The sequence below is a fragment of the Ursus americanus genome, chromosome 9 (assembly GCF_024610735.1).
Source record: "Ursus americanus isolate L20-20 chromosome 9, mUrsAme1.1.p, whole genome shotgun sequence".
Lineage (NCBI taxonomy): Eukaryota > Metazoa > Chordata > Mammalia > Carnivora > Ursidae > Ursus > Ursus americanus.
Window position 1 is genome coordinate 47,863,752 of NC_142135.1, and position 72,089 is coordinate 47,935,840.

Consider the following 72,089-nt stretch of genomic DNA (forward strand, 5'->3'; position numbering starts at 1 on the left):
CTTTTAAATCAAGATTTTGGATCCAGGGGTGGGGGGAATTGAATGAAGGTGGTCAAAAAGTATAAACGTACAGTTATATTTAAGTTCTGGGGATATAGTATACATGATGACTATAGTTAACAATTGTGTATTGTATATTTGAAAGTTGCTCAGAGTAGATATTAAAAGTTCTCATCACAAAAAAATGTACTGTGTAGTGGATACTATTAAACGTATTGTAATCATTTCACAATATATACATACATCATATCATTACATTGTATACCTTAAACTTATACAATGTTACATGTCAATTACATCTTACTACAACTAGGGAAAAAGATTTTTGGATCCAGATACAGGTTACAGTGTAAGCAGCCTTTCTTGTGCCCCACAACTCAGAAAGCTGAATGATTTTTTAAACCTCTCCAGTCTTTGAATCTTACTTATGCAGTGCCCCTTCCCCCTGCCCCAGACACAGCATGGGTCAATAGAGAGCCCATTCCTCTATCGCACCTTTTCTCTGTCATTTATTTGACTCATAGGTTATTTAGAAGTTGTGGTTTAATTTGCAAATATTTGGGGACTTCTCACATTTCTTCCAATTTCAGTTATTTTTTACTATGTGGGTGTGGCTCTCTATGAATTGGTCCTACTTGAGGTTAGCTTCTTGGGAGTGTAAATTCATGATTTTCATCAAATTTGGCAAGCTTATACTATTTCTAATATAAAGGTTATATAGTTATATTCTACATAACTTTATTTAGAATTCATATATATCACTCCTTTCTCTCCTCTCCATTTGTACTTCACTGTATGTTGGTACACGAAATACGATCCACATTTCTGAGGTTCTGTTAATTTTTCTTCAGCGTTTTTTCTCTCTTCTTCGGATTGCATAATCTCCAAGTTCACAGATTGTTCTGCTGGTTCAAATGCCCTGTAGAACCCCTAAAGTAAAATTTCATTAAAAAATATTTCTCTTTATTCTCTATTTGGTAAGCACTATTAACATAGCTTCCTTTACTTTTAAAGCATGCTTCCCTTCAGTCTTTTGAATATACAGTGGTTGAAGTCTTTTTTTAATCTAATATCGGGCCCTCTTATAAGTATTTTTCCCTGCCTGCTTTTTCACCTCTGTATGGGTCCCCTTTTCTATTTCTTTGCATGTCTACTTTTTTAGGTGAAAACGGGGCATTTTAAGGAATCTATTGTAGGCTTTTGCTGTGCTTATAGAGACTTGATAAATTTTCTTGAAGAAATGTTTCATTTGCTGTATGCTATTAGGACAATTTTCAGACTTTAAATGGGTGCTTTAAAATACTTTTTATAGGGCTCCTGAGCTGGTTAAGTGTCTGCCTTCAGGGGTGCCTGGGTGGCTCAGTCGTTAAGTGTCTGCCTTTGGCTCAGGGCGTGATCCCAGAGTCCTGGGATGGAGACCCACATCAGGCTCCTCCGCTGGGAGCCTGCTTCTTCCTCTCCCACTCCCCCTGCCTATATTCCCTCTCTCACTGGCTGGCTCGCTCTCTGTCAAATAAATAAATAAATAAATAAATAAATAAATAAATAAATAAATAAATAAAATCTTAAAAAAAAAAAACTGCCTTCAGCTCAGATCATGATCCTGGGGTCTTGGTATAGAGCTTCATGTTGCCCCCCCCCCCCAGCAGGGAGTCTGTTTCTCCCTCTCCCCTCCCCCTGCTCTCTCAAATAAATAAAACCTTAATAAATAAATAAATAAAATACTTTTTACCAGTTGTGGTTGTTTTGCTAGAAAACACGTCGTGTTGCTTATGCTGCCATTCTAGAAGTGGAACTCACTCTGTTGATTTTTCAAGTATAACTGGGTTATTTTCTTAGTGGCTGTTGTAGGAATTACAATATGCATTTTATCAGTCATCTTTAGATTACTATTAATCTAGCAAAATAAACAATATAGCTCTTCCTTCCCCCAACTTTATGCTGTTTTTGTTACACAAATTTCACCTACATATGCTGTAAATTCAATATAGTGTTGCAATTATTGCTGTATAGAATGTCTTCAGAAGAAAAACATATTTATAGTCTTAGGAGAACTTACCTACGTGTTTAGTGTTCCCAGTATTCTTCATTTCTTCCAGTGGATTTGAGCTACTCTCTGGAATCATTTTCTTTCAGCCTTTAGAACTTCTATATTTAAGGTAGGTTGGCTGGCAATAAATTTTGTCAGTTTCTGGGCATGCCATTATTTTGCATTTATCTTGACAGTTTTGCTGGATATATTTTTTTTTGGGTGTATAATTCTTGGTTGATAATCCATTTTCCCCCATACCTCAAGTATGTTTCTCACTGCCTTCTGGCCTTTACTGTTTCTGATGAGAAGTCAACAAGTTAATTACATTATTCCTTTACGTGAATCGTATTTTCTTGCCGCTTTCAGAATTTCCCACGAGTTTGACTATAAAGTACCTAGGTATGGTTCTCTTTGTGTTTATCCTGGGTTTTACTGAAGTTCTTAGATCTGTGGGTTAATCTTTTCATCACATTTAGGAAATTTTAGGCCACTTTTTTCCAATTATTTTTTATGCCCTGCTTTCCCACCCCCACTGTGCATGTTGGTATGCTTGACGTTGTCCCATAGATTTCAATAAGAAGCTTGCCTCTCACGAAATGGAGCCCTCTCTTTTAGAACCATTTACTTTTTCTGATTGCATTTAATTTTTAAAACTTAGTTTAGGACCCACGATAAAAAGAAAGAAAAAGAAAGAAAGGAAAGAAAGAAAGAAAGAAAGAAAGAAAGAAAGAAAGAAAGAAAGGCCCCAAACAACTTAGTTCAGTGGCTATTAGTTAAAAATGTGGTATTATATTCTTTCTTTTAGAAATAGTAATAGTACTTAGGTTTTTGTTCTGCATACATATCAACATAAGAGATGACAAAAATGAAAGTAAGAATTCTTTCAAATACAGTGATTAGAAGGGATAATGAAGGTGGAACAGTAGTGTTCCTCTTGAGGAACAGACAATGTTTATAAAACCTTATATGTAATCTTTAATGAAGAAGTCATATGCATTATAAAAAGGGGTCATTACGAGTGATGTGGAGATGGCTACATATGCTTTAAGAATGCCATATCTAATATCAAACAGACTTCAAATACTTTTCAGCTACACTTATGAGCATTTAAAAAAATGGAGCTACATCAACTAAAGATGACCAATAAATATAATTAGTTCTGCATCAACACAATAAGGTAACAACAATGATTTAAACACTTTACCTCATATAGTCTACACACTAATGTTAATTTCCATTTACATATCTGAAGGCAAATGTGTAATTACCAAACAATGTATAGCACAGAAACAAGAAAGTGTTGTAAATCTAGTTATTCTGATAGGTTTTTCTAATACACATAATTATCAACAATTTATTATAAAAACCTACACATACAGTTAAAAAATACTTGATCAAAAGTCTTTTAAAATATAATCAAAATGAAATGTGTAGAAAGAGACATTTCAAAGTCGTAGCAGTTACTACTATTACAATATTTAATCATTTTTACAATAGGTCTGCTGTTCCATTTCAATTAAATTCATTCTCAGAACCATCACATTTCTTGCTGAATTGCAGTAAGAGCAAAAGCAAGTTGCCTAATCTTTTCTTCCATTGCTTTTTTGTTCTTGCATGTTTCTTGAAGAAGTTCACGCATTTCTTCTTCAACTCGATGAACCTAAATCAACATGTAAATTTTACATTTAAATTTTTTAAAGAAAATATATTTAAAAAATGCATTCTGAAAGAAAAAGTCAAACTTTACTCTCATGAATTTTCTAACTTGCGTTATTCATCTAACTTGTGTTATTCATTTAAAGCTAAGAGGTGTGTATAATGTAACTTGTCCAAATACTAATATTATATACAAAGTACTTACATTTATATTGTCTAGATCTCACAGGTTCTTGTGATGAGCACATGGTAATTTATCTTAGCTGTATGTTAGAGCTTAGAAAATTTGTTCAAGGTTGTGCAGTTTCTCAGTAGCACATATGAACAGAAACTCAGTCTTCTGACTTAATCTTTCCACTGTCCTGTGCTACGTATGAATGAGGAGTCATGAGTTCAACTAAAACATCAGTTCCTTAAAAACTGAAATAACCTCCTTTCCCAAAGAAATGCTTTCATCTGGTCTACTGCATTTCTAAAATTGCTGTTGGTTTTAAATTACCTTCTTTTTGAGAGATATTTTATCATTTCTTCCTAATCTATATTCTCCTAGGATTCTCTGTATTGTATACTATTAATTTCTGCTTCAACTCTCCTATGACACAACATTCCTGTTAGTGCTATCAATATGACCATTCCTTTCTGTTTACTTCCCTCTTCCAAATCTCTACTACAGAGTTCCTAAATCTTTTTCCCTTAGAATATTTCTCCTAATTTAAATTATCATCTTTATGTATAATTTGCAATGTTTTTTCACGATTATCACATTTAAGCCCTGGTGCCATTTCTGTAACTCTCTAACATCCCTTTGATGTTACACCACTTTGGCACCAGAGGTCCAAAATCAAACTCAGTATTTTCCTTTCAGCTAAGGGCCTAATCTTATGCTTTATTTGGTATTACCTGATGCACCCTTGTTAACACTTGGTAGATTTTAAAGAAAACTTCTGAAACATCTGTTGACCTGAAATAAAATAAAGAACTACATTTTGAACAAGTTATACTTCCTTATTTATTGTCATTATTTCCAAAGACCTTGTTTCTTGCTTCTTTTTCTTTCACATAGACTCCTGAGGGTAATGTCACCTAATCACACAACTGTCATTATAATTATACAGAGTTACACTTCCTGTTTATGAACTCTTTCCCAGTTAGCTGATTTTTCAATCTCTGTCTCACAGATATCTCAGTTTCTTACTGCTGCTTCAAAATCAAGGGAAAACGGAAATTTACAACTGTCCACTCACCTAGTGGATCTCAACAGAGGGGACATACCAAACCAAACAGGGGTTACCTGTTGCATTTTAAAAACACCTGGGTCTAACTAGAGACTTAGGAAATGAAAGTCTCTGAGGGGGAAGCTCATGCTGTGTATTATTAAAAAGCTCTACAGGTGACTCTGATGTCTACCTCTGATTTAACACCACCCTAAGTTCCTCTGTCAATGATATTAAATGATATCTTGCTATTAAACGATATCATTCAAGACCATCAATGATAGTCTTAAACCCTAATTAATAAAATACTCTCTGGAAACTTTTTCCAAAATAGTGATGGATTGTACTTTTTATTTATAGTACCTTTAAATTTGCAGAATCAATGTATTTCTGCTTTTCACTTGCCAGTTGTATTATTTCAGCGTGATGAGCTTCAACAATTGCATCAACTTGTTTTTTAAAGGCATCATCCATACTATGAAGCTTTTCCACCGCATCCCTTAAAAATAAAAACCATATTATCGTTGTGCATAAAAATTAGGATTGTTTTTCTTCTTAGATGGAAACTCTTTTATTCATATTTTAATGGAAGTATAACTCCGTTAAGTAGCAAAGGGCTATCTTGGGTGACTAAAGATATAAGCGGTTTGTCATCCAGTGGAATCTGTTAGTCACAACAGGGTAGGGTAACATCAATGAAAATGTGTTACACTTTCACCCTCTAAAAGTTAGAGTACTCTGGTTCTCATTTATTTTGAGTCTAAGGCTATGATTTATAAGCTCATTCACAGATGACTATTATCAATCTTTTTATTTCCCATGTGTTTGCAGTATGGTAATTTGAGAGGTATACACTATAGGAAGGTTTAAGTTTATGAATATGTATTGTATGTCTGAATTCTCTATGCTAATGCTTAACAGATAACACTCTATGTTAATAAACACATTAAATTGTATTCATGAAATTTTAGTGCTAAAAGTTAGAGACAAAAAACCAATTCCTTTCTATTAAATATGAATAAATTTATTAAAGAAGTTAAGTCCATAATGAACACATTTTCTCCTTTTGGTATAGCCCATAATAATAATGGATTGAACATCAGGTCCATGAATCAAGTCTTTTTTATTCCCAGTTGCAACACTTAGTAGCCATATGACTTAAGGGCAAGTCACAAACTCTGCATTTAAATTTTTCAACTAACTATAAAACAGGATAATCCTACCTGTTCTGCCAACCTCACAGAATTACTGCTGGGTTCAAATTAAGATACAAGAAAAAAATTTATATATTATAAAAGGCTATATAAATAAAATGTTTTTATTAAAATTCTATTAAGTCAAAAATCATATATACTAATCCTAGTCATAAACGCATTAATGTATAAAATCAGGTCTTTACTGTTTTGCAATTAAAACAATAATAAACAATGTAAGATATTTTGAAAACTATCAGGCTTTATGATTTATATTAAAGTTTAGGAAATGCTATTTATAGGAAATGATTATTTCTTTTAGGATATAAAAGACTTCAAATTGTGACAGACAGGAGAGAAAATTACAATAGGTTCCAAGCCAAGGACCCTGTATTAGTGCTGGTTGAAAGCAAAGTGGAACAGGGTCTGTTAGCAGACAAACAAGTAACTAACTGTATTATTAATTAGAACTTTCTATAGAGTATCATATTTTTCCACAACAATTACTATGTGTCAGGCATTAAGTACTAAATAACTCATACAAGCCATATATATACATAAATATACATACACACAAAATTTAAACCTCACATCAAAAGTTTGAGGTAGGAACTATTATCTACATTTTATAGACAGAATGGAAGGAAAGTACTTGGCAAATAACTAAGTCCAACATGTGTTTAGCCCTTTTCTCTGTCCTTCTTTTTACATTATCTCCCCCATCCCAATTCCGTGTTTATGTTTAAAGATCTTCCACATACTTTAGGACTTAGTGCTTACTTTTGTAGTTCAATACTTTTGTCTCTTTCTGCTTTCAGTTTCCTTTCCTTGTTTTCAAATTTTTCTTTCACTTCTTTTACTTGCATTTCAAGATGACTTAGAAGCTCTCCTTTATCATGCCATTTCTGATTAAGCGTACTAATACAAAAAGAAACAATTTAAAAAATAAAACTGATTATATGAAATTATTTAGCTACATTTTATTTCTCAATAGGAAATACTATATACCTGTAAGCTTTTCTAATTTCTTCAAGTTCTAATTCCTTTACTTTCAACTGTTGTTTTAGTTTTTCTTTTCTTTCATTGTGTCTTTCCAGTTTTTCAATTATGTCATCCAGTTGTGAAGATTTTTCATCAAGTTGTTCTTGAGTACATTTTTGTATTTCAGTGATCTTTTCTTGCAATATTTTGATTTGTTCTTCTCTTTCTTGTACACACTTCAAGAAAAAAAAAATCACTTTACTTTTATTAACCTTAAATGTCTCATTTCCTAATTAATTAGATATGGTTTAAAATTATTCTCAAAACTACACATTAAAAAAATAGAGGGGCACCTGGTGGCTCAATTGGTTAAGCATCTGCCTTCAGCTCAGGTCATGATCTCGGGAGTCAGGAATCCTGAGATCAAGCCCTGTGTTGGGTTCCCTGCTCAGTGGGGAGCCTGCTTCTCCCTCTCCCTCTGCCCCCCTGCTTGTGCTCTTTCTCTAATAAGTAAATAAAATCTTAAAAATAAATAAATAAATAAATTGAATGTTTACTGAGTGTTTTCAAAGAGATTTATAGGACATACGCTTAAGGCAAATACTTAACCGACTAAGCCACCCAGGTACCCCTACGGGACATTTTAAAATCACAATCCATAAGAAACATCACTACTACTTTAAGTGCTTTATTAAGAAAAATAAAATTTTTATTCTCTTAACATTTTTTATTTCAGTAAGTTAGGCAATTATCAGTCATAGAGGGAGAGAGAAAGAAAAGAAAGCAGCACAATCAAATTTTCAATTACCACAATTTTGCATTTGAAAAGATGATCTCATGAAAAAGAAACAGAAAGAAAACTTTAAGTGGATGACTGATAGAGCAAACACTGATATTCACAGTATATGTCATGGCATAAATTAAACTATTTCTACTGTGCTAAACAGAAGTGCTTTCTCCATCAGGATGAGCAAATACTTGACTTGAAAATAAAGTATGATTTTACCACTATTAAAATGTCACATAAAACAGGTTTTATATCTCCGAAGACACTTTTTATTCTATTTTCTATACCATGAGCCAGACTTTATCCTGTATTTACATACTACAAATCAGAGGATAATGAAAGATCAAAACTACCCCAGGCACTGTTAAAAGTTTGCAGGTACTATGCCTCATGTAGGTTATTTATTCCGGTGAACATTTGTTTGCTTTACGTGGGCATGCCTGGATGTCTGGAGTAGCCCTGCTATATACCACCTACTGATATCAGTCCCTGCGAGTAAGAAAAAGATGAACTTGGTAGTTCTGATTTTGACTGTTTCCTCTGCCCCACCTTGCCCTTTTTTCCTTCTGGGAAGAAGATGGAGGCAAACAAATACTGGAAAAGGCTAACTTAAGTACCTATTCGTAAGTATTATAAGGAGGAGGTTCAATTCTTCAGTGTGATATATATTAAAAATTCTAAGCGAAGATGTCAAGTAGTCTTGTAGTCCTGACCAACATCTGCATTAAAGTCAAGAATTGGGGGCGCCTGGGTGACTCAGTCGTTAAGCGTCTGCCTTTGGCTCAGGGCGTGATCCCAGCAGAGTCCTGGGATTGAGCCCCCGCATCGGGCTCCCTGATCGGCGGGAAGCCTGCTTCTCCCTCTCCCACTCCCCCTGCTTGTGTTCCCTCTCTCGCTGGCTGTCTCTCTGTCAAAAATAAATAAAATATTAAAAAATAAATAAATAAAGTCATGAATTGTTTATTTTCTCCCCACAACTCTCTGAAGCACTTAAGAGTGAGCAGTCTTGCCACATATTATGGGAATCCACAAAAGCTATAAAAGAGTCTTATGAAATAATCCTATTAATAAAAAAGAATAACAAACATTGCATCATCAGAGAGTACTGTGAGCCATATATACTGAAAAGTACCAAAATAATATATGGGGAGGAAACAGAATTTAAAAAAATTTCTGCTTCTGATTTCCATAGTCAGAAACTAACTATAGAATCTATTTAACTGAAATTATCAAACTCCAAACTGAAAATCTCAAACATCATTATCATGTTCATTTGCCTTTTGCAGACTTGCTCCTTCAACATAAACTTTCAATCTGAACCCCTAGTTTCCCATGATTTTGGGCTAGAGACAAACCTGAGAAACAACATTATCAATAACAAACTTAAAAGACCTGGAGGATTTCTATTTTATGAATATCTAATTTAACGAGTAAGGGTCATTATCTATTTTAGGTATTAGCGATGAGGAATTTGCTGCTGAAAGAAATTATGCCAAACTACCTCTCTATGCTATATGATTAATTGAAAAGCAGCATTAATACTAATATCTTTGAGGCTAATGGAATGTTCTTTATAATAAATGTAGTAAATTGTGGGGGAAAAAATGATGGGCTGAACTTTTTTTAAAAACCAAAAACCTAAAACTAAAACTCTTCTGTGTTTCAGATCAACTGTTATCATTCATTACTAGTCATTTCCTTCCTGCTCTAAGACTGACAAGGCAGCAATCTTCTATGGAAGTATCTTTGTCAAAAACAATGTATTATACCCACAGTATCACCTGCTCTGCCTTGTGAAATTTAAAAGCAAATTACAAGTCTTTGTGTTTCATATTTAGCTTAACTCAAAGGAAAATATGCTTGGCTAGATTTTTAAAACAAGAAAAAAGACTTATTGCTAAACAAAAATTTCAATGATTTTTCCCTGCTGCTTGGCATGTATGATATATATATTTGAAATTTTGGATATACTAAAATCAAATTTCAATTGAGGGAATACCAATGTAACTGTTTAGGGTGGTATAGTTCAGGCATTCATAGCTTAAACCTAGCTATGGATATAGCAACATGGTGATAAATGTGGATTTTCTGTACTTGATAAAGTTCTCAAGGAAGTTTTTAAAAAATGACTGAGAAAAAGAAAAATAAATCTTAGGCAGTTGTAGTTACTCTGAAGAATGAGTTCTTTAATGGGTGATAACCTCATCTAGAAGCTTCTGAACTTTTTCCTCCATTTTTATAACAGATGATCTCGTGAAGAAAATTTTGGAGATCAAATTTGATTCAGTGCTCAAGATAACTTTAAAAAAATTTCTCTGTAAATTTTTCATGTAACATACTTTGAAGCAAACAATTCTGTTAGTATCTCTATTAAGATAGGCCATATTGAAGAAGAGGGTAAAAAAATGGTTTCCCCTGGGAACAAGTATGAATCTTTTACAAACAGTCTATATTTTTAAATATAGAATAGTTGGTCTTGTCATAATTTTGAGATGTGATTTAGCAATATCAGAACATCTTAAACAATGCTCTAAAAGGATATTTTAAACATATAGAACATGAATTTTCTTAAGATTCCTAATACTTTATTGACACTATTTCCAGTTATTTCACAGGCAATAATATCATCCCATAAAATTATGAGGTAAAAGTAATTTAAAATTAATAAATAAAAGCCATACGGTCCTTTTAAAAGGCAAAAGGCATATATCATACAAGGAAACACATGACAATCTGTCCCAAATTCCACAACAGTTTGAATTCATTGAGATAGATATTTATTTGATAATTTGATCCAGTAATTTACAAATCTGCCACATGCTCTTTTCCCAAAATAAAGTATCAAACTTACAGCTTTTAATTTTCCAATGGTTTCAGTTTGGTCTTCTATGATTTTGCACTTAATTCTTAATGCATCATTATCACATTCATTTGTCTTTCTCAGAGACTCATTCTCTCTATATAAACTTTCAATTTGAGCCTCTAATTTCCCACGATCTAAGGCTAGAGATGATCCTGAGAAATAAACATCATCAGTTACAAACTTTAAAAGACCTTGGAAGATTTGTATTTTATGAACATGTAACTTAACAATGTGTAATACAGTAAATAAAAAGAAAAACTGAATAAAAAAACCAAAATATATAAAGCGTAATAGAAAGGAAAGGGGAAGAGAACCAAAAGGTCTTTTGCAAAACCTAAAACTACAAATCAAGAACAAGTAACTCAGACATGTAGTATTTAATTAGTCAAGTTATGGCATTCAAACAAAAAAATCATATTCAAGATTATTATATGGAATGGACAAATGGCAATTCTCCATTAAAACCAACATCTAGCTATTCATAATTTGTAAAGTACCTACAAATGCCAGAAAACAGGGTCTATCTTTTGCTTTATAGTGACTGGAAAAGAAAGGAGACTAAGAGTAAATTTACCTAAGCCTAAAGTGGTTTTCATTCATATGCTACCTCACATTTCTCCATCAGTAACAAGGTAAGTGTTACTAACGATTTCAGAAAAAAACTGAATACTGTCTACTATACAAATAATTTAAAAGCATTGTATAAGAAGGAATTACTTCAATGACTTTGTCAGCTGTAGCACTGTAAAGGTATACCTGTTCAGAAATGTAACCAAATTATATTGGGAAGAAAACCAACAACAACAAAATCAGAGCTGTAACTTCCTAACTACTGTAATAAATTCATAACTTAGGAGCCATTTCATTTGGCTGTTTGTCTGGCAAATGCCTGCTTATCCTTCCATATAAAATGTCACTTTCTTTTTTGGTATGTCTTAGGCAGAGTTAATAAGTCCCTCCTTTTCTCAATACCCAGATTTGTTGATTTAGAAGAATGGACTATTTCTGCTTTGAAAATTTGAAAATTTTACCATGTTGTGCCAGCTCATGTCCCCATACTTTTCTTTCTGTCCTTAGACCATAAATTAGTGATTCCTTGGCAGCTAGCTCAGAAATAAGCTGGACTTTTTCATGCTTGAGAAGTTCTATTTGAATACTCTTCTGCTTGTCATCTTCAATCAAGATTTCAAGGGTGCTGATTTGATTCTGTACATCCCCAGAAACATTGGGGGGGGGGGAAGCAAAGTAATTATCACATTTAAGGCTTCTTTATTTTTTACTTTTTGCACTTTAGGAGAAAAAATGTTATTTAAGCAAATACAAGGTAAATGCTCCTAAATTTTACATCAAAAAAAGTTTTAATTTTATTAAAGACAGATATAGGTCATAAAAAGTCAAATTTTAAGAGACTATCCCTTTAAAAACTGAATTTTATTCTAGTATCAGTATCTTAAAAGAGTAACTATACATGGAATACTCAAAATTTCTCACCAACCATTTATATTAATAATCTAAAGGACACTTTCAGGAATTAAGTTCTCTTGGGCAAAATACCACTAATGTTTGAAACTGAGACAACAGCACTAAAAAATTTAAAAATTATTACAGCTAGGTATATCTAAAAACAACGATCACCACCACAAAATTATCAGCAATTCGCCTGGTGTTTCCCAAACTCAGGTTACCATCTGAGTATCACCACCACAATTTTTGCTGTATCACTGTATAACTGGCACCTATTTACTTAGTACATTTCTTAAATTCACTTATTTTACTTAAATACTATTTTAGTATAAGCAATACAATCTATGAAATCATGGTTTAATCGCCTAGTTATATTACTTTTCTCATTCATCTCGAACATATAATTAGAATTATTTAAAAGTCCGTAATTGCGCTTTCTAAAATCGTCACGATATACTTGAAACTATGACATAAAAAACTAAAAAGGAAATATGTTTTAATGTTTTACCTGTAAATTTGCTGCTGTTTCCTGTTTCAATTTTGAAACTTCTGCAAGTTTTGTTTTTTGCTCCTTCACCATACAGGTCAGATCTTTAATTAAAGAGGAAGATTCATTTTCTTTTCGTTGAGCCCAAACAAGAGCATGCTTGCTCTTTGCTAACTCAGTTGCAACATTTTCAAAACCATCTTTAACCTATATTTCAAAATTGCATTATAAATAGCAGTTCTCCAAATATTTAGAAACTATTTGTCTCTGTGGCTGTGTTCTAATAAAACTATTTACAAAAATAGCCTAGGGGCTTTAGTTTGCCAATCCCTAGTAATAGAAGAATTCAGGCTGCCCAATTCCTATTCTAGTGCTCTTTACTTGACCATTTATAACCTCACTTAGTTTTTGCAACAGCAGTGAAGAGTAGCTATTATTCATGTGAAGAAACTAAGGCGCTAAAAATTTAAGTAATTTGCTTAAAATCATATAGCCAATGTGTAAATAGAGCTAGAATTCTAAAATATAGTCCTCTCATCCAACCATATCTTGCTGATTCTGTTCTCAATACAAAGCTAGATGCCAATTCTTACATCTTTAAATCTTCTGGCTTCAACAGTTAGAGCAATACGGAATTCATTTTCTAAATCCATATACTGTTGGTTTAATGTATCAATTTTTTCTTGGTATTCTTTTATATCTTGCTCATGCTTTCTTTCTTCTTTAGCTACTTCTTTAGCTAAGGCTTCCTGGAACTCAGCATCACTGAAAAACTCCCTTGTTTCAAGTTCTTTCCTGGAATGCAAAACAAATAAAAATCACAGGATGCTATTCACCTGGAAAGAAAAACTTTCAAAGTCTTTAAATAGTTGTTAAAATACTCTATATTCTCTATTGTTAATTTAAAATCAGCTCCTCACTTTGGAGCAAAGAAACTGGCACAGGATGGTAGAGGAAGAATGTGAGTTTTATTTGAGCGTATATTCAGTGGTGATGGAGATAAAAGGAGTATGCCATATCTAAACTGACATAGTCCAGAGTCACTGTATGGCTTCTAACATTCTTTAGGTGCATTTGTAGAAGTCAAGTTCTACTTCACTATATCCTCTACTTTGGCTGAATCTTTGACATACGACTAGTATAGTCTGACTATTACTGGTAGTTGGTTAATAGAAAAAAAAAATCAGTTAAAGTGTGAAATTATTCACCAATCTTTTGATATAAGGGCAAGTTTTTTTTTTTTAATTTAAATGTGAGTTCATTCTTTAGAGTTCTCCACTATTTTTCCTGAGTAAGTCAAACCCATAATACAAAATCCATTATTTCTAGTTTTGGTTTCTTTAAACTAGAACAAGAAGTTAAAAGATATTTGTAAAGGAAATTAAGTGCAAATTTTAGATTTTTACAATTATCTCCCCCCAACCTTCTATAGTTGTTCTGCCCCTGCATATGATGACAATTTTTCCCAGCACATCAAAATTTAATTTATACATTAAAAATCTCATCTATGTAAGGGCAATCACAAAACTGGTTTTGGAACAAACACAATTAACCCATGGCAAATACACAATTCATCTGGTAGGGCAATAAGTAGATAACTAGCTGCAAGTGTTCAAATTATTGTGGATTCCATAGAACAGGGCTGGCAAACTACAACTGATGGACCAAATCTGGCCTAAGACTCTTTTTTTGAGAAATAAACTTCTATTGGAACACAGCCATGCCCGTTCATTTACATATTCCCTATGGCTACTTTTTTTTTTACTACAAAAATATAGTTTGGTATGGCCGGAAAAACCTGAAATATTTTCTATCTGGCCCTTCACAGAAAAAGTTCATTGACTCCTGTACTTCAGAGGAATAAAGACTATTAATTTAACAGGTAGTTACTTGGAGGTCAATTAAAACAGTTTTCTCTGTATTACAATGACCAACTTTTGGTTGGGTTTGGAAAAATATAAAATAAGCTTCATTGTTATAAGTTCTTACTGCAATAAAGACACCTCTTTGTTTTTAAACTACTAGTTCTTAATGTAAGAGTGATTTTAATGCATACATAAACATGTTATTTTTCATGAACTGTTAGATTTCACCACTGATCAATCAGTCCAATTTTAGGTAAAGGAGTAGGGTAGGGAGGAACCAAGAAACTTTTCTTTTTCTATTTTTAAATGTCATTATTTGGGGTGCCTGGGTGGCTCAGTGAAGCATCTGCCTTAGGCTCAAGTCATGATCCCAGGTCCTGGGACTGAGCCCCGCATCCAGCTCCCTGCTTGGTAAGGAGTCTGCTTCTCCCTCTGACCCTCCCCCTACTTATGTGCATGTGAGCATGTGTGTGTGTGCTCTCTCTCTCACAAATAAATAAATAAAAATAGGATCTTAAAAAAAAAAAAAGCCATTACTTTCCTGATATATTTTTCATTTACCTGTGTTCTTGTTCTTTCAATGCAAGAAGTTCATGAAGTTGCTGTACTTGTTCCTTTTCTTGATGAAGAGAAGTTCTAAGTAAGTTTATTTCTGTATCGGCAGCGGCAGCTTTGAGCTCCACCTCTTGGATAAGTCGCATCTGAGTAAATATACACAATTACAGTATTTAGGTAATACTCTCCCTGCTTCTATTTTAATGTCAGGTCTCCAAAGAAAAGTGCCTTCTCAATAACAGGAACTGGTGACTAAGTTGATTTTCAAAATTTATTAAATTAATGATGCTACGGTCACATAAAGTTTAGCTTTAGAAGCATCAAACACACTAGCATTATCTATAGCTTAATTACACCACAGACCTCAATAATTTCCACTCAGAACGTATGAAACTGAACCACCCAGGCTCCCCAAAGACTTTTAAAACCCGGCTCTCAGAACACAAGCCTAACGACCTACAATATTTTCTACCAACTACTCTTAACAACTGCTTTGTGTGGGCTAGTCAGAAATAATTCTACGGTGGGGGGTGTGTGGCACGGTGTGTGTGTCTGCCCGTCTTGGCTGGCTCACTTGGTAGAGCATGTGACTCTTGATTCTGGGGTTGTAAGTTTGAGGCCCATGTTGGGTGTAGAGACTACTTAAAAATAAAATCTTCAAAATGAAAAAAAGAAAGAAAAGAAAAGAAAGAATTCCACAGGAATTGTTACATTTAATTTTTGCATATACCCTAATATCTTTTAAGTTTTCTCTGTAACATTATAATGTTTCAAGATAAAACTATGAATTTGTGCCAATTCATAAGACTGACAGATTAAAAAGAGAGAAGTACCTGTGCTGCTTGCTGCTGCCCTTTCTGCCTCTCCATTTTTTCTAATGCTTTTTCCAGGGTTCTTAAGTGTCTTATGTGATCCTCTTGTTGATCTCTTGCTTTAATTAATTCAATAGTTAGTTTTTTAATTTCATTTTGAAGTTTGTGAACCATAACTTCGAGTTGTACTTTGGCATTTCTCTCTTTAAAAATAATTTCCCTTAGCCTAAAGCAGAAATCAAATGTGGTTTTAAGTATATATTATGCATACAAAAGGATAAAAATTGTAGTTAACATTAAAGGTTACAGTAAAGAGGAAGATTTGAAGTATGTTTCAAACACTCATTAGGTAAAGATGATTGAAAAACAGTATAATATGCTTCTCTCCCATCCCTGACACTAACAGTGCCAAAAGGGAAAACATTCTATATAAATTAATGGCACTTTATCTTACATGAACTTTACTATTCAACAGCAAAACTTTACTGAACACCTAATTTGTTTCAGACACTGTGCTATGTATGGGCTTAAAAGCAAACAAGATGGACTAAGATAAAGCCTGTGCCTTCAAGGAGTTCAACATCTAGGAGAGGGAACAGACATCAATACAGTTATAAAGCTGTAAGAGAGAAATGATATATAAATAGATGACTGGAGGTCAACTTTGACTTCCCTATTATCTTCCCCAGACACAAAATATTGATCCTAGCTTTCTATCAGATAAAACCTTTGATTACAATCGAAACTCTTAACTACTTAAATTAAAAGGGAAAATTTATTGACCTACATAACCAATTCAGAGGATGGGGTGCACTATTCTGAGGGACCATGGAAACCATGAAGACCGTAAGGTTTCTCTACTTGTGATTCTCTACAGGCTGGTTTCCACTTCTCCTACTGTAGGGTTCCTTGTAAAGTATGAAGGAGAGAAGGAAAAAGCTACAAACATCCCTGGACGCACATTCTAACAGCTCCGAGGACCAAATAGAAAAGATTATATTCCTCTAGTTCAATTTAGAAGAGTTCTAGGAAAGGCTCTGATTAGTCCAATTTAGTTCATATGTCCACAGTATGCACCAATCACTGTAGCCATGGACTAAAGCATTAGGTTTACCCAGCCTGGGTCAGGTATTCATCTCTTGACCCATATTATAGGCAGGGAGGCAAATGATAATAGAATACAAGTCTAGCATTTGGAAATGGGACAACAAATAGCAAAGACAGCCTCATGAAGAAATTACTAAGCTAGGTAGCCACTCCTATGTGTATCTACTGTAATTTCCAAGCCATAACTGAAAAAAGTCCATATATCCATCAGCTTCTATACTAGTCATTTCTCCAATCCTTATCCTTACTATCTCTCCTCTTGCCTTTGAGAGTAGTCTCTGAACTGGTCTTCCTTTGTTTACTCTCTCAACTTCAGTTTGGTATACTATATGAAAGAATATTGGACTTTATTCTGTGGACTACATGGTGGACGGGGACAGAGTGGCTACAGATCACTAGAATTAGAGCAATCATCTAAGCAAGAGATAAGGGCCTAAACTAAGGTGACTGTCTGGGGATATAGAAAAGATAGCTGAACCTCTTTTAACAAGTAGAAAGAAAAAGATAGCAATACCAACTGGTTGTGGAATATGAGAACAAGAAACAGAGCAAAAAAAAAAAGATTCCTGAATTGCTAGCTTTGGTGGCTGACTGGATGGAAAACCATTTGTTAGGACAGAAAATGTAAAATAAGGAGCAAGATAAGTATAGTTATGCATATGCTGACTTAAGACACTTAGAAGCAATGTACACAAGGCATTTCTACTAGGTAATTACATGGTAAGATTTGTTCATCAAGTGGATGCCTGTGTGGCTCAGTCGGTTAAGCGTTGCCTTCAGCTTGGGTCATGATCCTAGGGTCCTGGGATTAAGTCCCTGCTCAGCAAGGAGCCTGCTTCTCCCTCTGCCTGGCGCTTCCCCTGCTTGTGCTCGCTCTCTGACAAATAAATGAAAAAAATCTTAAAAAAAAAAAAAAAGATTTGTTCATCAAGGAGATTTGGATGACAGATAAAGATTTGGGAGTTTACAGATTAGGTATTAAAAGCATGACAGAGAAGATTCAGTTTTTGAAATAATATATATTCCCAGCATGGCACCTAGATGATAGACTATTAGGGATGAGGAATGCAGAATCCCTACCGAGTCATGTAAGGGAATATGAAAACATGTGAGGATCTAATGCCAAACAAACATTTGAGGTATAAATAAGTAGAATTAGGAAAGACCGATGCTGGATTTTCAAGAAAATAATGAATATGTAACATAGTAAACATGGACAACAATGGAGAGGTTAAGGAAGGATAAAGATGAAGTGTGCCCAAAGCATTTCGATTTAAATGGAATGTGGCTAGAAGCCCCAGACACTGGTTCCTCAAATATACCACTAAATGATACTTACAATACAGAATAATGCAAAAATTCATACACATACAACTAAAAATAAGAGAAAATATGTCAAAGTCTGGGAGAAATTTCAATTATAAGGTAAATAAAATTCCTAGAACACTCAGGGTTAGCCTCATAAAACCACATCTTTCTGGGGGGAAAAAAGGAAGATGCATTCTCCCTCTTCCGTGATTCAGGGTCACAGGGGCTCTATAAGTTTATTATCACACTCTATTAGCTACTTAATGACAATGAAAGTGCTGTTTTTCTGAGGTAGTCAGAGATTGTTAATTTATCCATCTTGTTCCTTTAGCCCTGTCTAGCATTTTCTTGTATCATAGACAGCAATTCCCAAAACATAAAAGGCAGGAAGTTGCTGGGTGGTGGTAAAAGGATCAGTAATAGTATAATGCATCGTAGCTTGCACAATTGAGAGGTTCTCATAGAACACATGATGGGTATTATAATTTTCCTTATAATCCGTAGGTATAAAGTATGAGAAAATCAGGGAGTGGGGGATAGAAAATACCACATGAGTACCACAATATTTTACTAGTAAAATGCCTAAAAGAACCTGAGAATTGGGTTGGGAGTTGTGTACATCAACTTACTAATGTATTAAGATTGTAGAAAGGAATTTATCCACTGTATAAACAGACAGGAAATGGAATTGAGAGCAACTTCCCAAACCCTATTTGTTGGCAAATAGTAAATCTAGAAACACAGTGTTCATTCAAGAATAAGAGAGAAAAATCAACAAGAAATCTATGGAAAAGTCTTGTAACTCTTTGAGGAAAATAGTTTAGAAATAATTACCTACAGGAAACAGAAGATAAAAGTTACTGTAATTGCAGAAAACTGGTATTCTCACAGAATGGAATAAGACAAAATTTTATTAGAGAATACATACAGAAAAGAACAGATAAAATAGGCAACGGAATGGATAAGATGGAAAAGCAGAAATACCAGAATTAAGAAACTTGGGTTATCTGGTAACCAAAGCCCACGGTAGAAAACAATATGCAACAGAGACCAAATATGACTCACGAAGCTGAAAGAAGTTTGCCAATACCTATTCTTCAGAGAAACGAACACTTCACGGAAAAAAAAAAAAAAAAAAGCCAATCCCTGTCCTAGCCTTTTGCTCTTCTTCACTTATTACACTTATTTATCGCTCTAACATTTCCCAGCTTGAAGGCACAAGTAAGTGTAGCCTGAATCCTTCATTTACATAACAATTTTATAAGGCATTAAATCTTTAAATAAAAGTAGTTCAAAACAAACTAAAACCACATACATTGTTTCTGATCTTACAACACCTAGTGTAAACTAAGGTATTCCAGTTCCAAGTTTACTATTCTTTGCACTAGCCGAGATCTTTCGGTTTACAGTCTTTTCCCTTACCTATCTGTGGTGAGTAGAGCCAGGCTATGAATATCTTTTTTTTCATTTGCATGTTTGTGTAGTTCAGCAATATAATCCATAAGTTTCTTTTCAGCTTGTTCAGCTTTCCATCTCTTCTCTCTTTCTTGGTCTAGTTGTTCAAGAAGTGTCTAGAAGAAAATAATAGTGTTATATGAACCTGTAAAAGTGACCTAACCTCTCATTGCCTCGATCTTCTCATTCATAATACAGGAATAACAGTTATCTAATTCAAAGGGCTGTGGTAAGAATTAAACAAATTAATGGAAGTAAAGTATATAAAACAGTGCAGAACAGTGCATGGTATGTAACAGCCACTCAATAAATGTTAGCTATTATTATTGTCCTAATGATAATTATTATTTTTCAAACATTAAAACCACTATACTTGAGAACGGGGTAGGAAACCAATGGCATGAAAGATTTGAAACTGTTAAAAAAGCAATTATACTACTGGAAGAACAGTGCACATTAGAATCAGAAGTGTAACTAGCGCCTCATAAGTAAAACATGCAAGTTAATATTAGAAAAATATAAATCAATGTGTACTAAAAATTCTTAATAGGAGAGTTACTAAGGCAAATACTGAAGAATATTTAAATTCCCGAAGGCCTCTCTGGTTTTGTTTTTGTTTTGTTTTGTTTTGTTTTAAAGTAAGCTCTCCGCCAAACATGGGGCTTGAAGCCCTTCTTGAAGGCCTCTTAATCTGGGATCCGTGCATCCAAAACTTGGTCTTAGCAGAATCCATGAAAATCTTGATATTAAACATATTTTTTGAGTGTGTATAAAAGTTTCTGAGAAGACCCATAAATTTCCTTAGCTATTTAAAAGGGTCTGAGAACCAAAAGTTTTAAACCACTGCTTTAAGAAATAAGAACATGAAAATTTTGAGGGTTTTTTTCTCCAAAACATATAACAAGTGAACCTTACCTTAGATAAATGTGTAATTTCCATTCCTTTACAACTTACAAAAATATACAAAATCTGGAAGTCAGGAAGGGAAAAAGAACCCAATCCATCACCCCAGTAAAATTACATTCAATATTTTTTGCTCATAAAAACATGCATTATTTTACTGGGACTAATTTCATATTTAAAACTAAGATTATTCACATTCATTTTTTAAAAAAAAATGTCTCTCTTTTTTTAAGTAGGATCCACTCCCAGTGTAGAGCCCAATGTGGGGCTTGAACTCACCACCCTGAAATCAGGATCTGAGCTGAGCTCATCAGTCAGACACTTAACTGACTGAGCCACCCAGATGCCCCCTTAATCTCTCATATCATACCCGGTAAGTGGTGTCTTCTGAGCTACTGTTGTCTACTTTAATGATTTCAGTCTTCTGTTCTTCGGATTCTTCTAACATATTACAGTTTGCTAAAGATGATCTTACATATAAATCTTTAAAGAAAGGTGGTTTCATTTTACGATTACAGCTGCAAAGAATAAAACATAGGTAATAACCCAAAGAAATTTATTTATACTAGTTTTCACAACTTAGGTAATGACAGTCTATCAGTGAAAGGGATCCTTTTGTATAAATTTATATAAATATACTGAACAAATTTGAGCCAGCAAGGCTAAAAAGTCAAATCTTTAACATTAGAAAAGAAATAACACTCTGAGAAAGCTTAAAGGAACAAGCCAACAGTATTAACTTCTGTCCGTGTACCTTATTTGAATTTCTAAAACTAAAACAATTACCTCATAAAAGGGTTGTTGTTTTTATGGTGGTGCTTAATAGTCTGAATAGTTTTGGAATAATATGGGATTTTTGATCTTCGAGGAATTCTTCTATTACATTCTTTTCTATTGCCATAGTCACTTTCAGAAGTCATATCTGTATCTCTTTTTGGTCTGATATCTTTCTCAGGAACATTATCTATTAAAGAATCAGAAGTCTGGAATAAAAAAACCAACAAAGTTTGTTAAAAGTTCAGTTCAGTATAAAAGATTTAAATGTGAAATTTCCTAAAACATTATGACTTTTTATAAGATTAAAGGTTCATAAACTAGGTATGTTTAGAATTAAAAACAGGGAATTCAGCTTCTGGTATGGACGAGTTAAGTTCCTATAAGGTTGACTCTCAAGATAGCAATGACGAGCTCTAGGAAAAATATAAACAAACAACCATGAAAAAAAACTATCTGGAGGCCTTGGACAGTGAACAAAAGCAGGCTTATTCTAGAGAGGAGTTGACACTTGGAAAAAATGACCAGAACAGGGTGTTTCTGTTTTTACGGTTTTTCACTAAAGAGCTTACCACAATCAGCAGTACATAGGGAGTTCTAAAACTCAGGTAGAAAAACCATGGACTTTTGGGCCTGAAGAATCACTGGACAGTATAAACTGTAAGAAGCCCAGTACAGGATAAAAAAAATGAACTGCCGCCTAAGAGACAAACTTATAGTTTAAGTGAAAGCAAGTTAAGTGCTTGCTATGACAAAAGCATCAACATTCTTTGGAAGGCTATAATAGCATCTAAGTCTTCGCAACTTAACATTCACAACGTCCAGGATAAAATCCATAATTACTCACTACAGGAAGAACTAACAAAGTATGACCTATTCTCAATGGAAAACACAACCAATGGAGACCTAACTTAAGAGGACCCCAATGTTCAAATAAGCAGAAAAGAACAATGGAATATTACTCAGCTATAAAAAAAGAATTATATTGCCATATGTGACAACATGGATGGACCTAGGGTATTTTGCTAAGTGAAGTAAAACAGAGAAAGACAAACACCATATGATTTCATGTATAAGTGGAATCTAAAAAAGCAAAACAAATGAACAAACATACAAAAAACCATAAACAGACCCAAAAAACAGAGAACAAACTGGTGGCTGCCAGAGGGAAGGGGATGAAGGGGCGGGCGAAATGAGTGAAAGAGATTGGAAGGTAGAGGTTTCCAGTTATGGAATGAATAAGTGAGAATACGGAATATAGTCAATGGTACTGTAATAGCATTGAATGGTGACAGATGGTGAGCATAATATACAGAGTTGTCAAATCACTATGTTGTACACCTGAAACTATGTAACATTGTTTATCAATATACTTCAATTAAAAATAAGAACTTTAAAACAGTGATTATAACCATATTCAATGATATAAAAGAAAATGTCATGAATGAAAAGAAAAATTCAGCAGAGAAAAAGAAAATATAAAAGATGGAAATTTTACAAATGAAAAATACAACACCTAAGTAGAAAATGGCTGGTCTTAAGAAGAGAATGAGATGATGAAAGAATAAGTGTACTTGAAGATCAGTTTATTAAAATTATTTATTAAATTAATTATTAAAATTATTTAAAATGAATGCAGAGAAAAAAAAGTTGATAAGATGTACAGAGTCTCAGGGAACCGAGGAAGAGTATCAAAAGGTCTAAGTGCAATCTGAGAAAAGGGAATATGGGACAGAAAAATATTTAAAGTGATGTCAAAAATTTCCTAAATTGGGTAAAGACCAATTAACAGATTTAAAACACTCAGAGTAGCCTTAAGTAGGATAAATATGAAGAAAAGTATCCTTAAGCACAATGTTGTCAAACTGCTGAAAACCAAAAGTAAATGTAAATTCTTGAAAGCAGTCAAAGAAAAATGACACATTATATACAGGAAATCAAGGATTCTAATTAATGCTGACTTTGCATTCAAACTTTGGAGGCCAGGAGACTGTACTAAAAGAAAAAAAAAAAGCTGTCAATATAGAATTCTATATTCAGCAAAAAATGTCCTTCAAAAAGGTAAAATGAAGAGAATCTGTTATTCTCAGATGTCCTCTACAAGATTCGCTACAGGAAGTTCAGGCTGAAAGTCCTGGCTGAAGGAAAATAATACTACAAGGAAATTAAATCTTCAGAAAGAGAGTATCACATATGATTTATTTTTATTTTTTTAAAAGATTTTACTTATTTATTTGACAGAGAGAGAGCACAAGCAGGGGAAGCAGCAGGCAGAGGGAGAGGCAGAGGCAGGCTCCTACTCTTCAGGGAGCCCAATGCAGGGCACGATCCCAAGGTCCTGGGATCATGACCTGAGCTGAAGGCAGATGCTTAACCGACTGAACCAACCAAGCGCCCAGCATGTATGATTTATACACAGGTAAATATAAATAATTTTTAAATTTTTTTTTAGTCTTAATTCCTTTAAAGCAAAAATTAAAACATTGTCTCTGGAGTTTATAATGCATCCAAATGAAATACGTATGGCAGCTATAACAAAGTATAATAGATGCAAGAATTCTACATTTTATATGAAGTAATATAGTAAAGAAAAGTCTATTTTTAGAGCTTTCACACAAGAAATAAAGTATGACTAAAGAACCAAATACAAATTAAAATTGGATTATAAAAAATACACAACAGAAGATAGAAAAAGCAGAAAAATGAATAAAAAAGTGAACAAAAAGCAAATAATGAAATGGTATACCTAAATCCAACTTCATTAACGATTACAGTAAATTTCAATGGACTATGGACTCTTCAAAAGGAGTGACAGCCAGGCTGAATTAAAAAACAAAACCCACCTATATATAAGACCTACTTCAATATAAAAATGCAGCAAGTTTAAAGTAAATGGATGCCACAATGAGCTACCACTTCATACTCAGTAGGATGGCTATATTCAAAACCACATATAATAAGTTGGTGAGGATGTGGAGAAACTGGAATCCTCATACAATGATGGTAGGAATGTAAAATGGTCTGGTCATTCCTCAAAAGGTTAAACACACAGTTACTATTTGACCTAGCAATTCCACTACTAGATATATAGCAAAGAGAAATGAAAACCTATGTTCACACAAAAGCATATATATGAATGTTCACAGCAGCGTTACTCATAATAGTCAAAAAGTGGAAATTACCCAAATTAACCAATCAAATGAAGAATGGATAAAATGTGGTATATCCATACACTAGATTATCTTATATTTAAAAAAATGAAGTACTGACACATGCTACAGAACGGAAAAAACCTGAAAACATTACGCTAAATGAAAGAATATAATCACAAAGGGCCACATATCGATGATTCCATTTACATTTACATGAAAATTCCAAAATAGGCAAATCCAAATAAAAATAAAATCCACTAGTGGCTGCCTAAGGCTGGAGGAAAATGGTAGTGACTGCTACTTACGAACCACTGAATGGTATGGTAAGTGAATTATAGTTCAATAAAGCTGTTATTAAAAAATAACCTGACTGATGGAAAAAGATTTATCACATAAATTATAAGCATAAGAAGGCTGAAATGGTTATATTAATATCAGATGAAACAGACTTCAAGACAAAGAATACTTCCAAAGACAAAGAGGAACACTTCATTAGGAAGACAGAACAGCCACAAACATGTGTGTGCTTAATAACAGAGTTTCAAAATATAATAAGAAATGTTAAGAGAATTAAAGAGAGAAACAGACCAATCCCCACTCTCAGATGGAGATTTGAATTTTAACATCTTTCATACAAGTGATAGAATTAGACAGGTACATTTAAAAAAAACAATTATCAGCAACTGACAGAACTAGATAAAAAAATCAGTAATGACATGAGTTATCTGAAAATACCATCAGCCATCCTGACTTAACAAGTATACAATAAACATTCTGTCCGAGTGCACGAAGAACATTCACCAAGATAGACCACAAGCTGGGCTATAAAATAAGTCTCAGTAAATTTAAAAAGACTAAAATAATCTAGACTGTTCTCTGACAAAATGAAAGTAAATTAGAAGTTAGTAACAGAACATATCTAGAAACCAAAATACTTGAAAATTAAACGAGACAGTTCTAAATAATCTTTGGATGAAGGAAGAAATCACAAGATAAATTAGAAAATATTTCTAGGTAAACAATGATGAAAACAAATGTATAAAAATTTGTGAAATGTAGCTAAAGCAGTGCTTAAAAATATTTACTGGTTTAGATGGTAAATTAATTTAAATTAGAAGACAGGTCTAAAATCAATAATCTAAGCACTTACATTAAGAAGCTAAAAAATGAAGGTAAGTAGAAAAAATAATAAAATGTAGAAAACAATAATAGAGAAAAGAGAAAGCAGATAAAACTAACAAAACTGATCTTTGTAAAGAGAAACAAAACCTTTGGCTAAATTTTTAAAAAAAGATTTTATTTATTTGAGAGAGAGAGAGCACAAGAAAGAGAGCAAGCAAGCACAAGCAGGAGGGGGAGTGAAGAGGGAAGGGGAGAGGGAGAGGGAGAGGGAGAAGCAAGCTTCTCCCGGATGACACAGAACTCGGTCCCAGGACCCTGGGATCATGACCTGAGCCAAAGGTAGACACTTTCTTTCTTTCTTTTTTTTTTTTTTTTTAAAAGATTTTATTTACTTATTTGACAGAGAGAGAGATAGAGCCAGTGAAAGAGGGAACACAACCAGGGGGAGTGGGAGAGGAGGAAGCAGGCTTCCAGTGGAGCAGGGAGCCCGATATGGGGCTCGATCCCAGGACCCCAGGACCACGCCCTGAGCTGAAGGCAGACGCTTAACGACTAAACCACCCAGGCGCCCCCAAAGGTAGACACTTTATCAACCAAGCCACACAGGTACCCCACCCTTGGCTAAACTGACCAAGACAATATATATAAAATAAAAGAGAGAGAGAGTGAGGACACAAATCATCATAAAGGAAAGGCTATCATTACAGATCCTATAGATGTTAAAAAGACAGTAAGAGAATATTAGTATCAATTTTATGTTGACAAATTACATGAAACGGACAAATTAAAAAGCACAACTTATCTAAAGCAACACATGATGAGACAGAAAAATGAGTTGCCTTATAATTATTAAAGAGAGTGAATTCATCATCACAAACCTTCCAGGACCAGATAATTTTACTGGTGAACCTTATCAAACATTTAAGAAAGAATAATTCCAATCTTACAAAAATTTTTTAGAAAATAGAGGAGGGGGCAGTTTTCAACTCATTTAGGTAGGCAACATTAACCTAACATCAAAGATGCTACTATAAAATAAAAACAAATATCCCTCATGAGCAAATTGTAAAAACCCTTATAAAATATTAGCGAACTAAATCCAAGCATATATAAGAGATCATTTATCATGATTAAATGAGGTTTTATCCCCAAAATGCAATGTTTGTTTAACATTTGGAAACTAATCAATGTAATTCATTGATAAAAGTCTATACATCAACTGCAATGAAAACTTCATGTGTACTCCTCACACAAGTTAGCATTCACCTAATTTTTTTTTTTTTAAGATTTTATTTATTTATTCGACAGAGATAGACAGCCAGCGAGAGAGAGAACACAAGCAGGGGGAGTGGGAGAGGAAGAAGCAGGCTCATAGCAGAGGAGCCTGATGTGGGGCTCGATCCCATAACGCTGGGATCACGCCCTGAGCCGAAGGCAGATGCTTAACCGCTGTGCCACCCAGGCGCCCCTCACCTAATTTTTTTAATATGCAGAGCAATGAATCATGTTTTCTCCCCCAGATAGCTAGACTCCTATCTTTGGTTACAAAGTAGGAAGAATTATTACCATAACTGAGTAGGAAGCATGCCGGTGGAAAGAATACCAGATTGGGTATCAGAGATTTGGGTCTGAAGCTCAACTCATACTATTAAAGGACACTTAGATAAACTCCTGAGTTTCTTTTCTATAAAATAAGAACGATACACTAATTCCACTAATTCCTAGCTACTTAACTGGGGTGTTGTGAGAATGAAATGAGGATGGCATAAAAGAAGCTGCAAAAAGTTCACTTCAAATTTAAGTTACTAAAATTAAATCTAAGTTCTGACATTGGTAGAAGAATCAGCCATTAGAAAAGACTGATGATGAAATCTGAGGAAATGGAGAAGTCTAAGAGCTCAGTGACACGTTATCAATGATGTCAAAGAATGTATAGGCTGGCATTCTTATCCCAGTTCTATTCCCACTTACCTCTGTGGCCCAAGTGAAGTGTCTAAGGTTTTCTGGCACACAGAACCCTTACAGCCTTATTCATTAACTGCCCTAATGTAGACTTTTTGTTTATCTAGCACTGTTATCTTAGTATTGTAACTGTAACAGTTCAGAATTATTAAAAACCCTTTGAACCATAATTCCACTATTAGCATTTTCTACTCCTCGTTAAGAAAAAATTTAGAATATTAAAATTTAATTACAAATATCTAGGTCAAACTGACATTTGATAATAGCTCCTTTGGCCTGTACCACAGTATCTCTACCCTATACCCAGGTAGGGGCTAAATAATAATCCATTGCATTCTGAGAAGTGTGGTGCTTTAGAAAACAACTGTTATTGTAGATCACAGTCAAGAATGCTACAGCAAAGGTTGGAGACCCAGACAGCAATAAAATCTAGGCATTGTAGTCCATCCACATAATTCAAAGATTCTAAAGGCCAGTGTACCAGTAGCTGGGGTAAAAAAGAATATCTCAGGAAAGTACAGATTAATTTGGTGAGGGTCTGCTGTAAACAGAAACTGAAGCAGGAACTATGTAAATTAATCTGTCATTCAGCTGTAAGTTCTGGAAGTGGTTTTGATCATTAAACAATTGAAGATAATAGAGGCCCAAAGTAACTCACGTATCCCCTATGTTTATAAATGCTGAGTCAGAAGAGTTCTGAGTTTACTCAAGGTCAAAAGGTAGGTGGGCAGAAATAATGTGACATACAGAAGAAAGGAACTACATAATAACACTGAAGGACAATAAGGAAAATGAGTGAAAAAAGTATGTTATCTTTTTCTGCTACTACTATTACAAAACAGAACCCTATTTCTATAAAGAAAAAATATATATACACAATAGAATGTTAACTATAAATTGTTTTGCTTAGCTTATATGCTATTTTTATTTTACATTTTCTTAACTACTTTTTTTCCCCAACAAACACTGCTTAGAAATACAGGAAAAATAGTTACTTCAGTGAGAAGCTGTAAAATTTGATCATCTAATTTCTGAAGTTTCATGTCGTTATGAAAATTGTTTTCATGATTAACTTTCTCCAGCTCAGAAGATGGACATATAGATATAAAGGATGTCAAACCAGTATCTGTTGGTGATGCAAACTGATCCAAGGGAGCTATCTCATCGATGGGTGGTGTTACCACTGGCATACTATCAATTATCTACAATACAGAAACAAACCAAAATCTTTTAAATTTATATTAATTAAAATTTGAAGATATCTTTTATATTAGAAAAAAACAATAGCATACCTCATCTTCACTTATATTTAGGGGAGAATCAGAAGAAACTAAATTATTCAAAAGACCTTCTAAGCACTGGAGGCGTGATGAATTTATTTCTGATAAATTTACTGGCTCACCAAATATGTTCTTGCAGTCTAGTATTCTAAGCTGTGGCAACGTCTGGAGCATAATTGCTCTGTACCCTTGGAAACAAATCATTCAAAATGAAAAGTCAGGCATTAAAAAGTTAATTATTTCTCAAATACACTAAATTTATCACCTACCAGATACATCACCTGAATGATAAAATTAGTCCTGGAACGCAACTAATAAACTTGTAATAAAAGCTACTTAGTCCTTCTCTAGTATGTAATCGTTAAATTTAAAACAAACAAAAACACTGCCCACCACCCCTCCCACATAATCCTCCTGGTGAAGATCAGAAAGTTAAAAATCATTACTGCTACATTTATCTTTCACAAAATTGCTTTAAAGTTACAAATGCATGATACCAGTAAGTTTATTCCGAACAGAAAGCCAAACATGTCTTTTATTTGTAATATGATTAGTCTAAATATAAATCAGGATAATGTGGGTAACAACCAGAAATTCAGGATTTTGTTAATGAGGCCTTAAGTATCAGTAAAATTAAACATCCCCATCTTTCTCCCTTAAATTAGATATGACTAAGATTAAGGTAGGCAATCTATCAACTATTCAAGAGTATGTTTATTTTCCCTAAGTACAATTAAATATGAGAAATTTGACAAATTAACATTAATTTGGTGTTTAGGCTAAAAGAAACTTTGCTTAACTGTAATGTTTTATAGTTTAACTTTGCTTAACTATAATGTTAAAACCAAGTATTTCTACCAAAGGCCAATGAAGTGGTTGGAAGAACTCCAAAAGAAAGAAAGAATCTAGCAAATCAATATTAGAAATTTTGAGGGGAAAAAAGTAATTTTAGTATTAAGTATTCCTTCAATTCTAGGGGGAGGGCAACCGTGTTGAAATACCTCATCAAATAAAGTGAAAAACAAAGGCTCAAACTGTAGGAACCAGAGATTCTTAAGACAAATTGTTAGGGAAAAAGTCCAAACTGGGTGAGTAGAGAAAAGAAAAATAATGTTGTTTTAGAAATAAGGCTCCTCTCCCCTGCCCCGCCAAACAGGGTTTCCCCAGAAAACTGAAGTCTGTCCTGATTCTTAGGTAGACTCTGTATTATATGGCCTTAGGAAAACAGTTCATCTCACATCTATTATATTCTTCTGTGAAATAAAATTATCAAAACAGGTTTCCATTCTGGGAAAAGCCTTTATACAGCTGCATATTAATGACAGAATGGAGCCAACTCTGTAGCCAATTTCTATTCAAACTGATCTTTAGAATATATATTCATATTCTACATTTCTATCTTATTGCTTGTTTAAGCCATTTGAAATAAGTGATAATAATAAGAAATAGTAGTCTGGTCTGCTTTGTATTTGCCAACTTCAGTCATTCTAAATTAGATCAAATGGCATTTTAGCAGCATCTTCTATATATCATATTGTTTTCTTCCTTACAAAAATCATTTATTAATTTAACACACTCACAAAATTTAAAAGGTACATAGGAGGGGCGCCTGGGTGGCACAGTGGTTAAGCGTCTGCCTTCGGCTCAGGGCGTGATCCCGGCGTTATGGGATCGAGCCCCACATCAGGCTCCTCTGCTAAGAGCCTGCTTCTTCCTCTCCCATCCCCCCTGCTTGTGTTCCCTCTCTCGCTGGCTGTCTCTATCTCTGTCAAATAAATAAATAAAATCTTTTTAAAAAAAAAAAAAAGGTACACAGGAAAAAATTTTCCTAATATTTCCTGATTCCCAGCTACCTTTTCCACCCTTTCTGCATTTCCTGATCCCTAGCTACTTAATACTGGAGTTAGCCATTGTTATCAGTTTTTGGTATAGCTTTCTAGGTATTTTATATATATAATCAGAAAACACACACACGTTACCCTTTGCACACAAATGATAATCCATTATATGCAATGTTTTCAGACTTGCTTGCTTTTTTCCTATTAATAGTGTATCTTGGAGATAACTGCATATTAGTAGCTAAGGATTTTATATTCTTTTTTTATGGCTGCATAGTATTATACTATTTAAGAATAGATCATAAGTTTGAGGCATACACTTATCAAATATAAAACTGTCTAAATAGAATTATCTATTCATCCTGTGTTCTCTTAACCTCAATTTGTCTTAATAAAATTGTCTATTTGCAATTATGTTTTTCCAAATATATAATAAAAAGTTGCAAAGCTTAAGACAAAAGGGTCATAAACACCAGTTACAGGAAACAAAGGAGCTTTGAATATTAACTGTTACAAAGAGTATTAATTGCTCATACCTGGTACATGACAGACAGGGTTATCATCTCCATTTTTTTCCAAAATAAGATTAGTCAAGAAGTTCAATCCTACCACACACTGAAGTAGGTGATGGATACTATCTATACAATTGCTATGTAGGTCAATAAATCTAAGTTTATGTTTAATTCCATGAAGGGGAATCAAACCTGCAGTAAGGAAAAAAAAAACTTTTGATGCCACTGAAGTCATTTTTCCAACAGCTAATTAAAAATAATTTTTATATAGATTAGATTTTAAGGCAAAGAAGCAGCATTAGTAAGAAGTTTCTGTAAACAGCTACATCTAATAAACAGGGTATGAGTAAAGACATTTGTTGTTTTGAAGAAACACAGGTTTAGCATTTCTTTTGAGGCCCTAGCCCAGAGGTTGCTGGTCTCTGGTTCTCTTCAAACAGAACATATGGACCTCCCAAGGTCAATGCATGTACTTCTATGAGAAGAAGCATAAGGCAATGGCTTCGGGCTCTCAATCAACACATTATTTTTGATTAGCAGACATAAGCAAACCCGGCAATGCCCTTCAATTTTATTGGTTTGAGCATAAAATACAAATAGCACCAATTTGATTTAGTTCCCTGGTAGTAATTCTTACATGAGTTTATCTAGAGCATGGTAATGCTAACAGCTAGGTTTGCAGCAGAGGTTACTGGTGCCTGGTACCACGTCTCCTTGACCAGCCTCTGACTTCAGCTGCAGCTGTGGTCGATGGGGCCGTGCATGCTGACAGTTTGCCCCACTGGAACACTTCATGTTTCTCTTTTCTTCCCTCAGAACTCTTCTAAAGTGGAGCTTCTGAGAGAAGGCACAGCCTGGAAATGTCAGGGGGTAACACCTCCAGGGGCTATTCTCAACAAAAGGGGAATTGTCAGGGAATCACCTCCTCCCTTTTGGAAGGACTATTCTGAGATGCACTCTACATTGTTCCTCTTCAGGTTTATTTTACAGTTTGCTTAGTTTAGTACTCTCTATACACAAATTCAACCTAACCCCCCCCCCCCCCCGCAATTTCTTCAACCTGACTGGAATACTCTTCTCTCTTCCATCTTTATTGAGCTACCTTCTACCTCTCTAAGGTTCATTCTTTTCTTTTGTTCATATTCCTCATCACTAACTTCTACTCATCCCTCATGTCCTCAGAAAAGTCTTCTCTGACAACTGTCTACAAGATCAAATTTCCTATCATGAGTTCTTATAAGCACTCTGCAATTCTTCTTAATTTAATACTGTATTTCTAGGTCCTTGTTCCACGTTACTGGTTCTTTCCCTTAGGTTTTATGTTCCTTTCACTTTTCAATTCTAAGGCTCATTCCTGGTCTCCCCTCTCTATTCATATGCTATGCAGAACCTCCTACAGTTTCATGGTTACAAACATCATTGATGTGCCAAATCTACAATTCCAACCATGAAACATACCCCTCAAACTGTGCCTTACACAGGTTTAACAGGGTTTTCAAATTTAAGACAGAATCCTTACTTCTCACCCCCTCATTTCTAAATCTGTTTCTCCCCCAATCTTTCCCATATCAGGAACCAGTCCCACCATCCACCTGTTGCTACAAAAAAACCTCAGTTAATTATCTTCGATTCCTTTTTTCTTCATTTCCTTCTCTCAATCCATCAGCAAGTCCTATGAACTCTACCTGCAAAATATACTCATTTGCTCCTCTACACTATTTCCACCGTAGTCCAAGTCTCCACCATCTCTCACCTAGACCACTGAAATAGCTTCCTAACTGGTCACCTGACTTCCACGCCTATCCTCCTAAAATTCATTCTTCACTCACTCAGCAACCAAAGTGATCCTTTAAAAATACATATATGTCACTTGTTTAAAGCCCTCCTATAGCTTCCTATTGCACCTAGAATAATATGAAAACTTTTTTTACCCTGAGTATGAAGCTGTGATCTGGCCTTTGCCTACCTTCTCATCTCTTTTCTTAGCACACTAACCCCTCATTTGCTATGCTCTAGCCATTTTACCTTTCTTTCTGTTCCTTAACATGACAAGGCTGAAGGTGCCTTAGTGTCTTTGCATGCACTTACCATATACACTGCCTTTATTTATTGAACACACAAAATATTATCATTCTAAGAATTATCTATTAAAACTTACAGGGTTGCCTATTATATTTTCTTCATATTTATTACAATCCAATGTGAAGTCACAAAAATGCACCCTTTTAGGTGTACAGTTCAATGTACATAAAGAAGCATATACAATTGTATAACCACTACTATAACTGAGATACAGAACATTCCATCATTCAATCAATGTGTCCCATCTTCAACCCCTGGCAACTAAGGATCTGATTTCTGCCACTATAACTTGCCTTGGTCAGAATGTCATATAAATGAAATCATAGAGTGCATCCTTCTGTGTCTCACTCCCTGCACTTAGCCTAATTCTTTTTAGATTTATCCACATTGCTGCATATATCAATTGTTCATTCCTTTTATTGCCAAGCAGTATTCCATCATGTGGGTGAATCACAATTAGTTTGTTTACTAGGTGATAGACATATGGATGGTTTCCAGTTTTGGGAGATTATAAAGAATCATATAAACATGATTATATAAAAAGCTATATAATCATATAAACTTTCATGTACAGGTTTTTGAACAGACATGTTTTCATTTCTCTTAGGTAAATACCTAGGAGAGGGACTGCATGATTATATGGTACATATATGTTTAACACTGTAAGAAACCTTCAAATTGTTTTCCAAAGTAGTTGTTCCACTTGCCATTCTCCTCACAATTTGTGCCAGTTCTAGTTGCTCTATAACCTTACCAGTATTTTGTATTACACAAATTTTAAAACTACTCTAGTAGGTATGAAGTAGATCTCATTACAGTTTTAATTTGTATTTCCTTAATCACTAAAGATGCTAAATATTTTTTTTCATGTGCTAATTTTGCATTTAGATTTCTTCCTGGGAAGGGGTCTGCTCAAATCTTTTGATTATTTTTGAGGGCTTGACATGATCTTATTTTTTTTTTCTTCCCCACTACATGTAAGCCCTATGACAAGAACCTTATCTGTTTATTTTTTATCACTACAGAACAGTATTTGATACAGTGATCTTCAATAAATATTTGTTGAGTAAATGAATGAGTAATCTTATCCAAGATTCACATTTTTCAGATAAGGAAACTGCATCCAAACATTCATAATCTTCGCTCAACAACACACAGCAGTGAAAGAGCTAGGGTTAATACTCAATTCCAATACTTTCACATCTTTGGAGGAAAAAGTTTTAAAAAATTAAAATATCTTTGCTATTCCAGCTTAACAGTAGGGAGTAGATTGCTTTAATTTTTTGTGTATGAAACACCTGGCATAGGCTAGTATTTTTCTAGCATGGGTGAAAAATAAACACATGAATAAGACTGTTTGAAATATTGACAGGATTATGACAATAATTAGAAGAATTCTGCCTGTTCTAACAGATAATTCTAAAAATAATCATGAAACTTCGTTCATTTTATTAGTGTATCACTTTAATCAACTAAAAAATGGTAAAAATGTTTAACCTTCGTAGACCTGCTAAAAGTAAAAAACAAAATTATCTGATCTTCAATTTACAATATAGCCTTGGGAATGCAGTATGGCTCAATATGCTATATGATCCAATATGGTAGCACTAGTCACATGAGGCTTTGTAAATTTAAACTAAAATTCAATTACAAATTCAGTTCCTCACTGAGCAAGCCACATTTCAAGTGCTCAAAGGACACATCTGGCTATTCGTTGCCATGTCGGACAGCATAAAGATTTAATATTTTCATCACTGTAAAAAGTTCTATTGGAACTATTCTTTATATAATAGCATATCAATCAATTATTTAAGATTAAAACATTATTTTCCTGAAGTAAGTCCCTCCTATCCAAGTTTTTTCTATTACTGATCACCTAGTTTGTATTCCTATTTTTTATTCAGCCGTAGCTTTGGCACCAAAAAAAAAAAAAAAAAAAAAAAAAGAATTATGACTGAAGCACACTCTCTAGATGATATTTTTGGTCAAAAACAGGATTATTCAGTTTTCAGCATGTTGAGCTTAGCCTAACTCATCACATGTGGCAAACATTCAGCATTATAGAAAACATAAGATTATCTACTTACCACTAAGATCATTTATGTGGTTATAAGATAAATTCAGTCTAGTCAGATTAGTTAATGCTTCAAGTCCTAAAATCAAATAAGATAAAATAAAGCCTTTACAGAATTCAAACAACTATTTAGAACTATATAGTATTACAATACTATTTCAGACAGTTTTGAAGCAAATCTGTAATCTAATAAGTGGTATTTTGCAAAATACTTAAAGAATTGTTAACTTTTCTAGAAGAAAACTTTTCTGAAGTAAAATTTAAGGTCAGCATTCAAAAGTTTATGATAATATTTATTCCACTCTTTTAGGAAGAAAAGTGGACTTAAATCATCTTCCTTATGCAAAGTATCACATGAAAATCACTTACAAACCTTCTATTCTTGTAATCAAATTGCAGGACAAATTTAAAGTGCATAGTTTCGTCAGTGTGTTTAGCCCTTCAATTTGATTTATTTGATTAGATGACAGATCTAAGTGTTGTAAATTCCAAACATGATCAATGGCTTCGATTTTTGAGATGTTATTGCAGTGAAGATTGATGGCATGAAGGGATGAATCTAAAGATAACTCTGATATGCTACAAGAGAAAATATATATTATCAAAAGCAAGTAAGAAATGGATTTAAAAATTATGACCAAATATAATTAAAATCAACCAAACAGCATGTAGATGGTAACCATGTGCTCTACTCATTCCATAATGAAATCCTTCCTACCCGTGGTAGCCTTTTAACATCTTATAAGGTACAGTGCTTCTTAACACTAATCGGTATTTTGGACCATGTAGATAAACAAAAAACCCACTCAAGAGAGGCCAGTGACCCTGGGTCATTTCTCCCTTCTATAAGCAACCAAGTCACCAGCATATAATGAAAGCGGTGACAATAAAGGCCCTGGAATCATAATACCCCAGGTAAAATCTGCATTCTAATACTTTTTTTTTTTGCTAAATTACTTGAATAAATGAGTTAACCTCTCTAAGCCTCGGTTCCCTCATTTCATTTAATTCTCACAACAATTCTAAGCAATTGGCATAAGGATACTGAAGTCTGCAGAAAATAACTTGTCCAAGTTCTTGTAGTTACTACTAGAGGCATTATAAATCCATATCTGGCACTGGAAAGTAGTTTATAAACTTACTTTCTTTACTGTCGGCAACAGCTATTGAACCCAGAATGTAGTTGATTTCAAAAGAAACCACTAATTACTATTTCTAGTGAAAAAAATCCATCCTCCCTTTTATGCATTTGGAATGCACCTCCCCTAAATAGAACTCATCTCTTCTTTCTCTCAAGTACTGCCATTTATAACCAGAACCTCTCCTAAAGATGGTAGTTCCAGGAATAAAAACTACAGTGCATGCAGTTCAGAGGTGCCGGATGGAGGGACAGTGGGGAATAGGGTCACACAATGGCATGGGCATCTGTTCAATGTTCTGTAGCAGCTACCACAGAGGAAACTTAACTCTGGCAGCAGAGAAGTGAGTCATGGAGTAAAAGGAGAATAAGGGATTCTGGTGTGCTTTCAAATTAGCATCAATAATCTCAAATTCAAAATTAAAAATCAAAACACTTTAAATATGCCATAAAGTCATTCAGCTCCTCCCTTAGACTTCAGAATGAAGCACACAGCAACGTGGCAGAAAAAGACAAAGCATTTGTAAATTTGAAACTACCAATCTCTAAATGTTTTTGAAATATTTTCCAATTACCTAGCTACTGTCATTTACTGAACTCTTTGTGCTATTAACACATGCTTTTAATGACAGTCATTTATTTTCTGACACATTTCAGTTTCTGGAAATTAGTACTGTGGAGATAATGTGGTACAGCAGAAAAAGCAGAAAGTGAAATTAGCCAGAAATAGGTTTGAATTTGAACTTTATTGCTCACCGGCTGGAAGAAGATGGGGACACTATTTGGATCCTCTGAAGTCTCAGATTTGTCACTTGTAAAATTACTACCTTGCAGAATTATTGTGAGGGATTGTGATAACATGTATAATATGTACACATAGACAGCATTCAGTAAATGACATCTATTATTAAGTATAAATGTAAATATGCTTTAAAAACCATCTCCCTGGGGTCCTCTGGCAAATTTGAGATCACGATCAAGAACAAGATGGTTTAATTATCAGCAGCAAGGTTTCGCATAGAGCAGGGCATGCCACAAAGGAACAGCAAGTGCAAACGCACAGAAAGGCCTACTATGGAACTGCCTGTAGATCAGTACGGTTAATCAGAGAGGGTAAATGGAGAAATGGTCAAAGATTAATTCTGAAGAGGTGGGCAGGGAACAGTCAGTAAAGCAGAATCAAGAACCTAGTACGTCATGCATAAATTTTGGCTACATGAAAGAGGGAAATGGTTAGCTAAATATGATGTTTAGCACTCCCAAGAAGCATATGGATATATATATCATAGTGCTCTGCGAAGGAGAAATTAGAGGGAGGCAAAGAGAACTGAGGAAAACCTAAAGAAGAGCAGTAAACCTTCGCTCTACGGTTGCCAGACATACCATAGCGCCACTTTTTGTCAAGGTAAGAGAAAGAGCAGAGGAGACCAGATAGAACCCGAGAAGACCAACAATTACAGAGCAAGCAAAGGAAGAATAATCAGTAAAGAAAGAACCACTGAAGACGAAGGATGGCCAAAGATTGGCAGAGAATGCAGGGCAGTTTCCAGGCTCTCAGAAGTCCAAGGAGGAAAGGAATGAGGACTCGATGGACCTGGCACTTCAGCAGAGCAGTTCCGGCGCAGTACGGCGGGAGGAAGCCAGAGAGCGTTTGTGCGCGGTCTGGGTAAAGCTCGGCTCCCGCCAGGGGAATGCGCGGGCCGCTCCTGGCTGCGGAGCGCCCTTTACCTCCGCAGGCCTTTGTCCATGAAGCACAAATCCCCGCAGCTGCTGTCGCCGTCTTCGTTTTCGACCTCCGCCTCCACCGGCGCCTCCATGGCACCGGCGACGGGGACCGTGGTCTTAACCGGCGCCCAGAGCTGGGTGGGAGAGCCCGGAACACGCCTTCTGGGTGAGCGGAAGTCCAGTCCGGGGCGGGGGGGTTCGCCCCCCCCCCAACCGACAGCCGGGCACTTTCCCGCCTTGACAAGTGCCGTAAAGCGGGAAGACTGATTTTCTTCCCCAAGGGCTTCCCTCCCTTTTACGGTAGCTACGGCGCTATTCTTGGGACTTGCCGTAAAGGGAAACATCATCCCGTGTGTGTGGTTTTTGGGTAAAGAATCGGTCTTTCATGTGACGCTCTCCTGTATGATTTTTGCGTTGTAGGCGACTGACTTCTGAAGGGGATTTAACAGCAGTTAGTCTTTACAAAACTGTAGTCATACATACCTGTAAGTTATTCCCCCACCGGCCATTGCACCTACCCTTGATTTAGTAAACATTTATGAGATGCCTTACATATGCCGGGCACTTGCCTGTGACATGAGGAATAAGTTGAAGTCCATTCTCGTTCTCTGGAAGCATTCACAGTTCAATGGAGGAAACAAAGAATTGCCGTGCAACAGGGTGAGTGCTAGAAATAGCCCAGGAGCATTTAAGCCAACTGTATAGTGATGTGGGTAGTGGGAAAGTTTTCTAAAAGGTATTAGTGACTGAGCAGAGCCTTGGTATGTCAAGGGGAATTCTGCAAGTGAGTGCCATTCCAGGTAGGAAAACAATACCGGCAAAAGGTGGAAGAGACCTGGTTAGATTGTTCTCTAACTCATGAGAGTATTTAAAAATGCAGGGGAGCCTCATTGGCTCAGGGTGTAGAGGATGACTCTTGATCTTAGGGTAGTGAGTTCGAGCCCCACCTTGGGCATGGAGCGTACTTTAAAAAAAATTAAAAATGGAAAAAAAAGGTATGTCAACTCTGAACCTGTCACTATCTTGAACTAAAATCTTTGGCGGTCTCTGTTAGCAGTCAAATAAAGGCCTGACTTTCTATCCTAATATTGAAGATATTTCCAGACTTTAAATGTCATTAGTCTCCTATTGTTTACCTATACCTATCACGTTCTAAAATTTGTAGCCACAATTCACTGTTTCCTGTAACATGTTCTTTGCCATTTGTCTGCGCTTCTTCCAATAAGAAGTAGAGATAGAATCGCCTTAGTGGCTTCTTGATTCTGGGCTTGCTTGTGACTTTTTTCTTTGGCCAATAGAATTCATTTAATGCTAGTGCTGCCGGGCCTCAAGACACCTTGCATGCTTCTGCTCCCTCTCTTGGAAAACTGGCTGACCTGCTGTTTGAACAAGCCCCCCTAGCCAACTGGAGGAGGAGCAACTACATGGAGCAAAAGCAAGTCACTCTAGTAGAGGATGCACAGATACATACCCCAGCCCGGAAGTGCTTAGCCAAACCCACCCCAAGTTGCAAAATAACAGAAATGTGAGCTAAATAAAGTGTTTTGTGTTAACACATGTAGGATTAGATGATTGATAATAGTTACTGATCTATGGGTGAATATCCATTAAAATAGAGATTTTCAATGGGGATAAGTATTATAGTCTTACCTAAAACAAATAACTGATATAGGAAACAAATTATGTTGTAATGTTATTAAATGTATTGGCTCTTTCTTCCAAAGTCATGGGCATTATAATTGATTAATTAAAATGTTGATTATTGTTAGTGGAGTTCAAAAATTGAATTACCTTAGCACTTAAGAATTGATTATTTATTTATTTTTTAAATATTATATTTATTCGAGAGAGAACGAGAGAGAGAGCACAGCAGGGGGGGAGGGATAAACAGGGAGCCCAATGTGGGGCTTGATCCCACATGACCTGAGCCGAAGGCAGACACTTAACTGACTGAGCCACCCAGGTGCACCAAGAATTGACTTTTTTAAATGATAGTTCGATACACTAATATTACTATTGTTTGCCTGTTTTTTTTTTTAGCACAAATACTTAGAAACTGTGGTTTTGCTTCAAAATTCTTTATTTGCAAAACAAAATTTGTTAAATAAGTTTCCATAGGAGACTTCAGTTCTCAAACTCAAAGCGGCTATCTTTAATATTCTAAATAATACGTAAACAACACTTTTCCATTACTACACTCTGTTGTTCTATATTTTTAAACAGAACTTCCATTTTACTTGGACTTGCTTTTCATGCTATCTATAAAGTATTTGTGGGGTGCAAAATGGGTAATATATTTGAAATCGGCCTTACTAGTTTGAGATCAGGGATTAGATAGGCAGTCAGAGGGGTCAGCAAGATAGCATTGTGGGGGAGGCAGAGAGAATAGTATCTATTCTGGAAATGATAAGTTGCTTAGATAGACTGATGTGTGGTGAGGGTGTGTGTGCACATGAGAAAGCAAAAAGCGAGGCTAGAAAGTTAGGCTTGATTCAGATCTTGGAGAACCTGCAATGGCCAGTTTGGAAGTTGGTATTTGTTGAAGGAAGGTTGTGATGGGGTGGCAGTGTGGTGGTTGCAAACAGTTATGAGTGAGGTTGGTAAAGGATGCAAGAACACAAGACAGTATTTAAACAGGGAAGTGACAGGATTAGATTTGTGTTTTATGACATTATCTCTAAGAGACTGAGTGAAGGCTGGATTGGAGAGAGATTAGAGGTGACTGTATAAATTAAGGAGGTTGTTGCATTAAACCACATGAGGAAACTGGAGGACTCTACAAAGTCCCTAGGGGTCTGAATGATGAGAGGAGAATACTTGAGAAGAAGTTAATAAGTTAGATTTTACAAGCTTTGTTTACTGATTTTGATGTAGGGTATAAGGTAACCATAGTTGTTTCTCCTTTTTTTTCATCTTGATAGTTTTTGAGTATCCTTTAGTGCTTTACTGCATTCCTGTAGGATCAAAATGTAATGGTGGTATTACATTCTGTAATTTGACTTTTTTTTAAAAAGACTTATTTTATTTATTTTAGAGAGAGAGAGAGCAAGAGAGCAGGTAGGAGGGGCAGAGGAAGAGGGAAAGAGAATCCTAAGCCAACTCTGCACTCAGCCCCACATGGGGCTCTATCTCCTGATTCCAAGATCACAACCTGAGCAGAAACCCAGTGGGACTCCTAACCGAATGCACCACCCAGGCACCCCTACATTCTGTAGTTTGTATTTGTTTTTTTCTATTAGAATCTACATAGCACTTTTATGCTAATTTCTCAGACAAGATACACAAGGCTGTCATTTGGCTTTTTAATCATCTAAAATATAAATAAGCTTTAAAAGACGTAAAACCCAAAGCTTTTAAAATTTTACAGTACCTTTATACATACAGATCTCAGTGCAGAACATCAGGTCAGTAGTGTGGGCCCATAAAATCAATCCTGTTTGTGACCTCTGGCCTTGAAAAATTGCCTTACTCATGAATTCTAGTCACTTAGTTTGTATACCACCCCCTCCAAACACATGCTGTGCTTGTACATCTTTCTGTGCCAACCAATATATACAACCTTTTTGTAATTTGTGTTTTGTTGGTGTATTGCTTTATCCAGAATATTTGGAGAGTAAGTTCTCAGAAAATTGAACTTTCTGGATATCTGGACTTCTTTCAGATGGAACTAGTCCTTAAAATTTTAAATTTGGTGGAATATTTTCTAATATATTCCTTATGCTATCCTGCATTCTTAAATTATATCAAGTATAATTTAATATATTCTTAAAATCTTATTGTCATAAAAATTTACTGTATCATATAAAAACGTAATTTTTGGTATTAGAAAATTATTTTTCTTATGAAAATATTTGCTAACTATGGAAAATGTTGAAAAGTATAAAAAAATAAAATTGCTCATTATCTTAGAGAAAGACACTACTATTAATCTTTTCCAATATCTCTATTTAGTCATGTCCATGCATGTACATATATGTGAATATGAGTAGTAATAAAATTCATTGTAGTAAAATTAAACATTCACTGGATTACAAAGAAATTACAACTAATTTCTAAAATATATGGGACCAAATGGGTTCTGAGCAAATCTCTCCAAAATGTGCCACTTTGGCATGCAGACTGTTTTGAGCTGAAGGCATTCAAGACCCTATCAAGGCTCAAGATAACATTTTGCCCCTCCCTTAACTACCTAGAAGAATCTAAATTGGAGGAGTCTTTCCCTGAGTAAGAGTTGTAGAGAGAGAAATTTTATCTGAATGACCCATCTGTATGGCAGGGCAAACATCTAATTACCATCATCTGCTTTTCTTATTGCCCTGAGCATTAACCACCTCCACCCCTCTGCCATTCCTTAGTTCAGGAAGACATATATGCCTCATTTTTTTTCTTTTATTCATTTGAAAGAGAGACAGAGAGAGAGCGCAAGCAGGGGGAGAGGAAGAGGGAGAGGGAGAAGCAGACTCCCCGATGAGCTGGAAGCCCGACATGGGGCTCCATCCCAGGACCTGGAGACCATGACCCTAGCTGAAGGCAGATGCTTACCCATCTGAGCCACCCAGGCACCCCATATGTGCCTCATTTTATTGGGTTCCCATATATACAAAATTAAATTTGATTTTCTTCTGTTAATCTGTCTCATGTTAATTTAATTCTTAGACCAGCTGGAAAAACCTTTGAAGGATAGAGGAAAATTTTTCTTCACCAGCACTTTTGGTGAGCCAGGGAGACCTCACTGGCTGGGCACTGCTCATTCTGAAGCTGTTGCAGTTGAAAGATCCTGGGACTTCTGGTAGAGCTGGCAGAAGGTAAGAATTCTTACCACATCAGACTCCTGGTCTCTACCTGCAGAGTCCGGTAGAAGCAGAGTGGTGAGAGTCCTTTTTTTTCCTTTTCTAAATGTACATTAGCAGGAGAAAATATTTGTGGAACTAGCTCTTTGGCTTCAGTGACTGGTTATTCGGTGTGAGTTACTTTTTGGTTTTTATTAATCCTTATCCTCTCAGAGATGGTCTGTCCGCTTGTCACTTGATATCCTGAGAGCTTGGCTTTTTGACAAGTGAGAATACTCTTTTTGGTCTCTGGCAACTGGAGGATACATGCACTGCTGTGCGTCTGGGGGATAGCCCTATAGGCTATGGATCCAGTAGTTTTCGTCCAACTATGTCAGCTCCCAGGGGAATCTGTCATAAGAGACCCTAGTCCACAAGGGCTTTTATCATCTCAACCTTTGTTACTGTGTTAGTGCTGTGAAAAATCCCATTCCAGTAGTGCCTGCCCAGCTTCACAGATTAGCAAGTCTGTGACTGGAGGCATCTCATGTTTCCCTGGGAGACTAGAGACACCTTTCCCCTTGCACTGAAGGCCTTTGCTGTCTTAGACTCATTTTGAGAGTGAACTTTTTGAATCATGGGGGCTACATCATCTATACCTACTCCAGGAATGTTTCTTGAGTCTGTGGTAAAAATTTATTCTAAATCCGGAAAGCTATCTCCAGCTTCTGGCCTTCCTATGTAATGTCCTTTGTGGATAAATCCTAGACCCCCACCAAAAGAATTCATGTCTCCTGGACAGCAGCTGATCTTTTCAGAAGTTTCTATGAAATTTAGAGGAGAATTAGAAAGATCATTGGTTATTCTTTCTCATAGAGGAAAGAGATGACCAGAATTTCTCATAGGCCCTCCTACAAATGATCAGCTGAAGACTGATTTTCAGTGGCTGGTAGAAGAGGAAAATAAAATTTCACAGTGCCCCTTCCTTTCCAAATCCAAACCCAATGGCTATTGATCCTTTCTCTCCCAGAGATAACTATTGCTTTTCTGCTTGTCTCATTTTGTCTATCTACCTGGGGCATGCAGGTTGTTGATTTTTTTGGCTATTTTTGACTGTATCTTGGGAAGGTAGTATTCTTTGCACCCTCTTTAGGGACTCCTCTTAAACCAAAGGAGGGATTACTCAGTACTGCCAGAAAAATTTGCTATTTGTTCTGGCTGAAAACTGACAAGATATTTAAAAGAATTTTTAAAAATAACTCCATAGTCAAAAATTGGCCAGATTGGAAGCTGATATTTAGAGCTGATAGGAATTTTTTTAGGCTTTTTTTCCTAAGCTAAAAGAAAACTATATACCCAGAAGGAAAGAAGCAATTGAGGATAATAAAGTTGGATAGATATATCAATTTATGATTTAAGGTACAACCCAATATTTTGAGGAATTGAGAGCAACCGTCCTTATCTTATAAATCTTTGCAAAACTAGAAATTTGGACCCAGAAAAAATTCAAGGTCAATCTGTCTTTTTTTTTTTTTTTAACCAATCCCAAGACAGATGAATGGATAAAGATGTGGTATAAATATAATGGAATATATATATGGAATATATATATATATATATATATATATATATATATATATATAGTGGAATATTACTCAGCCATCAAAAAGAATGAACTCTTGCCATTTGCATCGACGTGGAAGGAAGTGGGTTTATAATGATAAGAGAAGTAAGTCAGTTAGAGAAAGACAAATACCATATGATTTCACTCATGTGGAAATTTAAGAAACAAAACTAATGAGCATAGGGGAAAGTTATATATATATATGTATATGTATATACATATATATGTTTGTATATATATGTTATATGTTGTAGATGTTGGGTATTTTTCTACGGACGGTATATTGCCAGAATTTGTAGAAGAGTTCTGTATAGTTGGTTTGAAGGCAAGCACTTGTAAGAATTGCCTACTCTAAAACCCTCAAATATAAAAACTAACCCAAATGCTTTTTAGTTCACATGAGCTAGGATCAATCTTTAATGAATAAGAGCTAAATGAAGTGTGTTGGTTTAATTAAAATAGACATGCTTTTAGAGTTATCAATATTAAATATAATACTTTTATTGTACCTGGGTTTACTACCCAATTAAGTTTGTATTATATTAAAAAATTGTTATGTTTATTATGTAAATATTATGTTAAAATATTTTAAACAGCAACAACAACAACTACAAAAAACAGTTTGGGAGAATGGATGGCTTTGTCTGATGTCTCATGTGAGTAATCTGAACATAATTGTTAAGAGCAATTTAATTGGATAAATGCAATTAAGATAAAAAGGTTTTTTTTTTTCTAAGATTTTATTTATTTATGACAGAGAGAGTGAGAGAGCACAAGCAGGGGGAGCAGCAGAGGAAGAGGGAGAAGCAGGTTTCCTGCTAAGCAGAGAACCCAATGTGGGGCTTGATCCAGGGACCCTGGGATCAGGACCTGAGCCAAAGGAAGATGCCCAACCAACTGAGCCACCCCAGGCAACCTAGGATAAAAAGTTTTTAAATGAACTTTTAAAATAGTTTTACCAAACCTTTTTGGTAACTTAAAACTTTAAAGTTGCTGAGTTAAGTGATCAGTTAAGTTCAATTCATTGAATATCTAGATCATTTCCAAATAAGATGAAATAGTAAAACTTTAATTACTGAATATTGGTTTATTTACTTTTGAATTCCTTATTACAGAGAAACTAAGGATAAATTTGGGTCTGTTGGTAAACATATTTTGTGCTTTATCGAAAGTTTGTACTATGGAGAAGCACATGGTTCTAGAAATTATGAAAAGTATTCAAAAATTTGCCAATTTAAAGAAATCTGGTATAACAGTTCACAGTTGCTTACTTCTTAGTTTTCATTAGAAATTAAGGTTTCTAAGAGTTAAGGATTCTAATAAATGTAGTTAAGACTACTATAAATAATAAGGGAAGCTTCTCTGTATGCAACGAGAATTAAGATGTGTGTTTTTGGTAAGAAAATGTATAAAGGGTAGAAATGCTTTTTTTTTTTTTTTGGGTTAAAGAAAAAGAAAATAATTTTGTCCTAAAGTGAGGTTGACTATTTAAAAAGAGAAAGCATAGGACAAAATTTGAATGTAAAAAAGAAAGTTGTAGAAGGTTTCTGGAAAGGGGGTTTTGGAAAGGAATTTTATGCATGGTCAGTGAGGTGAGAAACAAAGGCAGAAGAAAAATTATTAAATTTCCTTACTACCTACAGCCTTATTGAAAGTCCTTGAAACAGGCAGAGTGACCTTCCTCTAGGAACTCAGCCGCCAGGATGTTAATACTTTGCTAAGGCAAAAGGCAATTTTATCCCAACCCCAGGATCCTGTAAGTTTACTTTAACACATAAAAAATTCCTTTGGAAACTTCCTTTATCTCTACCCCCAAGATACATGTTAGCAATCCACCTCTAAGCATATGACCCACTGATACACATCTGAAGGGTCTCATGACTTAGGTTTTATTAGACAGTGATAAACGACCTCTTCCCTACTATAGCTAGCCCCCTCAAGGTCATGGAAACCTTGCTTCCAAAATTCCTTAGAGACTTACGCCGACTTACGCTATCCCTAACCTCCTCCCAACTTGAAAGTATAAAATGGGCCACTCCTCATGACCCTGGTGCAGCTCTTTGTGCCCACAGGTCCTGTCCCCGTGATTTAATAAAACCACCTTTTTGTACCAAAGACATCTCAAGAATTCTTTCTTGCCATCTTCTCTGGACCTCACCTACATTATCAGTCAGGACTGGCTAAGATAGAAATGAATTTAATTAAGTAAATGAGCTTTAGTATCAGAAGTACACTGCTGCAAGTTTAGGATTTGGTTTTTCTCTCTGTTAAAAGGACAAAGTTTTCTCAGATTATTGATCTACTCCTAATAAGAAATTGTAAACAAAGGTTTTTCTTTATCTTTAGTGTAATCTGCCTCAAAAAAACAAAGATTCTATGTTTTGTCTTTATCATGTCTTTGGTTACTTAGGAAAACTGAATCTTCTCATGTTAAAAGTACTAAGTTTTGCTAACAACTATGTAACCTTCTGTATTTGCCTTTAAAATCTTTTATTGCCACTTTGGTTAAATAGATAATTAAGTATTAAGTTTTGTAATGATCTCTGATCTTATTTAGTCAAGAACTTGAAAACCTTTTTCTAAGGGTGCCTGAGTGGCTCAGTTGGTTAAGTGTCTGCCTTCAGCTCAGGTGTCCTGGGATCGAGTCCGGGGAATTGAGTCCCACATTGGGCTCCTTGCTCAACAGGGAGCCTGCTTTTCCCTCTGACTCTGCCTGCCACTCCCCCTGCCTGTGTTCTCTCTCTCTCTCTGTCAAATAAATAAATAAAAATCTAAAACAGACAAGAAAACCCTTTTTTAAAAAACTATTTTTGACAAACTTCCAAAAATCAAGTTCTAACTAACGTCTTTTTCATTTAAAACTAACTATTGAGATATGAGATATTCCAGAGGGTCCTTGAAACACCTCAAAAGATTGTTCTCTCGCCTCATAAAGAGATATTTTAAACTAGCTAAGCTTATTTGGTATATTAAGTTACATGGGAAGCATTGTCAAATAAATAATGATAAACTCTTGCAGGTTATATTATGTGGGTGAATAGTACTACTATAACCATTCTAGAACATATATGAAATTCTTAAAATTTTGTTATCTCCTGATGTTTTCACTTGTACTTCTAATTATTGAAGTGTTGTATATCACAGAAATAACTGCGTTTCCCTGTCAAGTCCATTATAATGAATTCTCATCAGTTCTCTAATGATGAACATTTTTTAAAAAGTCTTTTATCATTTACAGTTATTGTTTTACTCTAATGCTTCTACAAAATGTTCCTTGCAAAAGTGCTTCATCCTCAAGGAGATTCATGGAAAGGACTTTTTGACAAATACAGGTTTCTGTTAAACTTAAGGTCATATAACTGAACTCGGTAAGAATTTCCAGAACTGGTGGGAAAACTGGATTTGAACAGAAGAATTAAATAACAAGGGACTGAATGAACTGAAGAAGAGGATTATAATTTTTAGGACTTTTTATTTGAAACATTGCTGGTTCTCTAATGTTTGGTTTTTTAGATTTAAAGAGACTTTTTCTCTTAAGCTATCAATGACTTACAGCAATTTGGTAACATATACCTTTGTAAACAAATAAGAAACATTTATCTTTTTCTCCTTACTTGATCCCTCCAGAATTTGGACACTGTCAGTGAATTTTCTTATTTTCATGGCAATATACGTGTTTGCACAAATTCAATAAGAATGTGTTTTTTTCTGTAATAGGATATAATTGGAAACATCGGTTATATTGCCAAGACTTCCCTAGATCGTCATTTTTTAAAAAAAGATTTTGTTTATTTATTTGACAGAGAGAGAGAGCAAGAGCGTACAAGCAGGGGAGCAACAGAGGGAGAGGAGAAGCAGGTTCTCTACTGAGCAGGGAGCCTGATGCAGGGCTTGATCCCAGGACCCTGGGATCATGACCTAAGCTGAAGGCTGATGTTTAACCAATTGACCCACCCACATGCCCCTACATTGCCATTTTTGACAGGGATTCATAGACTCAAATATGGACCAGACAGCTTTAAGGAACTAAAGTTGACTTTACAGAGCCAATGAAGGCCCTTGGAAAAATCAGCTTGGTACCTTGCTTCCTGGGTTCCCAGCAGCCTCACCAGGTGAGAAAGGAAGGTCATTTCCTGGCAGATGCAGGAACCTCAGGATATTTTGGGGACCTTGAGAAGAAGGAATTTACCCGAATATCTAGATATTGCTGGCAAGTCTGATGGCAAGTATTTGGTTTGGCTTCTTAGCCTCAGAGGGTGTTAAAAGTTCAATCTGACAATTCCTTATAAAAAAATTCTAGCAAAGTAGATTTAAAAAGAGCCTATATGGTCATTCACTCTTCTTGCTGCACTTATGTAAATAATCAGGCCAAGGTTTTTTGAAACCAGACTTACTTTGCAAACAAATTAGTCCTAATTTGTCTATCTTTGGTGGAAATGAGGGTGATTTTAGAGAGAAAAATCAGGTTTCAGTAATATACCTTTGTGGATATTAGAGTGAAGTTCTCTTGTCTTTGAGGGTTTGTGTTTGCCTATGAACTGTACTGGATCTTCAATTCTGGTTTCTGCAAATATCTGGCTAAGACTCTCCAAACTAAAATTTGCAATTTTCTTCCTTCCTTTTGACTTGGAATCATTGAGAACTAAAGCTGCCCTTTTCCCTGATGTCCTGCAAACTGAAGCCAGATGACATGATATTAATGTCAGAGAAATCATCCCAATGGCCCAACAGCGATCTTTGTGCCTGTTGCTGTATGGGCCACTCAGAAAGATCACCAGAGATTCAAACTTCAAACCAGGAAGATCTTTCAGATTGCCACTGTCTGCCATTACTCTGTCTGAAGATGCTTCAAGTCCGACATCTAGAAATCTTCTCACTGGCAGCACTCAGAATTCAGACACTGGGGTCAAAATTTGCTCCATCCATTAACCTTTGTTTTTCTTTTGTTTCCATAGACATGCCTCTTATTAATTACCTGATTGCTTGCCCAATATAGATCTAATGTTGGGAGCCCAGTTGCAAGACTGCCTCCTGAAATGAGATATAACTGTTTAACTCAACTGATCTATTCTCAAGACTGAGGCTGGTTCATTGAGATATGGACTAATCTGTCAGTTTAGCCTCTGGATTGTGAAACTTCTTTAAAATTTCAAAGGTGGGTCTGAAGGGATTTAGAACAAGTCTCCCCAAAATGCACCACTTTGGCATGTGTACTGTTTTGAGCTAAAGGCAATTGAGACCCTGCCAGCTCAAGGGAAACTGTTGCCTCTTCCTTGACTATCTGGAAGCCACGCAGCTCAACACCAAAAGAGATCACCTTGGCCTCTTTCAGAGGAAAGAGTAGAGCATGCCACAAAGGGCTTGGCCTATCTGGGAGCTGTCGGAGGGGCTGGTTCCCGTCTCACCTCACATGGCTCACCAATGGAACGGCCATAGTTCATGAGGGCAACTAAGAACAAAGAAAAACGGGAAGGATGGCTAGCTGCATGCCCGGCACAGCTCTGCTAAATAGGGAGAAGTTGCAGAACCTGAGGCTGCTCCACAGGAAGAACAGTGGAGCATCCTTCCATGGCCTGGCCCCTAGTAAGGCAGTCAGACACCAGATTATGGGCTCCTGAAGAAAAAGACATAAAGACTAGAAAAGCAATAGAAAAACAAAAACAAAAAAACAACAAAACAAAGAGTTGGTTTTTTGAAAAGATAAACAAAATTGATTAACTGTTATCTAGATTAGCAGAAAAAAATTCATTAAGCTAGAAAAAGATCAAAACATACCCTAAATTCGTTGATTAAAGAAGAAATTGTGGGCACCTGGGTGGCTCAGTTTGTTGGGCAACTGCCTTTGGGTGAAGTCATGATCCTGGAGTCCGAGGATTGAGTCCCGAGTTGGGTTCCCTGCTCAGGGGGGAGTCTGCTTCTCCCTCTGACCCTCCCCCCCTCTCATGTTCTCTCTCTTATTCTCTCTCTCTCAAATAAATAAATAAAATTTAAAAAAGGAAACTGTGATTATCATAAAAGAAGCAAAAGATAGGTTCAATATTCTGTCATAATTAAACAAAATCTTAGCAAGTTGAGAATAGATGATGATGCTTTAATTAAATAAAGGGTGTTTTCCAACCCCCTACAGCAAACACTATATCCTTAATACAAAACATTGGAAGTATTCTCCTTAGAGTCATGAGCAAGGTAAGGATTCCTGTTCTTTTGAAATGAACTTGAACCAATGCTGTAAGAAAGAAGAATAATTTTTCTTTAATTTTCAGAATTTAAGAAGAAGAGATAAACTGCTTTTATTTGGAGATGATATGATTTTCTTCCTATATTCTCTTGCATTTTCTAAATTGACATAGCAACAAAAATTATAAATGATTATGGAGTAAATGTAACAGGAAATATGCAGAATTTTATGGAGAAGACTAAAGTTTATAGAAGGACCCCTTCCCCCAAAAAAGTTTAATCTAGAGAAAGCTATAATCATTATTGTAAAGATGTCAGTTCTCCCCAAATATACTTCCAAATAAAATTCCATCACAGCAAGAATCCCAACTTAATCTTTTATAGAACTTAACAAAATCATTCTAAAATTATATGATTTCAAAAGTTAATTTTGAAGATGAAAAGAGATTTTGTATTTGAAATGACAATACATTTTAATTTAATGATTTTAATGGTGATGTCTTCAAGTTCTTGATGGTTACCATCAATGAGAAACTTCGCTTACACAAATAAACAATAAATTTACAAAATTATTTTTTTCATAGTCCTCTGTTGTATACCTCTACCAGCTAATATTCTAGCCTCTCTACTGCCCCAGTTGTGGTCCACAGACATCTAGAACCTTGCATAGAAAAGGTGTGATACATATATACAGCCAGATAGTAATGAGGTTTGAGCAGCCATTCTTTTTTTTTTAATGATTTTTTATTATATATTTTTCTTATATTATGTTAGTCACCATACAGTACATCCCTGGTTTCCGATGTAAAGCCACTATTATTCAATATAGTACTACAAGTCCTTGCGTCAGCAATCAGACAACAAAAAGGGATCAAAGGTATCCAAATCGGCAGAGAAGAAGTCAAAATGCCTCTCTTCACAGATGACATGATACTCTATATGGAAAACCCAAAAGAATCCACTCCCAAACTATTAGAAGTGATAGAGCAATTCAGTAATGTGGCGGGATACAAAATGAATGCTCAGAAATCAGTTGCATTTCTATACACGAATAACGAGACTGAAGAATGAGAAATTAGGGAATCCATCCCATTTACAGTAGCACCAAAAACCATACGTTACCTTGGAATTAACTTAACCAGAGACGTAAAGGACGTATATTCTAGAAACTATAAATCACTCTTGAAAGACATTGAGGAAGACATAAAAAAATGGAAAAATATTCCATGCTCATGGATCGGAAGAATTAACATAGTTAAAATGTCCATGCTACCCAGAGCAATCTACACTTTCAATGCTATCCCGATCAAAATACCAATGACATTTTTCAAAGAACTGGAACAAATAGTCCTTAAATTTGTATGGAAACAGAAAAGGCCCCGAATCTCCAAGGAACTGTTGAAAAGGAAAAACAAAGCTGGGGGCATCACAATGCTGGATTTCAAGCTGTACTACAAAGCTGTGATCACAAAGACAGCATGGTACTGGCACAAAAACAGACACATAGACCAATGGAACAGAATAGAGAACCCAGAAATGGACCCTGGGCTCTTTGGGCAACTAATCTTTGATAAAGCAGGAAAAAACATCCAGTGGAAAAGACAGTCTCTTCAATAAATGGTGCTGGGAAAATTGGACAGCTACATGCAAAAGAATGAAACTTGACCACTATCTCACACCATACACAAAGATAAACTCCAAATGGATGAAAGACCTCGATGTGAGACAGGAATCCATCAAAATCCTAGAGGAGAACATAGGCAGCAACCTCTACGACATCGGCCAAAGCAACCTTTTTCATGACACATCTCCAAAGGCAAGAGAAACAAAAGATAAAATGAACTTGTGGGGCTTCATCAAGATAAAAAGCTTCTGCACAGCCAAGGAAACAGTCAAAAAAACTAAGAGGCAGCCCACAGAATGGGAGAAGATATTTGCAAATGACGCTACAGATAAAACACTGTTATCCAAGATCTACAAAGACCTTCTCAAACTCAATACACGAGAAACAAATAAACAAATCAAAAAATGGGCAGAAGATATGAACAGACACTTTTCCAATGAAGACATACAAATGGCTAACAGACACATGAAAAAATGTTCAAAATCATTAGCCATCAGGGAAATTCAAATCAAAACCACACTGAGATACCACCTTACGCCAGTTAGAATGGCAAAAATAGACAAGGCAAGAAACAACAATTGTTGGAGAGGATGTGGAGAAAGAGGATCCCTCCTACCTTGTTGGTGGGAATGCAAGTTGGTACAGCCACTCTGGAAAACAGTGTGGAGGTCCCTTAAAGAGTTAAAAATTGAGCTACCCTATGACCCAGCCATTGCACTACTGGGTGTTTACCCCAAAGATACAGATGTAGTGAAGAGAAGGGCCATATGCACCCCAATGTTCATAGCAGCAATGTCCACAATAGCTAAATCGTGGAAGGAGCCTAGATGCCCTTCAACAGATGACTGGATTAAGAAGTTGTGGTCCATATATACAATGGAATATTACTCAGCTATCAGAAAGAACGAATTCTCAACATTTGCTGCAACATGGACGGCACTGGAGGAGATAATGCTGAGTGAAATTAGTCAAGCAGAGAAAGACAACTATCATATGATTTCTCTCATCTATGGAACATAAGAACTAGGATGATCGGTAGGGGAAGAAAGGGATAAAGAAAGGGGGGGTAATCAGAAGGGGAAATGAAACATGAGAGACTATGGACTATGAAAAACAAACTGAGGGCCTCAGAGGGGAGGGAGGTGGGGGAATGGGATAGACCGGTGATGGGTAGTAAGGAGGGCACGTATTGCATGGTGCACTGGGTGTCATACGCAACTAATGAGTCATCGAGCTTTACATCGGAAACCAGGATGTACTGTATGGTGACTAACATAATATAATAAAAAATCATTAAAAAAAATAAATAAAATGGTGGTTAGTAATGCCTATTTTTCAAAGTTGTTTTGGCAATTAATGACAATATGTATAAAGTATCTGGAGGTACTAGATTTAAAAGTTAAATATTTTCTAGTATTGCTTTTGTTATTATGTTTTATGTCACTCTCCTCTTGATTTATATTTTCTATTCTTTTCTATTCAATTTAATTTATTGTTTTCTGCCTTTTTTCTATTCCTATTCTTGATGCTTTCCATATATTTGCTGCTACATTTTACCCTTTAGGAGATCCTCAAAATTAAAGATTGCTTAGAACTTTTAAATGTTTATTTTTTAATAAATGGATAACCCAGATATGAATCAATGCAACATATTTTTCTTAAGGTATGCAAAGATACATACTGTGTATTAAAGACCCACTTTCTTCAGGAGAATGGAACAGTGTCTTCCCTCTGGTTCTATGTAGCTATACCTGAGGATGTGATTTCCTTTGGAGTCAGGACTGATAGATAGGAAATATTAACCAATAAGTTATTCAGTAAAGTAAATTAGCCACAAGTGTAAGAGCAGTAATCTTACTTGTGGGGTATTTTCACTGTTTTAGCTCTCTTTTTTTTTAAAAAAAAGGCCATTTATAAAAAATAACTTCATATATAACCTTGGAAAGTGGCTTCACTGTAACATATAATAAAAAAGAAAGTGACCTTGCAAACATCATGAGCTTATTTGAACTTTTTTTTTTTTTTAATGCTTATCATGTCCTGGGTGAACTAATTATTCAAGAAGCAATGGAATTATATTTTGTTCTGGTGTCTCAGTGCTATATCCCTGATGCTAATATAAGCCTCTTGGATGAGAATGCAATAGCTTAGAAATACTGAATGCTGATCCATCTGAGAGGAGCTGGAGCTGGAGCTAAACTCTGACCTTTGGCTAATATGTTAGAATTGTAACTAATTGAAAGGAGAGTGTTGTCATGAAAATGGTGGAACAGGAGTTTTCTACCATCTTCCCCTCAAAGAACACTGATGTTGCAGTCATCCACAGATAACAGAACCTTTGTGGAAGTCCAGGAATCCAGTAGTGAAGTTCTAGCACACTGTTGGAACAAAAAATGTTGAGATTGGACACATTTAAGAAGGTAAGATGGATAGCTTGACTTTATCCACATCATCCCTTTCCAGTACAGTACAGCTCAGGCCTTCTTGACCTGTGATGTCTCCCACAAGAGAAAGTGAAAATATGAGTGAATGTCTAGCTTCAAGGTACTCCAAAGAGGCCCACTTGTCTCTTGCCACATCCAGGTACTGAGTTATGGGCAGGATCATGGGGAGAGGTGAAAGGCTGGGAGAACAGCAGCCACGGTCCAGAATGGAACATATTAAAGGAATTTGGATCCTGCTAAGCACATCACACTCTCTGTCAGGAGGCCTGCCATGAGCTGCTGGGAATCCCCCAGCTCACTAACAGAGTACTCTTAGTGCTCTGTGCACCTCATCTATACATGATCCCACTTCTTGGCTGGCTTCCTGGCTATGTTCCTGCAGGTGGAGAGAGTGAGCTTTTTCACACAGCTAGTGAGCATGTGCAGAAAGCTGGCTCAAATATGTGGGCCTGGAAGAAACCACAAACTTGAGCACTCAGCATCATGCTAGGGAAAGCAAAGGGGAAACTGTTAGTACACAGCCTTGCTTTTCAGGGTCAAGAAAATGCATACAACCTTAAGAATTCTGTCACAAGAGGGAGTAAGAAGTGTGGAGCAGGTGTACCCATAGAAAGGGCTGAGAAAACCTTAGAATCTATAGTAGGGCTGATGAGGTATTTCTCTCCCAAGGCCAGTCAATAAAGACTGGAGGAAGGGACTCTTTAAATGCAAAGGCAGTAATACAAAACTTCAAAGAACATGAAAAATGAAGGAGTACAATAATGTTCTAGTAATCCAAAGATTAGAGATCTGCGATTTGCCTGACATAGAATTCAAAATAGCGCTTTTTAAAAAAGATTTTATTTATTTGAGAGAGAGTGAGAGAGAGAATGAGCAGGGAGAGTGGCAGAGGGAGAGAGAAAAGCAGATTCAGCAGGGAACCTGATGCGGGGCTTAATCTTAGGATGCTGGGATCATGACCTGAGGCAAAGGTAGATACTTACCTGACTGAGCCACCCAGCTGCCCCCAAAATAGCAGTTTTAAGGAAGCTTAATGAGCTATAATAAGTCCAATGAAATCAGAAAAACAATAAATGAATAAAATGAAAGTTTTAACATATAGATAGAAATCATTAAAAGAACCAAACAAATTCTGGAGCTGAAGAATACAATGAATGAAATTAAAAAAAATGCAATAGAGAGTATTAGCAACAGAATAGATCAATCAGAAGAGAGAGTTTAAAATAATAGGTCCTTTGAAATTACCTCCTTGGAGAACAAAGAGAAAAGGATGAAAAAGGCAAAGAAAACCTATGTGAACTATAGGATACCATTAGAGAAGTAATCTATGAATTAGAGTCTAGGACAAAAGATGAAGGGGGCAGAAAAGCTTATATAAAGAAGTAATGGCTGAGAACTTCTTAAATCTGGGAAGGTATTTCAGCATCCAAGTCCACATCCAAAGTCCGTCTAAGTATGTACTCCACAATTTCAATCCAAAATGATCTTCTCCAAGAAACATTATAATAAAACTGTCTAAAATTAAAGACAAAGAGATAATTTTAAAGGCAATAAAAGAAAAAAATTCACACAAGGCAATCACCATCAGGCTCTTCAGTAGATTTCTCAGTGGAAAACTTGTAGTCCAGGAGGGAAATAAAGAACTAGGAAAACAATAGAAGAAATCAATGAAATTAAGAGTTGGATTTTTAAAAACAAATGAAATTAAAACCCTTCATTTTGATTGAGAGAGAGAAGACATGTAAAATCAGAAATGAAAGCGGAGACGTTATAACTGATAGAAAAAGAAATACAAAGAACTGTAAGAGACTAGTATGACAGTTATACACCATGAAACTGGATACCCTAGAAGAAATGGTAAGTTCATAGAAATATGCCACTTACCAAGACTGAATCATGAGGAAATAGAAAATCTGAAAGGACCTATAACTAGCATGGAAACTGAATCAGTAACCAAAACCTCCCAACAAAGAAAAGCCCAGGACTAGATGGCTTCACTAATGCCTTCTACCAAACATTTAAAGAATTAATGCCAATTCTAAAACTGTTCAGAAAAGTCAAAGGGAAGGGAACGCTTGCAGACTTATTTTGTGAGACCATTAACCTGATACCAAAACCAGACAAAAAAATCACAACCAAAGAAAACTATAGGCCAATGTCCCTGATGAACGTAGATGCAAATATTGTTAACAAAATACTACTAAGCTGAATTCAATAGCACCTTAAAAGGATCATCCACTTCAATCAAGTAGGATTTATCCCTGGAATGCAAAGATGGTTCAACACACACAAATCAATGTAATACACCAGATAAATGGAATGAAAGCTAAAACTTGCATGATCATTTCAATAGATGCAAAAAAAAAAAAAAACCCAATTGATAAAATTCAACACTATGCTAAAAACTAGGAATCAAGGGCAATTACCTTAACATTAAGGCTATATCTGACAAGCTCACAGTTAACATTGTACTCAACAATTAAAAAAACAAAGCTTTTCCACTAAGATCCGGAAAAAGACGGGATATTCAATACCACCACTTTTATTCAACATATTACTGAAAGTTCTAGCCAGAGCACTTAGCTAAAAAAAAAAAAAAAAAAGGAAAAGAAAAGAAAAAAAAAAAGCATCCAGATTGGAAAGGAAGAAGTAAAATTGTTTCTCTTTGCACATGGCATGATCTTATACTTAGGAAACTCTAAAGGCTCCACCAAAAAAACTGGTAGAACTAATAATTGAATTCTTAAGTCAACCCCAAAGGGTTACCATCCTTTTCCTTCTTTTCCTCAAAACACTACTTACAGAGGCATTTGTATATGTTAGATCTTTTGTTGGTGGGTGCTACCCGATAAATGTGTTCAGAGGTTTTTAATAAAATATTTATGATATACTTGTGTTGTTGCCATTAAATATTAAATCTGGATGTTGGGGGGGAAAATGGGTCCTCTCAGACCCATTTGCAAAGTGAGGTTTTATCTAAATGCTGATCTTTTGAAGTCTTGAGAATTGCATAAAGGACATTCAGTAGAATGTGCTCAACAAAATGGCATTTTTAAATTGACTTTGTAACAGTGATTTGTACACATTTCTTACACTTCTATGAGGCTAATAAGATGCTTGTTTGAAAAATTCATTTTTATTTCTCTGCACTGCCTGGTAGAGTGCCTGAAAGACAGCAGATAGTTACTGCATATTTGATGAGTAAATGGATGACTCAAATCCAAGATATTATCATTCACTTTTTTCAACAGGAGGCCTGGCCAAAGAAAGAGCCATTTTAAGGAGAAGAAAGTCAGGATTATGTAGACTAGTGTTTCTTAAATATGGTCAGTGCACCTCTCTGCATAAGAACCCCAAGATAATTGATAAACTTATAGATTCTTAGGGCCCAACTGACACCTACTGAATTAGAATCCCCAAGGATGAGTCTGGGAATTCAGATTTTAAAAAACATACTCAAGTGGTTATTATGGCCACTGGCATGAAATATGGGACTGTCGTTTTACTTTCCACACAATCCCTACAGCCAGAAAGTATCTTAAATGGGCTATTTTGATTATGTTTATGATATGATTAAAGAATAAGACAGACTCTTTGAAACCTGTTAGGATTTACATCATAGCAAGGTGTGGCTTACATTATACCAAGACAAAATAAATGAAAATAAGAAAGAGAAAGAGGGAAATAAACATAGATAAAGAATGAATTTGGTTCATAAAACGCATGCCATAAAGCCTCATATAGATTCTGAGAGCAGGCCATCATAACATATAAGCAAAATCAGTTATTTAGGAGAGGCCCACGTATTCCTGATGCTAAGATCAGAAGAAATTTCCTTAGTAGGTCCTTGCAGAATAAAATATTCACCAGTCTTCTTTTAGTAAATATAACAGAAATATGGACTCTGGAATCCGAATATCTGGTTTAAATTCCAGCCCTGCTCCTTTTAGCTAGGATAATTACTTAATATCTGAGTTTTGGAATTCTCTTGAGTTAAACAGGGTGACTAAGTGAACCTCTGCAGGCTCTTTGGCCTGGATCTACTCATGCTTCCTTCTAATTCACTCTCTACACTATTGTCAGAATGGTCTTTCCAAATTAGTCTGATTTTATTTCTTATGCGTATGATTGCTTAGGTAGTCAGTACTTACACAAGTGCTCCCACATGAAGGGGCAGAAAGGGGCTGATACCTAGCTTGTGCTATGCTCACTAGGCTCTATGCCTGGACATGGAGCTATGTCTGCCTAGAGGTGGGGGTGCTTTTTTATATTTTGCATAAATACTCCAGGAGCCTACAGTGGCCCTACTGACATTACCTAAAAGATAGTGATTTTATCTTAAGTTCAGGTTCACAATTTTATAATCACCCAAAATGAGGCTTAGATTAACATCTTATAGAAAATGAGGACTCTATCAAGGACATAATCAAGAATGGAATGCTACGGGGCGCCTGGGTGGCACAGCGGTTAAGCGTCTGCCTTTGGCTCAGGGTGTGATCCCAGTGTTATGGGATCGAGCCCCACATCAGGCTCCTCTGCTATGAGCCTGCTTCTTCCTCTCCCACTCCCCCTGCTTGTGTTCCCTCTCTCGCTGGCTGTCTCTATCTCTGTCAAATAAATAAATAAAAATCTTAAAAAAAAAAAAGAATGGAATGCCACATCACCTATGTTGGGCTGTGCACTGAAGGGATGACTTTGGTGTGGGCCAATATCTGCCCCCCCGAAAAAAAACATTATTATGTAGTTCCTGGAAGATAACAAAAATGATAACATCTATCTCCCTTGTAGAGAATCAATTTTGACCTTTTACTCCTTAAAAATCAAGCTAAAAGTAGCTCATACAGCCAATTATATATTAGTAAACTGGGACATGCAGATCAGATGTTTCATAAATTCAACTCACAATTGGTTAGAAGCATCCCCTATGGATTAAAAAAAATATATTCCTAGAAAGAGAGTAGGGAGTTAATATTAACATTTCTATCTTGATATACCTTACAAGGTCTAGGTAGATTGGGGTCGTGGTACCTTAGTTTAAGTAAACCTATCATAAGTAGCCCTCTTAAAACCCAGGTTGCTAATCCTGAATATTTTATTAAATTGATTAAATCTGAGGATATGATAAGAAAAGAAGCTAAAATGATTATCTGGGTGATAGCAATGGTTGGACTAAAGTAGTTATTAAGTATAGAGAAGATCAAAGGCAGTTGTCCTTGGCTTGCTGTGTAGAACAGTCTTGAGGCTGAAAGTATGTACAACACATGTTGCTAACTATTGAAGTTGAAATCCCAAAAGAAATGACCCATTGCATGGAAGGGATTTCTTTGTCCATCCAGGTGACAGCAACAGCATCTAAAAAATTTTTTCCAAAAAGTCAGTTACTTTTGTTTGATTGCAAATATGGCAATAATTCTTTACTTCTTGCATCTGTACTCTTTGTGATATGACTTTGCCCCTCCTTCCAAGAGGGAGAGTTTCCTTATCAATTCTTGAGTATAGTCTGGCCTTGTGGTCTATTTTGGCCAGTAAAATGCTTTAAAAGTAGTGGTTTGCCAGCTCTGAGCCTATACTTTGAGAGGTATCACAGATTTCTGCTTGGGACATTGCTTAGCTACCATATGAACAAACTCAACGCAGTCTGTCAGAGACAAGCCACAGTAACTCTGGAGCCATGACAATGTACCTTACAGACTTCCAAATACAGGGAGCGTAATTGATCTAGGGCCCCAGCTACTGTACAATGAAATCCATTGTGGCATTTCTACCAAAGCCATGCTCTTACAAGTTGTTTCCAGCTCATGACTGTGGGGTAGAGATATGAAGAAGTACTCATGTATTTGATGGCCAGCTTTGGCTAAAGGGCTCCCCGGCAGATGTGCCAAGCCTTCTCTTTACTGCATATCAGTCTGTGGTGTTTTTACCTATCCTTCCCTTTTTTTCTCCTTCACTTTGGGTCAAACTTGTATTGTGGTCTCATGGCTCTCCTAGCCTTACCTGTCTTCCCTCTTGGTTTCTCTAATGCAAGCATTTCTTTTAATAAAATCCTTGCACATTTAATTATGTCTTGGCATTTGCTTCTCTCTCCCTCTTTAAACTTTGTTGACCTTTCTTTCTTAAGATTTTATTTATTTATTTGAGAGGGAAAGAGAGTGGAAGAGGGTGTGCACACGCGTGAAGGCAGGAGCAGGGGGAGGGGCAGAGGGAGAGGGAGAAGCAGACTCCCTGCTGAGAGTGGAGCCTGATCCCAGGACCCTGGGATCATGACCTGATCGGAAGGCAGATGCTTAACCAACTGAGCGACCCAGGCACCCCTTTAATATTTTATTTCTTATTTTTTAAAAAATTTTATTTAATTTTTAAAATTTTTTCTTTTATTTATTTGAGAGAGAGTGAGCGAGAGAGAGCATGATAGGGCAGAGGGAGAAAGAGAGGGAGAGGCAGGCTCCCCACTGAGCAGGGAGCCTGACGCAGGGCTCGATCCCAGGACCCTAGGATTATGACCTGAGCGGAAGGCAGACACTTAACCAACTGAGCCACCCAGGTGCCCCTAAGATTTTATTTTTAAGTAATCTCTACACCCAATATGGGGCTTGAACTCACAAGCCCAACAACAAGAGTTGCATGGGCTACTGACTGAGCCAACCAGGTGCCCCTGGCATTTGCTTCTCAAGGGACTCAATACACGAGAAACAATCAAATCGAAAAATGGGCAGAAGATATGAACAGACACTTTTCCAATGAAGATATATGAATGGCTAATAGACACATGAAAAAATGTCTCCTCCTCTGATTACCCCCCTTCATTTTTCCCTTCCTTCTCCTAATGTCCTCTGTGCTATTCCTTATGTTCCACATATAAGTGAAACCATATGATAATTGTCTTTCTCTGCTTGACTTATTTCGCTTAGCATTATCTCCTCCAGTGCCGTCCATGTTGCAGCAAATGTTGAGAAATCGTTCTTTTTGATAGCTGAGTAATATTCCATTGTATATATGGACCACATCTTCTTAATCCAGTCATCTGTCGTAGGGCATCTCCCTCACCAAGTCTTCTTGATTCTATTTCCAAATCGTACCTATTTCTGATCATATGTCTGATTCTATGACAAGTATCTTGATCTGAGCCACTATCATTTTTCTTTTAGGTAATGGCAAAAAACTGTTATCTTCCTGCTTTAAGCCCCTGTCTTTTCCTAATCCATTCTCCAGGAAAAGATAGAATATTCTAAGAGTGAATCTTTTAATGTCTTGTGTTGTTGTTGTTAAATTTAGGCTTAGATGCATCATGTTTATTTTTGCATTTAAATTCTAAACATTCATTTGTAAATTCTAAAAATTCACTTGTAAATTTAAGCATTTTTTTACTATCTGATGTTGGTGTATAATTAATAAGTAATCTTAAGCTCAGCTTTATTTCTTAACAATTATTTGCTTAATGATACTAATATGTTGATAATGATTTAGTTCATAGATAATGGCAGTTTTGCTGTCTTTTTTTCTTTTCCTTTCTATTGTTTTTAAATCCTTTATTCCTAGGACCTCCCTTATAGAGATCAGTGTAAAAGAATGGTTATAGCAGTGTTGTCACTGTAAAAATTTTAAAGCCATGTAAATGTCCATCAATAGGAGAATGAAAATATAAATTTTGCTACATTTACATGATGCAGGGTATCAAAGTGGTCAATATGAATGAACTAGAGATTAATGTTAACATGTGTATATTTAAAAAAAAATTGAACAAAAAAGACAACTTGCACAATATATAATATATAGCATGTAACTATATCATGTTAAAATATTAAAAATGAATGTCATATATTATATATAAATATGGTATTCAACAGAAGGTTTACCTGTGGGGTTATGTGGGGAAATGGGAAGGGAGAGATGCACAGTGTTCTTCAACAATATTTATAGTGTTTAATTTCTTAAGTTGAGTGTTTAAGGTATTTATTATATTATCCTTTATATTTTAAAAATGTTTAACTATTACTTTTATCATCAGTTATATCCCCTGCTTACAACTCTCCAGTGGTTTCCTATTGCCCTTAGAATAAAATCAACATAACGCTGTCTATGAGTATCTACAAGATCAGTTTCCTGACTATTTCTCTAGTCTCCTCTCATTCCCCTCTCCTCTTGTTCAGATCATTCAACCACTTTATTCTTCACATCCTCCACCAGTTCCTAGCTTTCTTGCCTTAAGCAGGTTGCTTCTTTATATCTGTTTGCTCATTTGTAAAATGTGGATAATAAAAGTACCTATCTCATTGGGTTGTTGTGAGGATTAAATGTATTAGAATATAAAAAGTTCATGGAACAGTACATGGCATGCAGGATATACTTAGTATATATTAACTGTTAACATTGTTATTATATCACTGATGACATAATTTGATCATGAAGGATCTTTCAGAGGAAGTGATATTTAAACTGAGAATTTAAGTGGCAGAGATTGAGAGGGAGGAGAATTCTGGGTAGAAGGAAGAGCATATGCAAACCCTCTTAGGTGAAAAACAACTTGGTGTTGTACTCATGTACTGAAAGACAGGTGTTACGACTGGACTGTAGTGAGTGAAGTGGCAAGTGACAGAGGAATGATCAAGTAGGGTCTTTTAGTTTATAGCTTACAAAGTTGTATAATAATGTTGTATTTGTACTGTAAGCTCAGATAGGTCCTGATTGGGGTAGCCAACCTCAGAGGTATCCATAACGATCCTTGCCTCCTGCTATTCACTACTGTTGTGTAGTTTCCTCTCATATTGTACTAGTACTAGTGTTGTTCTGTGTGACAAAAGAATACGGAAAAAGAGATGGTATGTCAATTATAAGATTATGTTATAAAAGGCAGTGAAGCTTCTGTTCCCACTCCCGTCCTGTCCCTTCCTCTCCCCTTCTTTCTCTCTTTTTCCCTTTCTCTGTGTGTGTGTGGGGCATTGGCCATGTCATGAGGACATTTTATGGGGAGACCCACCTGGTGAGGAACTGAAGTCTCTTGTCAGAGGCATGCGAGTGAGCCATCTTGGAAGAGGATCTTCTGGCTTCAGTCAAGCCTTCAGATGGTTGTAGACCTGGCCCACATGATTGAAATCTTGATATACTCTGATTCAGACCCACCTAGCTAAAGCTCTCTCAAATTCCTGACAGAAAATATGAGATAATAAATATTTGTTGTTTCAAATCACTAAGTTTTTTTTTTTTTTAAAGATTTTATTTATTTATTTGACAGAGATAGAGACAGCCAGCGAGAGAGGGAACACAAGCAGGGGGAGTGGGAGAGGAAGAAGCAGGCTCATAGCAGAGGAGCCTGATGTGGGGCTCGATCCCATAACGCCGGGATCACGCCCTGAGCCGAAGGCAGACGCTCAACCGCTGTGCCACCCAGGCGCCCCTCAAATCACTAAGTTTTGAGGGTGGTTTGTTACTCAATAATAAATAAATAATACACCCAGAATTGCTACAGTAGGAACCTCAATAAAGCCAGTACAAAGGGGGTGGGATCTGGTGAGTGTGATGTAGTAGTGGGAGTTGGAAGGCATAAATTAGAGGTACCTTATGAGGTACCCAGGAAGTATCTCTGCACTTAATTAATAGCAGGATTTATTTTAGATCTTCCTAGCTTGTGAATTGAAGATTGTGAATACATTCCTATTCTTGTTTCTACTGCATCAGGAACTGGGCAGGCCAGAATACTGTTGTTCTTAGCAGTAACTGACTCCTTGTCAAGCTTCTTCCCACTTAAGATGACTAAGCTTGGAACCTGCCCAGGGGAGTGATTGGCCATGTTCAGGTGAATTAGTTTAATCCAGCTCTGGTATTTGTGTCCACTTGAAGTTATGGAATCAATATAGTATTAATCTCCAGAAGTCAAATGTTTGCATTTTTCTTATTCTGTGGACTCTCCAAAAAGATATAAAGGCATATATTAATATTTCACACCTGTCTATGCTAAGAGTTTCAAGGAATTATTTCATTTAATCTTTACTCCAATTGACCTTGGTATTATTCTTATTTTAGAGATAGTAACTAGGCTCAGAGAACTTCTGTAACTTGTCAGATGTCTACATACCATGTCAAAGCCAAGATTTAAACCTAGGTATTTTGATTCTAAATTTCATACCCTAAACCATTGCTCTATGCTGCATCCCTAGAGTGGTCAAAAACCCTTTCCCAGTAAGTGGCGAGATGGAACGTTAATATACGTCATTTGACCTGCTTTTCTTTCAGACTTTAAAATTATTTGTCTACATATGAACTTTTGCAAAATGATTTCCCTTCTGTTCAAAACATTAGATCAGTTTCTTTTCTCCCTATGTGTTAGAAATATGGGTCAAATTATCATAGAGACCTCAGCTGAAGCCAAATGAATAATTTTTTAGTGATCTCTTCTGTATAGAGAAAAAATTTTCTTTTGACCTTTATTCAGTACCTCAGAACAATCAGCCTGCTAACTATTCATGTTTATAATGTTTCTACTAAGTTTTCTATAGATTTCTTAGATGCCTGGTTTCATCTTGATAGTCTCTGGTCTATAGCATATATATAGCATAATAATTACACAGCATAATTTTAGGTGATTGAATGCTAAAAACAGCAGTAGTATCTATTTTTTTTTTGTTCAGTTGTGCCTTGATTGTTGGTTGGTAGTAGAGATAAAGGGACTGAGTTTAAATTTCTGCTGAGCAAATTGTATATTTGCTTTAATGAGGATGAATTTAAAGGAAATCCTAGAATCTTCATACCAAACTTAGAGGCTTTGGGCTAGTTAAGACAGTATCTGTTTGCAATTTTCCCTCTATAAAGAAATCTTCAGAACACTGGGGCCTTCTTTTCTGGAGTAGAACCTTTGTACCATCCAAGCTTAAGCACATCTATTCATAGAGTGTAGGAGTCTGGGGAGCCTTATGTACCCCATAGCACTGTATCTATAAGCTTCTTTGACACTGTATTGTATCTGTATCTTGTGTTATTATTGGCTTTGACCTGTGAACCTTGAAGTGTGTAAATATGGGTCAATTTTCCTGGTGGAGTGGTCTTTTGGAAGCAGCACCATGGTCAACTGAGATATCCAGGTTTTGGGGAACATTCCCTATAGAGGCAGTGGCAGGGCGCTTGACCAAGTAGAGTTGGCCAATGACATGGTAGTTTAGAATTGATGTCTGTGGATCACTGAAGCTCTGGAGCAGTGAAATCTGGAGTCTTCTATGCAAGGGAAACCTGGGAATTATGAGGCTGCTTATAGTATGTGGTGTATCCAGAGCAGTCCTTTGCTGCTAGGTACCTGCACTAGAAAATGGTTTGATTTCTAAGCCTGTATATATTCTGCTCCTAGGGTGAAGGGAAAAAAAAAAGTCTCAAAAAGGTTCAGGTCTACACCGGAGGTGGAAATAGAGAGGTGGGGTACAAAGAAGAGGGATGGCCAGGGTGCCTGGGTAGTATAGTCGGTTGAGTATTTGACTCTTGGTTTCGGCTCAGGTCATGATCTCAGGTGGTGAGATTAAGCCCTGTGTCAGGCTCCATGCTTAGTGCAGAGTCTGCTTGAGATTCTCTCTCCCTCTCCCTCTGCCCCTCCTGCTTGTATTCTCTCACTCTCATAGACAGATAAATAAATAAATAAATAAATAAATAAATAAATAAATAAATAAATAAATAATATTTTTTTAAAAAGGAAGAGGGATGGCCAGACGACTGGATTCCCTAATGATGTTCCTTCAGACAAACCAATTTGACTCTGGCTTTTTGAAAATGGGAACCAAGGAAGTTGCAAGGAAAGGACTGACCAATGAAAGCAGGTCATACCAAAGGCATCTGCTAGCTAGGGTAATAATTTGGAGAAAGAGGTCAAATGGAATACTGGGACTAAGCCCTTGGGGAGGATTTGTCTTCAGGGATCAGAGTCATTTGTTCTTGCCTTTCTGTTCACTTGAATTCTTAGCTCCTAAAGTCCTTGCCACTGTTTTTCAATATGGATCCTAGTCCAGATGTCAGTACACCCCATACCTTGATTTGAGTTCTTTCAACCTGGGGTTGGGTCTTATCCACTAATTCCCCAGGGGGATCATAAAACGTATGTCCTAGGACGTGTGTATTGAAAAGGTGGAGAATCCCGTGTAATATTAATCTTACCAACAAGGGACGCTTAGTGACTATTATCCCTGAATTCTAGAAAGACCAGAGTTAATTAATTCCTTTTTTGTGCTTTGATACTGTAGATGTTACCTATGAGTGAGAGATTCAGGTCGTGATTATTACTTTGGCATTGTTTTGATGCCTCTCCTTTGGTTGGGGACTTTCACTTGCTCTGACTGATGATGATTGTGTAGATACTACTCCGTGGAAAGGATGGGCTGGCTCCTCGTGGGTGGGATGATAGATTTCGATTAAGGAAGGAAATATCACAAACCTGGAAAGTGCCTCTTTAAAGGTACTTTATAATGAAATTTAAAGGTTAAATGCCTCTTTTGAACTTATCCTACATTAGCTCTAAAAATCTCCTTTCCTTTTTTAGTAAGCTATGAGACCTAGGGCCAAGGGTAAAGCATGGAGCAGTAAACTAGTTTGTATTTGCTCATGCCTGCTGGACCAACACTGTAACTGCCAAGTTCTGAGTCTTTCTACACAGCTGGGTAATCCCCACCCTTTCCCAGCCTCTCTATAAACATCAGAATTTTAACTCAAAGGCTTGGATTCTAGAGCATTTGAATCAGCTTTCAAACAGAATGTAGGCTACCTGCCCTTCGGATACCTGCTATTTATGAGTTTCTTTGTCAGACACATTTTGCCAAAAACCTCATTGAGACAACCGTTGAAAGGAAGAAATGAGCTCTTGTTTGTTACTTATTCACTAGGTAATCACAAGACTCTCCATGTATTATTCCCATAGTAAGCCAGCCCAAGTGTGTATGCTATGAGATAAGCTAAGGTAATATCATTAAGAGAGCACTCAAGTAATCATTGGTCCTGAACATTGGTCAATCTCTTCCACTGAGATCTAGTGCAAACATTATAAATTCCACATATGGTCTTTTTTGACTCAAATTTCTCTGGTTGTGTTTGTCATGATATAAAAAGATCCTGAGGATCCTTAGCCTTTTCTAACAAGGACCAGTCTTGTACTTTCTCTCCTGAGATTTCATGTTGAAAATGGTCCAAGAAACTTACAGAACGATAAATAAAAAATCCATACTCTTCATCAAATATTCTTAAAATGATCTCATAGGGCTAGAAAGAATTTTACATATAGATATGAGAAAAAAAGTGTTGAAAGTAGAAAATGCCCTAAAAAAATAAGGAAGCTCCCTTCTGTGCCTGTATTTTCTGGGAAAGTTTATAAAAAATGATGAATGAGTGTTGGATTTTGTCAAATATTTTTTATGAATCTCTTAACATTATGATGTTATTTTTGTCCTTTAGTATGTTAGTATAGTAAAACCTTAGTTGATTTTTGGATGATAAACCAACCTTGATGATAAACCTCACTTTGTCATTGTATGTTATTTTTTTATATGTTGCTGGATTCAATTTACTAATGTTTTAAAGAATTGTTTCATTGTAGTTCATACAACAGTATATGTTATATGGAATATTTGTATATGATTTTCTTTCTTTGTGAAAAGAATTATTTTGATTTTGGCATCAGAGTAATACTGATTCCATAAAATAAATTGGGAAGCATTCCCTCCTCTGCTATTTTCTGAAATAGTTTGTGTAGGAGTGGTATTATTTCCTTCTTGAATGCTTGATATAATTCATCAGTGAAGCCACTGGGTCCTGGGGTTTAATTTATGGGAAAATTTTAAATTACTGATTTAATTTGTTTCCTTACTATGGATATATTTAGGTATTCTATTTCTTTTGGAGGCAGTTTTGTTAATTTGAGATCTAAAAAAATGTATCTTACTTAATGGCACAAAGCCATTCTTTCTTTCTCCATGGCCTTTCTCCCCCTTTTCCTCAACTGCAGGTATCTTGAGGAGAAAGACAATTAGGGATGTGCCTGAGGTCTCCCTGGCTATACCCACCCGAATATGCTGGGAAACTTTGTGGAGGCTTTTAGATACAGGTTCCCAAGTCATCAACAAACTCAGTCCTACGGGCTACATGCACCTAAGACAATTTGGGTAGAATTCAGTGTGGAAGGAAAGCCCTCTATCTACAGACGTTCCTTTGTCAGTAAAACTCTTTGGTCAATTCAGTGTACTATATTTTTGTGGCTTCCTCTGTTGAATGTATTATTGGTGTTGATATTTTACATGCTTGTAATATGAATGATCAAAAAGACCAGAGGCGATTCTCCTGTTCAGGTAGAGATGCACATAGAGAGTACTAGTGGGACATACAAGTTCCTCCCAGATCCATCTCCTTCTCCCTCATTGTGTGGTTCATTTAGCCTAAAACCATATAGAATCTCAGTAGAAGAAATGTCACAGACTTTATTGAGGACTTAAAGGTAGGAGGAGAAATAAAGGCAGCAGGGGTAATAAAAATGCACATCTCAATACAACTGTTGCTATATGGCCAGTGACAAAAGCTAGTGGGAGCTGCAGATTTATAGTAGATGTATTGACAAATGCATTCAGTTGTTCCTATAGCCTTGGTTGTTCCCAGCCTGAGACTGTAATGGAAACCATTGTATAGATTGATGCTAGTTGGTATACTATCTTGGACATTGCTAGCACTTCTTTTCTATCCCACTAGCACCTGAAGACCAAGACTAATTCACATTCATGTGGCAAGGCCTTCAACATACTTTCATAGTATTCCCCTAGGGATCCCTAAACTCTCCTGCTATTTGCTACCATTTGGTGGTCAGGATTTTTCATGAGTGCCTCTGCCCTCTGATATCCAAAATTCATACTATATAGTTCATGCTTGTTGGTTGGTAAATCAGAAGCCTCAGTCTCAACAGACCAGAGGTGGTGTTATTACACCTCCACCAATGGGCTGACAAACCCCAACAAAATTCAGAGTACTGCCTACCAAGTAAAGTTTCTTGGGAATATGTAGGCAGATTCACAACACTCAATCCCTCTGGTAGTTAAGAAAAAAAATGTCTCTGATCCCCTACTACTAAAAGGAGGCTCAGCACCTTATAGATTCCTTATGTACTGTAGATAGTATATGTCTCACTTGGGCACTCTGCTTGGTCTTCTCTATCAGCTAAGTCACAGATCAGTATTACTTGAGTGGGGAACAAAAATCAACAGGCTGTATTGAAGCTGTCCAGCAAGCTGTGGCATACTCTTTACCATTGAGAATCACACTTTGAGAATCACACACACATAAATACTCCTCTGACCTAGAAGTCACCATGATTGATGATTTTTTTTTTCTATTGCATCCATCCTCTGACAAAGAGGCAGCTTATAGCTAGAGGTGGCCCTTGAGGTTTTGACTTGTTTCCTCTCTAACGCAACTACCAGGTGATACCCCTATTGAAAAACAATTATTAGCTTGCTACTAGGATGTTGTCAAACTGAACAACTGGCCCATGGAGGCCTTGTGACTCTTCAGTCTGATTGATATCCTCATTTTGGGGTGAGTCAGCTCAGACTCAACTGTTAACAAGGTGTAAAGAGCCCAACAAGTTTCTCTTATCAAATAGAGATGGTATATTCAAGAATGTAACTAGCCTGGCCCAGTGGCATTTTGGCTTTGCATGAAAAAGCATCAGCTACACTCCAGTTTGCTGACTGAAGCAGAGCTGCTGGTTCAATTGGGCTTTCTATTTACAAGGGTTCCCATAAATGTCTGGGCATGGTCCACTGATGGTTTGGCTAAGCTGAAACCCTCCATTAGGCTGCTACAGCTGTTTAACCTCAGCACCAGCTGTGGAACTGCAAACTCAGTGGACTTGAGTAAGTAGTCAGCAGATGGTTCATTCAGCAGCCATGATTTGTTTCCATACTTTATAGCCCCTAAAAGGGGTATCTTTACCCGCCAGTCCGAAGTTTTCTAAGTGACAGACCAAACATACAGGATATTTGCAATAGCCTCAGTCATTAGAAATATAACGAGGGAGTGGTGATGTCACCAAGATGGCAACATAGGTTGTTTCTGACTTTGTGTCCCCTCATAATAATAACAGCTAGCATCTATTTGAGAACAAGACACCACTGAAAGAATCCTAGAACATGGGGGTAAGGCTGAAGTGTCCTCCTCCACCATGGAGATGAAGACAGACTGCCTTGGAAGGATAAGAGATGCGGCTACATGTTGACTGCATTGCCCCTCCCCGAGGCCAGTGCATCACCACGAAGAGAGGTCTCCTCTAGTTCCTCTAGTGGGGAAAGAGAACCCAGGGTGGACAGTCAGGAACCCTTCAGTATTGTGGGTCACTTTGTGGGAGCTTTTACTCTGATGGTGCACCACAGAGATTTCAGGGGAATCTATGGGGTTCAACCATTGGCAGTCTGGCTGTGATGAAGATGTGAAGGAGGGGCTTGCAACATCCAGCACGCGGATTTTGGCAGACTGAGTTCATAACTGCAGTGCCCAAGTAGTAGTCCCAACAAATGGTTTTGCAAAACCAAGTCTGTAGCATATTCTCATCAGGGAACTCTTTGGGGTGCAAACCTGCCCATGCCATGACAAGTTGTGAGTCACAGCCCCATCTGCTGTGGAGAGTGCCTTCCAGCACCATCTAACCAGATAGGCTGGTGACCCAGTGGTGCTCAAGCTAAGAGGCAGGTGGGCAGAACTGATCACCCCCAGAAGAAGGCTGGTACTGGTCATGGAGGTTTCCCCTGCTAGGCACAGGAAGGAGAATGAATTCAAAGCCCAGGCTGAGGGTGGAGAGACCCTGTTTGGGAAATTTAGAGTAGCCTGGAATGCCCCTTTTTCTTCCCACCCAAACAAGGGCCTGAGACATAGGCCCATCCACTATGGAATGTTCCTTCTGGCTTCATCTAACCATAAGGGCAAACAACAACTCCCGGAAGCTGTGCAGCCCAGGGGTACTTGAGCTAAGATGAAGGTGGATCTGATAGTTCACAGAGCAAAGCCAGTGGCCCTGTCTGGCTAGGAAACTTGAGGTGTGGGATGGCTTAAGACAACAAAAGCTTCACCAGCATTAGAGTTACTTCTTTTTTTTAATTAAAAATTTTTATTT

The 72,089-nt window shown here is 36.2% G+C and overlaps 1 protein-coding gene and 1 long non-coding RNA gene across 8 annotated transcripts; one reads left to right on the forward strand and one right to left on the reverse strand.

Moving 5' to 3' along the window:
* Positions 1-721: 721 nt before the first annotated feature.
* Positions 722-38,524, reverse strand: LRRCC1 (leucine rich repeat and coiled-coil centrosomal protein 1). 7 transcript variants are annotated; one of them, XM_045806046.2, is made up of 22 exons: positions 38,345-38,520; positions 35,852-36,057; positions 35,492-35,557; positions 31,347-31,514; positions 28,985-29,160; positions 28,688-28,894; positions 21,469-21,665; positions 21,053-21,200; positions 19,747-19,895; positions 15,931-16,135; positions 15,104-15,243; positions 13,271-13,472; positions 12,699-12,884; positions 11,758-11,932; positions 10,715-10,878; positions 7,104-7,312; positions 6,876-7,013; positions 5,266-5,401; positions 4,589-4,649; positions 2,060-3,692; positions 1,733-1,842; positions 722-930 (listed from the first exon to the last, which is right to left on the reverse strand). In XM_045806046.2, the coding sequence occupies exons 1-19, from the start codon at positions 38,431-38,433 to the stop codon at positions 4,620-4,622; spliced, it is 2,991 nt and encodes a 996-aa protein (XP_045662002.2). In that variant the 5' UTR covers positions 38,434-38,520; the 3' UTR covers positions 722-930; positions 1,733-1,842; positions 2,060-3,692; positions 4,589-4,619. The 7 variants fall into 7 exon arrangements, with proteins under 7 accessions (XP_045662002.2, XP_045662001.2, XP_045662004.2 ...); XM_045806045.2 differs by lacking the exon at positions 4,589-4,649 and having other exon boundaries at positions 38,345-38,519; XM_045806048.2 differs by lacking the exons at positions 4,589-4,649; positions 35,852-36,057 and having other exon boundaries at positions 38,345-38,524.
* A 35-nt stretch (positions 38,525-38,559) lies between these two features.
* On the forward strand, positions 38,560-45,530 carry LOC123797686 (uncharacterized). The gene is made up of 3 exons (XR_006781024.2): positions 38,560-39,001; positions 42,998-43,146; positions 45,331-45,530. It is a non-coding gene; the product is annotated as an uncharacterized LOC123797686 (long non-coding RNA).
* Positions 45,531-72,089: the final 26,559 nt, after the last annotated feature.

Bases quoted from the DNA above. Each gene is read 5' to 3' on its own strand.
- LRRCC1 (XM_045806045.2), bottom strand. From the start codon at position 38,433: ATGGAGGCGCCGGTGGAGGCGGAGGTCGAAAACGAAGACGGCGACAGC. The intron at 16,136-19,746 runs GTAAGGGAAAAG...TTTCTGCTTTAG, and splicing joins GCTCTACTCACCACAGATAG to GCTAAGGGAAATTATTTTTA. The intron at 7,014-7,103 runs GTATATAGTATT...TTTTTGTATTAG, and splicing joins GAAATTAGAAAAGCTTACAG to TACGCTTAATCAGAAATGGC.